The sequence below is a fragment of the Cyanistes caeruleus genome, unplaced genomic scaffold (assembly GCF_971803275.1).
Source record: "Cyanistes caeruleus unplaced genomic scaffold, bCyaCae1.hap1.1 HAP1_SCAFFOLD_213, whole genome shotgun sequence".
NCBI lineage: Eukaryota > Metazoa > Chordata > Aves > Passeriformes > Paridae > Cyanistes > Cyanistes caeruleus.
The window spans coordinates 136-57139 of record NW_028255999.1 but is presented as its reverse complement, the minus strand read 5'-3'; the positions used below and the strand labels follow the sequence as shown (position 1 = coordinate 57139).

Sequence of the window (57004 nt, the reverse complement as noted above, 5' to 3'; positions counted from 1 at the left end):
ACATGGAGTAGACACAAAGCACTTTGCAGTATTTTTTTTAGATTGTGTGGAAATTTGTAAAGATTTTGTGGGATGTTTGTGGAATTTGGTAGGGTTTTGAGAAGATTTAGGGAGTTTCTTGGGATGTTTGTGAAATTTTGTGGGATTTTCCTGGAATTTGGTGGGATTTTTGTGGAATTGTGTGGGATGTTTCTGGAATTTTGAAGGACTTTACGGAGACATTAAGAATTTTGAGGGATTTTTCCTAGATTGTGTGGAAATTTGTGGAGATTTTGTGGGATATTTCTGTAATTTGGTAGGCTTTTGGAAGATGTAGCGAGTTTGTTGGGATATTTGTGGAATTTTGTGGGTGGTTTGTGTAATTTTGTGGTATGTTTGTGGAATCTTGTGGAATGTTTCCAAAATTTTGTGGAATGTTTACGGAATTTTGAAGGACTTTGAGGACACACGAAGCACTTTGAGATATTTTTCTTAGATTGTGGGGAAATTTGTAAAGATTTTGTGGGATGTTTCTGGAATTTGGTAGGGTACTGAGAAGATTTAGTGAGTTTGTTGGGATGTTTGTGGAATTTTGTGCATAGTGTGTAGAATTTTGTGGGTGGTGTTTGTGGAAATTTGTGGGTTGCTTGTGGAATTTTGTGGAATTTCTGTGGAGTTTTGTGGGATGATTCCTGAATTTGGTAGTACTTTGAGGAGACACGAAAGACTTTGAGGTATTTTTCTTAGATTGTGTGGAAATCTGTAAAGATTTTGTGGGATGTTTGTGGAATTTGGTAGGGTTTTGAGAAGATTGAGGGAGTTTGTTGGGATGTTTGTGGAATTTTGTGGGTGGTTTATGGAATTTTGTGGGTGGCTTGTGGAATTTTGTGGGATGTTTCTGGAATTTGGTAGGGTTTTGAGGAGATTTAGAGTTTGTTGGGATGTTTGTGGATTTATTGGGAGGTTTCTGGAAATTTGTTGGATTTTTCTTTGATTTTGTGGAAATTTGTGGGGCGTTTCCTGAATTTTGAAGGACTTTGAGGAGACACGAAGCACTTTGAGGTATTTTTCTTAGATTGTGTGGAAATTTGTAAAGATTTTATGGGATGTTTTCGGAATTTGGTCGGGGTTTGAGAAGATTGAGGGAGTTTGTTGGGCTGTTTGTGGAATTTTGTAGAATGTTTGCGGAATTTTGAAGGACTTTGAAGAGACACGAAGGACTTTGAGGTATTTTTCTTAGATTGTGTGGAAATTTGGAAAGATTTTGTGGGATGTTTCTGGAATTTGGTAGGGTTTTGAGAAGATTTAGGGAGTTGGGATGTTTGTGGAATTTTGTGGGATGTAGCTGGAATTTTTGTGGGATGTCTGTTGCATATTGTGGGTGGTTTCTTAAATTTTTGTGGAATTTTTGTGGACTTTTGTGGAATGTTTCCTGAATTTTGAAGTACTTTGAGGAGACATGAAGAACTTTGAGGGAATTTTCTTAGATTGTGTGGAAATTTGTAAAGATTTTGAGGGATATTTCTGGAATTTGTAGGGTTTTGAGAAGATTTAAGGAGTTTATTTGGTTGCTTGTGGAATTTTGCGGGTGGTTTGTGGAATTCTGTGAAATTTTTCTGGAATTTCATGGTATTTTGAGGGACGTTTCCTGAATTTTGAAGGACTTTGAGGAGACATAAAGCTTTGATGTATTTTTCTTAGATTGTGTGGAAATTTGTGGAGATTTTGTGGGAAGTTTTTGGAATTTGTTGGCATTTTGAGAAAATGTTTAGAATGTTGTCGGAGGTTCCTGGAATGTTGTGCGATTTTTTTGGAATGTTGTGGAATGTTCTGGAATTTGGTGAGATTTTTGAGGGGACTTGAAGAACTTTGATGTATTTTTCTTAGATTGTGTGGAAATTTTTGGAGATTTTTGTGGGGTGTTTCTGGAATCTGGTAGGGTTTTGAGAGGACTTAGGGAGTTTGTTGGGATGTTTGTGGAATTTTGTGGGATTTTTCTTGAATTTTGTGGGATGTTTGTGGAATTTTGTGGAAATTGGAAGAGATTTTGTGGAATATTTCTGGAATTTGGTAGGGTTTTAAGAAGATTTAGGGAGTTTGTTGGGATGTTTGTGCAATTTTGTGGGATGTTTCTGGAATTTGTAAAGACTTTGAGGAGAGATGAAGTGTTTTGAAGTATTTCTCTTAGATTGTGTGGTAATTTTTTAAGATTTTGTGGGATGTTTCTGGAATTTGGTAGGGTTTTGAGAAGATTTAGTGAATTTTGTACGATTTTTCTTTAATTTTCTGAGATTTTGAGGAGACTTGAAGAATTTTGAGGGCTTTTTCTTAGATTGCGTGGAAATTTGTAAAGGTTTTTTGGGATATTTCTGGAATTTGGTAGGGTTTTTTTGAGAGTTAGGGTATTTGGTAAGGTTTCTCTGGAATTTTATGGATTTTTTGGAATGTTGTGGGATTTTCTGGAATTTGGTGAAATTTTGAAGAGACTTGAAGAATTTTGAGAAATTTTCTTAGGTTGTGTGGAAATTTACAAATGTTTTGTGGGATGTTTGTGGAATTTGGTAGGGTTTTGACAAGATTTAGGGAATTTTGTGGGATGTTTGTGAAATTTTGTGGGATTATTTTAGAATGTTGTGGAATTTTCTAGAATTTGGTGAGATTTTGAGGAGACGAAGAATTTTGAGGAGATTTTCTTTGATTGTGTGGAAGTTTGTAAAGATTTTCTTGGATGTTTCTGGAATTAGGTAGGGTTTTGAGAAGATTTAGGGAATTTTGTGGGATGTTTCGGGAATTTTGTGGGATTTCTGTGGGATTTTGCATGATTTGGAGGAGACGTGAAGTATTTTTAGGGATTGTTCTTAGATTGTGTGGAAATTTGCAATGTTTTGGGTAGATGTTTCTGGAATTTGATAGGGTTTTGAGAAGATTTAGGGAATTTGGTGGGATGTTTGTGTAATTTTGTGGGATTTTTTTCTGGAATTTTGTAGAATTTTCTACGATTTTGAAGGACTTTGAGGAGACATGAAGGACTTTGAGGGATTTTTCTTAGATTGTGTGGAAATTTGTAAAGATTTTGTGGGATGTTTCTTGTGTTTTGAGGGATTTTGATGTGCCTTGAAGAATTTTGAGGGATTTTTCTTGAATTTTGTGGGATGTTTGTGGAATTTTGTTTAAATTGGAAGAGATTTTGTTAGGATGTTTCTAGAATTTGGTAGGGTTTTGAGAAGATTTTTCTGGAATTTTGTGGGATGTTTGTGGAATTTTGTGGAAATTGGAAGAGATTTTGTGGGTTGTTTCTGTAATTTGGTAGTGTTTTCATAAGATTTTGGGAGGTTTTTTTATTTTTCTGGTACTTTGTGGGATATGGATGAAACCTGAAGAATTTCGAGGGATTTTTCTTAAATTGTGAGGAAATTTGTAAAGGGTTTGTGGGATGTTTCTTGTATTTTGAAAGATTTTGAAGTGACTTGAAGAATTTTGAGAAAATTTTTTTGATTGTGTGGAAATTGGAAGAGATTTTGTGGAATCCTTCTGTAATTTGGTAGGGTTTTGAGAAGATTTGGGGACTTTTGTGGGATGTTTGTGGAATTATGTGGGATTTTTCTTGAATTTTGTGGGATTTTGAGGAGACTTCAAGAATTCTGAGGGATTCTTTTTTAGATTGTGTGGAAATTTGTAAATGTTTTCTGGGATGTTTCTGGAATTTGGTAGGGTTTTGAGAAGATTTTGGGAATTTTGTGGGATGTTTGTGGAGTTTGGTGGGTTTTTTCTGGATCTTTGTGGGATATGGATGAAACTTGAAGAATTTTGAGGAGATTTTCTTTGATTGTGTGGAAATTTGCAATGGTTTTTGTGGTATGTTTCTGTAATTTGGTAAGGTTTTGAGAAGATTTAGGGAATCTGGTAGGGTTTCTGTTGAATTTTATGGATTTTTTTTGAATGTTGTGGAATTTTCTGGAATTTGGTGACATTTTGAAGAGACTTGAAGAATTTTGAGAAGATTTTCTTAGATTGTGTGGAAATTTGTGGAGATTTTTTGGGATGTTTCTGGAATTTGGTAGGGTTTTGAGAAAATTTTGGGAATTTTGTGGGATGTTTGTGGAATTTTGTGGGATGTTTGCAGATTTTTTGTGGGATTTTTTTCTGGAATTTTGTGGAATTTTCTAGAATTTTGTGGGATTTTGAAGAGTCTTGAAGAATTCCGAGGAGATTTTCTAAGATTTTGTGGAAAGTTTTAAAGCTTTTGTGGGATGTTTCCGGAATTTTGAGGGATTTTGAGGAGACTTGAAGAATTTTGATGGGATTTTTCTAAAATTGTGTGGAAATTTGTAAAGATTTTGTGGGATGTTTCTGGAATTTGGTAGGGTTTTGAGAAGACTTTTCTGGAATTTTGTGGGATGTCTGTGGAATTTTTTGGAAATTTGTGGAAATTTTGTGGTAAGTTTCTGGAATTTGGTAGGGTTTTGTGAAGATTCAGGGAATTTTGTGGGATGTTTGTGGAACTTAGTGGGATTTTTTTGGAGTGTTGTAGAATTTTCTAGAATTTTGTGGGATTTTGAGGAGACTTGAAAAATTTTGTGGAGATTTTCTTAGATTGTGTGGAAATTTGTGAAGATTTTTGGGATGTTTCTGGAATTTGGTAGGGTTTTGCAAAGATTTTAATGGAATTTTGTAGGTTTTTTCCAGAATTTTGTGGAAATTTGTGGAGATTTTGTGGGATGTTTCTGTAATTTGTTAGGGTTTTGAGAAGATTTTGGGAATTTTGTGAGATATTTGTCAAATTTTGTGGGATTTTTCTGGATCTGTGTGGGATATGGATGAAACTTGAAGATTTTTGAGGAGATTTTCTTAGATTTCGTGTAAAATTTTAAACATTTTGTAGGATGTATCTGGAATTTGGTAGGGTTTTGAGAAGATTTAGAGAATTTGGTAGGGTTTTTCTTGAATTTTATGGATTTTTCTGGAATTTTGTGGAATTTCCTAGAATTTTTTTGGATTTTGAAGAGACTTGAAGAATTTTGAGATTTTCTTAAATTGTGTGGTAATTTTTTAAGATTTTGTGGGATGTCTCTGGAATTTGGTAGGGTTTTGTGATGATTTAGGGAATTTTGTGGGATGTTTGTGGAATTTCATGGGATTTTTCTGGACCTTTCTGGGATATGGATGACACTTGGAAAATTTTGAGGGATTTTTCTTAGATTGTGTGGAAATTTGTAAAGAATTTGTGGGATATTTCTGGAATTTGGTAGGGTTTTGAGAAGATTTTAATGGAATTTGGTATGGTTTTTCTTGAATTTTATGGAGTTTTTTGGAATGTTGTGGAATTTTCTGGAATTTGGTGACATTTTGAAGAGACTTGAAGAATTTTGAGAAGATTTTCTGAGATTGTGTTGTAATTTGTGGAGATTTTGTGGAATATTTCTGGAATTTGGTAGGGGTTTGAGAAGATTTTGTGAATTTTGTGGGCTGTTTGTGGAATTTTGTTGGCTGTTTGTGGAATTTTTTGGGATGTTTGTGGAATTTTGTGGGATTTTTATGAGACTTGAAGAATTTTGAGAAGATAATTCTTCAATTGTGTGCAAGTTGGAGATTTTGTGGGGTGTTTCTGGAATCTGGTAGGGTTTTGAGAAGATTTTTAAGGAATTTCTTAGGATGTTTCCAAAATTTTGTGGAAATCTGTAAAGATTTTGTGGATGTTTCTGGAATTTGGTAGGGTTTTGAGTGGATTTAAGGAATTTTGTAGCATGTTTATAGAATTTTGTGGGCTGTTTGTGGAATTTTGTGTGATTTTTGTGGAATTTTGAGGGATTTTTACAAGACTTGAAGAATTTTAAAAGATTTTTTATCGATTGTGTTCAAAGTGGAGGAGATTTTGTGGGATGTTTCTGGAATTTGGTAGGGTTTGGGGAATATTTTTCTGGAATTCTGTGGGATGTGTCCAGAATTTTGTAGGGTTTTGAGAAGTGTTAATGAATGTAGTAGGGTTTTTCTTGAATTTTATGGGGTTTTCTTGTAATGTTGTGGAGTTTCTTGGAATTTTGAGGGATTTTTACGAGACTTGAAGGAGTTTGAGAAGATTTTTCTTCGATTGTGTTCAAGTTGGAGGAGATTTTGTGGGATTTTTCTTGGATTTGGTAGGGTTTTGAGAATAGTTAGTGAATTTGGTAGTGTTTTTCTGGAATTTTATCTGGATTTTTTTGGAATGTTGTGTAATTTTCTGGAATTTGGTGAGAACTTGAGGAGACGATGAATTTTGGGGAGATTTTCTTAGATTGTGAGGAAATTCGTAAAGATTTTTTGGGATGTTTCTGGAATTTGGTATTGTTTTGAAAAGATTTTTCTGGGATTTTGTGGGATGTTTGTGGAATTTTGAGGGATTTTCAGGGGACATCATAATTTTTTGGGAGTTTTCTTATATTTTGTGGAAACAGGGGGAGATTTTTTGGGATGTTTCTGGAATTTGGTAGAGTTTTGAGTAGATTTAGGGAATTTTGTGAGATTTTTTCTTGAATTTTGTGATATGTTTCTGGAAGTATCAGGATTTTGAGGAGGTTTGGGTAATTTTGTGGATTTTTTCTGGAATTTTGCACGATTTTGAGAACGTTTGGGTGAATTTTTATGAAGATTTTGATGAAAAAGACAGTTGGAAAAAAACGGGTAAAAGTGATTAAATTTTGCTAAACAAAGCTGATAAGCAAAACCATCCAAGGAACCTGAACTTTGTGCTAAATCCGCATGGTTTGGCCTAACATCAGCCAAATGGGGTTAAAATCATCCCAAGGTGTCCAAAGTGCAACCAAAAGGGCATAGAAATGCCCAAAGTGGTGTAAAACCCACTCCAAATGGCCTAAAATCACCCTTGAATCTCCCAAATGGGTGCAAGATCCACCCTGAAAGTCGCTGGTTTTGCCTCAAATCACCCAAAGGGCCCCAACATCACCCAAACTGGCCTGAAAAGCCCAAAAGGAACCTAAAATCACCCAAAAAGGGCTCGGTTTGACCAGCACCGGGACTGGGAGCGAGACTGAGATCGAGACTGAGACCGAGACTGAGACCTAGAGCGGGCCTGAGACTGGGACTGAATCCAGCACCAGCACCGAGACTGGCACGGCTCCAGGACTGAGACTGAGACCGGGACCGGGATCAGCACTGGGATCACTCCTGGAGCAGCACTGGGATCAGCACCGGGATCAGCACCGGGATCAATCCAGAACCAGCACTGGGATCAGTTCTGGGATCGCTCCAGGACCAGCACTGGGATCAGCACCAGGACAGCTCCTGGAGCAGCACTGGGATCAGCACCGGGATCGCTCCAGGACCAGCACTGACACTGGGACAGGAACTGCTCCAAGACCAAGACTGAGACCAGGACTGAAACCAGCACTGGCACCAGCACTGAGACTGGCACCGCTCCGGGACCGAGACCAGGACTGAGAGTGAGATCGAGACAAAGACTGGGACTGGGAGCGCACTGGGACCGACACTGGGACCACCACAGCTCCGGGACAGAGATCGACACCGGGACCGGAATCAGCTCTGGGATCGCTCCGGGACCACCGCGTTCACTCCGGGCAGTTTTGGCCATGCCCCCAGGTGAGACTGGGAAGGGCTGGGAGGCACTGGGAGAGAAATGGGAGAGAAATGGGAGGGAACTGGGAGAGAGCCTTCAGCGGGGTGGGACTGCCGTGGTTTGCATCGTTCCGGTGCAGCCATCCCGGTCCATGTGGTCCCGGTCCATGGGATCCCAATCTCTGGTGCTGATCCATACGGTCCCGGTCTGTGCAATCCCAGTCTGTGCAATCCCAGTCTGTGCGATCCCAGCCCATGGATCCCAGTCTGTGTGGTCCTGCATGGCACACACTCCAAGAGTCTGGAATTGCAGTTGCCAGCAAGGAAAAGATGTTCCTGCCCTTGAAGGCAAAGCTCTTGAGAAGGGGCCGAGAGCCAAGTGCAGCAAGATCTTACAGTGACATTTCCCTACCAGCCCCCAGAACTTCACCCATGCTTGTTGTAGCTCCTGGATTGGGAATTAAATCAGGGAAGGGTCTCTGGTGGGAGCTGCCCTGGGTGCAGGGAGACGCTGATGTCAGCATTCAGGAACACACATAATCACAGATTGATTATATGCAGGTGCTTTATTGAAGTGCACGGGAACTAGGGGTATCAGCAACCCAAATCTATCTCCATCATCTTTGTCCAAAGTGCACATATTTCTACAATTTCAGCTGTAGCAGTAATCACTGTAACAACCTTATCAATATTGCTTCATTAATATTGCTTGATTAGCTTTATCAATATTTTTTCATGACAGTTAGCACATCCTTGTACAAACATGTACAAATCTGATCTCTGGGTGGGTATCTTGGAATCCCCAAGTACCAGTTCCCTTTACCGTAAACATTTCAGCTTGCTAGACCATCCCCAATACCAGACGTTCTTGCAGCCTACTTCTTCTGACTTGGACTCCTGGAAAGGTTTGTGCAATCTCCTCTCAGGCCCTGAGGTTCAAGGGCTCAGCTCCAAATGCACCACGGGGCTCATTAGGATCAAGCAAATCCTAACAAACCATGGCTGTGCCTTGATTTCCCTCTGGTCTGGTGCAGTTCTTAGGAAAGTTTCCTACAATAGTTATGGAGAAATAGTTCAAAGAGCTTCTAGGAAGTATGAGTTCCTATTTTAAAGAGTGTCTTTTATTCCTGTTCTCTTTAGAGCAGATGTGATTGCAGCATTCAGTGATCGATATTGATCCAGGGTCTCTCCTAAGGAGGTCTGGGCAGGTCAGAGAAGCTGTGCCTTGAGGTCTGACCCAGTGTGAACAACCTTGTTCCACATTCCCCAGCCCCATCCTGTCTCTCCTCCCTCACCTGGGACCTGCTTTGCTCAGAGAACTGGCTGCACTGAGGCAAAGAGGGGTTTTTCTTCTTTTATTGTAGCAATCTAAAACTTCTGAGTTTCCCCATGGAAATCAGATACCCTCCTCAAGTGTGTGCCAAGCCAAGGTGCCACCAAGGAGGTTCCCCTTCCCCAAGGCAGAACCACACAAGGAATGTTTCAGACACACAGGGAGTTCTACAAGAAACACAAACCTAGAGTTGGCTGAAGGCAGAATTAGAGCAGCTGCAGAAGGACAGACAAGCTTTGAACTCCTTGCAGCTGAAAGCACCAAGTGGGTTGTTGGGAGGTGTGTGAGTGAGGCAAGAGTGAGGGAAGGGAAATGCAGAGAGCCCTGGGAGTGTTTCTGTGCAGACAGGCTGTGGGAAAGGGCACTGCAGAGCTGCCCTGGGCCAGCTGTGAGAGTGGATTATCATCCCAACCTGCACTGGGCCATTGCAAGGGGCTGTTGCCATGGACACTGCACTGACCCCACTGTTGGGTTTGGGTGCCACAGCTGGCCTCATCAGATTTGAAAACTTGAATCAAATTATTCCCAGAGGTTTGGCTTGTTTAGGTCTTCTGAATGCTCGTGAGCCCTGGGGCACTGAATTCCTGACTTGAAGAGCTGAAGGCTGAACAAGCCTCTGGAGCAGTAAAACTCAGCACCAGCAGCCTCCAAGTTTCTGAGGAAGTCAGCAGCCCCCACTGAGGCCATCCCTGCCCAGAGACTGTGGGGGAATGGGCAGACAAGGAGAGCATCCCTGGGGCTGGGGAAGCAGAACTCAGAGGCACCAGCAGCTCCAGGTGGGAAATGGAGCGTGGAATGGGGCTGTGAAAGCCCTTCCTGGGCTGTGCCAATCAGGACAGACAAACCCTGACCCCCATCCCCCAAACAACTCTCTCAAGGACACATTTAGAAGAAATTACAATTGTTTGTGTCCTCTGAGTTGGATGCACTGGAGAAATACCTACAAGAAATTTTTTAGAGCTCAAAAGAACAAAATATACTTTACTGGCAACTTTAGAAACTCAGAGAAACTTTGTCAAAAGGTTTAATATGACATTCGACCAACAAAAAATATTTCTCAAAGCAATAACTTGGCTCATTCAACTTTAAAAACTCTAAGTTTTTAAGTTTCTCAAAATTTGCAAGAGGATAGAAATAGAAGAAGAAGACACTGAAAGACAGAAAGACAAGAAAACCTTAGAGAAACACACACAGAGATACCAACTCCTGGATTCCAGCAGCGTTCAGATAGAAATTCCAAGAGGATGTAGGGTCAAGACTTGTTCTTGCCTTGTGGTCAGCCTTAAATTCCCCTTGGTCTTCCTGGGCCCTTTCCCCAGGTGGGATTTCCCATCATTTGGTCACTCAGGAGCTGGGCAGGGGGCTCCAGAGGTGGGTGTGGAGCATTGCCTTTGGTGTGCCAGGGACTGGCAGACACTGCTGGGCTGGGATAGAGGCTCTGGGGGGATTGGGGTTACAGGGCAGGGCAGTGCTGGGGTTACAGGGCAGGACAAGGCTGGACTTGCCCCTTCCTTCCCCACAGACAAGATGTTTCCAGCCAAAAGCCTCCTCCAGTCTCTCACAACAGGCAACGATGGAGGTGGAATCCCAGTTCTGGCCATGGATACCTGGCTGAGAAGGTCAGTTCTTTTTCATTGGAGGGAAGTACAGAGCCCCAGGGTTTGGAAGGCAAGTGAGACATGGACATCAGGAGGCCAAGGCCAGCCAGACTTGCCAATAATGGCAGACTTCATCTGGGAGCAGAATTTTCCTGGCAATATTCCTATGGGAAAACTGCTGAATATCAGGAAATTTGGAGATGCAATCCCCATTCTGGTTTTTGGTGCCTAGAGAAGAAGGACAGTTCTTTTTCATAGCAAGGAAAGCATGGAGCCCCAGTGTTCTAGTAGCAGATGAGAAGTGATCCTCAAGAGGCCCAGGTCAGCCACACAAGTCAGGCCAAGCCAGACCTGTTCTGTGTTCCCTTGGTTCTATTGGGCCCTGCAGTGTCACAATGGTCTCTGTGGTTCCACAGGTCCCAAAATGTCACAATGGGCCCTTGGTCCCATGGAGCCCCCCAGGGTCACTCTGGTTCCCTTGGATCCATGAGGCCCCGTGGTATCACAATGGATCCTTGGTTCCATGGAGCCTCACAGTGTCAGAATGTTCTGCTTGGATCCATTGGGCCCTGTAGTGTCACAATGGTCCCTTGGTTCCATGGGGCCCTGTGCTGGTGCATTCCCCCATGTCCTTCTCAGGCCGACCTGCCAGCTGAGAAATGCTCCTTGGGCCTGGGCCTTGGCCAACAGCCCCTGGGCTCAGCTCCTCTGCAGCTCATCAGAAACACTGTCTGCTCCCAGGCACTGCTGCTGCCCAAGCAGCTCCTGCTTGCTTCAGGAGCAGCCCTGGGAAGTGTTTCTGTTCCCTCCATGGCACAACATCCCTGTTCTCAGCCTTGCAAAGAAAGCTGTTGATGCCAGGTGTGGCCAGGATGAAACATTGCTGTGCCTGAAGCCCCTCTCTTGGGGCCTTACAAACAGCGCTCCAAAAGGAGCCCCTTGCAGCTCTCCTGGGCCAGCCACCTCCCTCGGAGTGGGGCCTCTGTGAGCCGGGAACTCTCCCGTTTGCTGCACTCGGGGCATCCCCGAACAAGGATGGAGCCTGGGCCAATCCCCCCACTCCTCCAGGCTCAGCCCTTGCCCACTGGGGAGATGCCAAAGCATCCACAGGGAGCATTTCCCTGCCCTGCAGGGGAATTTCTCACAGCTGCCTTGCACTGCCTCTTTGTGTCTGTGTGCACACACCAGTGCTGTGCCCTGGCAAATGTGGCAGAAATGCTGCTGTCGGAGAGGTTGGAGTGCCTTGGAGATGTGAGTCAGTCAGACCTGTAAGTGAGGTTCAGTCACGAGGTCTAAGCTAAGTTAAATGCTGCTAAGTTTTGTTCTTTTCCTAACTTGTAATGTTTTATATATATATTATAAGCTAAGTTAAATACTGCTAAATATTATTCATCTGCTAAACTGCTAAGTCATATAAGTTAGGTTAAATACAGTAAATACTGTTCTTTTGCTAAATTGTGATGTTTGGGATATCAATTAAAGTTAAGGTATCAGTTAAGTCCTGTTAAGTTTGAGCTCTGTTAATCTTTTAGGCTGTATTCCTTTTATCCTTGCCCTCACTGTCCTTTTGTCACACACACACACACACACACACACATATACACACACGGACACTTCTGGGTTCATTTTTGGTTTAGTTGCCTGGAATTTGTTTGGTTTTGTTGTTGCTTTGTTTCCTTGCTGTGCCTGAAGTGTCCAGTCAGGACTACAGTGACTCTTGCAAAGGAACTTTGTGCTGCTGGTGCTTAATATTAAATCTTGTTTTTGTTCCTTCCTTGCCAGGGATTTTTTAAACGCTCTCAAGCCCTCGTTTGCGACAGGGTGAAGGAGCCCTGGCCCAGGCTCTGGTTCTGGCAGCACTGGCCAAACGCTGCTGGAGCTCAGACAGCCCTGGAGCTGGGAGCCTTCCCTGGGGAGCCTGTTCAGTGCCCCAGCAGCCTCGGGGGAAAAACCTTTTCCTCACATCCAGCCTAAACCTGCCCGGCTCAGCTCCAGCTGCTCCCTCCACTCCTGTCCCTGGGCACCAGAGGGAAGAGGATCCTGCAGCCCCCAGCCAGGGACCCGCTCCCAAGGCTGCTGCCACGGCAACCAGGCCTGGCACCAGCTGGGATGCTCGGATTCCATGGGCTGGGCTTCATGAATGGGATTCCCCAATTTCCTGCTCCCGCTAAATTCGCGCTGCCGCTCACTTCCCTCCCGCCTCCCATGGAAAACACAAAAGGCAAAGATCCCAGGCTCGGATAAGAACAATTTATTGAGAATAGAAACAAGATAAGGAACTAACAGGAAGAGAAACAATTTGGATTACAGAAGGGATAAGACAAACTATTTACAGGGAAAAGTAAACACCACCTACTGGCTCTTCCTGGACATGTATTTCCTCCTGCCAGGAAATGACACCCTTCTCCTCTGGTGAGTCCTTTTCCTGCCCCTGGCAATGACCTGAGATAGGATTGAATATAATGACAGGGCCATGGCCATACCCTCACATTCTTTGATCCCAAATCATGTCATTGCCACAGGCAGGAAAAGGTACAGGGGTTTTCTCAGCATGGATCACATGGAACATGGATCACAAAGTCACCAGGTCACTTCCCAACATGGATCCTCTGGAGCTGGAGCCATGGACAGAGCTCTTGCTGCATTTGGGGCTTTAGCAGGGCTTGGTGGAGGCACTTACTGGTGCCTCCGTTGGTGTTTGATCAAGTGAGAGTGCCTGGAGAAGCTCTTCCCACACTGGGGACATTCGTAGGGCCTCTCCCCAGTGTGCATGAGTTTGTGGGTACTGAGGCTGGAGCTTGGGCTGAAGCTCTTCCCACATTCTCCACATTCATAAGGCCTCTCCCCAGTGTGGATCTGCCGGTGCCTGACGAGGGTGGAATTGTGCTTGAAGCCCTCCCCACAGTCAGGGCAGCAGAAGGGCTTCTCATCTGTGTGAATCCGCTGGTGCACGAGGAGATGAGAGCTAGTCTGAAACCTCTTCCCACACTCAGGACACTCGTAGGGCCTCTCCCCAGTGTGGATGCGTTGGTGGATGATGAGTTCGGAGTTGAAGCTGAAGCCCTTCCCACATTTCCCACACTCATAGGCCCATTCCCCAGTGTGAATCATCTGGTGGTGGATCATTTTGCTGCTCGAGCTGAAGCTCTTCCCACACTCCAAGCACTTGTAGGGCTTCTCCCCATCCTGAAGCTGCTCATGGACCACCAGCTCAGAGCCCTGGCTGGATCTCTGGCCGCCTTCCCTGCACAGGGTGGGTCTTTCCACCTCAGAGCACCCTGGGATGGGTTTGGATTCCCTCGTCCTGCGGGATCTCCAGGGATTTTCCTCCCCGTTTGATTTTTGTGCTGTGGAGCTGCTCAAAACTTCCTCTTCCATGAGGTTCTGCCCCAGGGATTTGTCCTCCCTGATCTCCATCCTCTGCTCCTTGTCTGGGGGAGGAAAGACAAGGAGAGAATAAAATTTGCCTCCGTGCCAGAGGGAAGGGGAAGGAGATCCCCCCAGTGCATCCCCAGCAGGACGGTGTCGGCAGCGGGGTTGTCCTGCAGCCGGGGCCATGCTGGGCTGGGAGATGGAGCAGGAGAGAGGGGGAAAGGGGCACTGACTTCCTCCTCACCTGCCTGGGTGTCCCAGGGCATCTTCCTCTTCCTCACAGCCTCCTTCTCCATCCGGACAAGGTCTGGGAATGAGAAATCCTGGTTTGGGAGAAAACAAGGAATGAGCACAATGAGTTTGAATGTCTCTTGGCCCAAGTCCCTCTCTAGAAGCCACTGGATATCTGAGGTGTCTTGGTTTGAAAGGAAAGGTGTTTGCTAGGGAAGGCAGAAACCTCCACGGAAATTGATAAAAATGTAAGCAACAACCCCTTCAAAATTCCATAAACATCCCACAAAATCTCCTCCAATTTGCACACAATCGAAGAAAAATCTTTCAAAATTCTTCAAGTCTCGTAAAAATCCCTCAAAATTCCACAAAAATTCCATGAAATTCCACAAACAGCCCACAAAATTCCACAAACAACCCATCAAATTCTCAAAATCTTCTCAAAACCCTACCAAATTCCAGAAACATCCCACAAAATCTCCTCTGGTTTGCACACAATTTTAAAAAAATCCCTCAAAATTCTTCAAGTCTCCTCAAAATCCCTCAAAATTCAAGAAAAATCCCACAAAACCTTTACAAATTTCCACACAATCTAAGAAAATCTCCTCAAAATTCTTCAAGTCTCCTCAAAATCCCACAAAATTCTAGAAAATTCTACATCTCAAAAATCCCCACAAAATTCCACAAACATCCCACAAAATTCCCTTAATCTTCTCAAAAACCTACCAAATTCCAGAAATATCCCACAAAATCTTTACAAATTTCCACACAATCTAAGAAAAATCCCTCAAAATTTTCCAAGTGTCATCCGTATCCCACAAAGATCCAGAAAAATCCCACCAAATTCCACAAACATCCTACAAAATCTCCACAAATTTCCACACAATCTAAGAAAATCTTCTCAAAATTCCTCATGTCTTTTCAAAATCTCACCAAATTCCCGAAAATTCCACAACATTCAAAAGAATTCCATAAAATTCCAGAAAAACCCTACCAAATTCCAGAAACTTCTCACAAAATCTCCACAAATTTCCACAAAATTCTGGAAACATCCCTCAAAATTCCAGAAAAGTCTTCTCAAAACCCTACCAAATTTCCTAAATCCTCTCAAAACCCTACCAAATTCCAGAAACATCCCACAAAGTCTCCTCCAATTTGCACACAATCGAAGAAAAATCTTTCAAAATTCTTCAAATCTCGTAAAAATCCCTCAAAATTCCACAAATATCCCAGGAAATTCCACAAACTTCCCACAAATTTGGCTCCTCTCCCTGGGGGGGCATCTCACAATGGGCTGATGTCATTTTATCAGTATTGCAGTGTGACTCAATGGCCCATTACCAGAAGCTATCCCCCTGGGGGGAGGATGGGTGGTGGGAGAGATAAAGAAAACTGCCTCACCAGGTTTTAACAGCTGGCCCATTAACAGAAGACATCCCCCCCATTATGAGGGATGGGTGATGAAAGAGATAAAGAAAACTGCCCCACCAGGTTTTAACAGATGGTGACAGAATACATACTTTTGGTTACATCTTGCATTGTAACCCAAGACATGGGGTCCATAAAAATTTTACACCACCAAAATTCAGCCCTGAAAATGCCTTCCAGGAATTCCCCACCTCTGTTTTCTCCCTTTTGCTGTTCAGGGTTTCCTCCTTGTCCCAGCTCCTTGGGGTCACGTGTGTACTGGGGGTCCTCTGTCTACTCAGTCCCTGACCTCTTCAGGCTGCTGGGAGTGCCAGGAATCTAAAAATTTCCCCTGTTTCCATCTCAACACTTAGGGATGCTGGAAGTTTTTGGGGTCCCAGGGTCCCTGCTCCCCTTATTCTCTTCTTGGGGTTGCAGGGGGTCCGTGGAGACACCCCCCCCCCCGCCCCTCTCCAGGCTGTTGAGGGTCTCGCAAATCGCGGCTGTCCCCCTCTCTGGGCTCCCCACTTTGGGGTCCTGGGGGTCACAGAGCTCTGCTCCTCGAGACTGCCTCTGCCAGCAGCAGCCACTGGGAACCCCCAATGTACCCCCAGGGGGCATTTTCCACTCAGCTCTGGAGTTCTTCATTCTCCAAACATCCCCCCCCCCAAAACGCAACCCAGGAACCCCCCAGGATATCTGGGCCGAGCTTGCCCTCCCCAGTCACCTGTGGGATGGCGGGGTGACGATCCCACGGATGGGAGGCTGTGAATTCAGGGAATGCTCAGCTGGGATATACTGGGCCTGATATCATACTGGGATAAGAAGCACTTGACTGGGATTACTAGGAGTGTCTGGGAATGGCTATGGACATGCTGAGGGCAAATGGGATATACTGGGGGTGTCTGTGACCATACTGGGGATGACTGGGAACACACTGGGAACAATGGGAACTGTGCTGGGGACAACTGGGACCCTGTGCTGCAGACAACTGGGAACAAGTAGGAGTGACTGGGTCTGCACTGGGTGCAACTGAGTGTGACTGGGACCATGCTGGGAGCGGCTGGGATCATCTGGGGAGGGACTGGGACTATACTGGGGGCAACTGGGTGCAACTGGGATCACACTGGGAGGAACAGGGAGCAACTGGAACCATACTGAGGGCAACTGGCATCCTGCCGGGAACACAGTGGGAGCAGCTGGGCCATGATGGGCAAGACTGGGACCATACTGGCAGCAACTGTAACTGCACTGAGGATGACTGGGAGTGGCTGGGAGCAACTGGGATCAGGCTGGAAGCACCTGAGGAGTGACTGAGAGTGACTGGGATAGACTGGGAGAGACTGAAACCACAGTGCAGGTAAATGGGAGCAACTGGAACCACACTGGATAATCATGGGAGCAGCTGTGCCCATGCTGGGGTCATACTGGGATCCCAGTGGAACTAACTGGGATCCTACTGGGAGCAAATGGAATGATGGTGGCTGTGACTGGAAGCATGCTGGGAGGATCTGGGGTTGACTGGAACCATACTGGGAGTGACTGAGTGCAACAGCTCATACCTGAGAGTGACTGCAATTGTACTGGGAGTGGCCGGGATCATCCTGGAAATGTTTTTCTGTAGATCTTCTGTCTTTCTGGTCTCTTTTTCTTCTCCTTCTTATCCTACATACCTGGAACATTTTTGGATATCTTAATGTTACCCAAAATCTTAAGGGTTAACACTTTTTAGGTTAAATGGGCTAAGTTAGTAAACTTAATGCTATGGTAAGAGTTGTATGTTCAGTTTAATGTTGTATTAAACCCTTTGCATAGTTCCATGATTGTCTATATTCTGCCAGTTAAATTTTGTATCATTTTGACCTTTTTGCTCAGTTGGTCAGAGAATGGTGCCAGCATCACCGAGGTTGTGGGTTCAATCCTTGTGGGGCTATTCACTTAGGAATTGGACTTGATGGTCCTTGTGGGTCCCTTCCTATCAAGAATATTCTTTGCATCTGCCCATTCTGAGAATATCTGGTTGGTGTTCCTCCTGTGCACTAAACTCAAGCACAGGAACCTTTGGTTACCACCAGCATTGAAGTGTTCTGGGGTGTTACAGCCCTGCAGGCTCACAGTGGCATCTTGTTTCCATAAGGCCCCAGAGTGTCCCACTGGTTCCTTGGTTCTATGGGCCCAAGAGTGCCAAAATGATCCCCTTGGTTCCACAACTTCCCACAGTGTCCCACTGGCCCCTTGATACCATAAGGATCTAGAATGTCACACAGGTTTATGGCATTTGTCCTTGCTGCCCCTCACATCCCACTGCCCCACAGAGAGCCCTGAGCCACCCGTGAGGGACAGGCCCTGCTGGGCCAGGCCTGGGCTCAGGGCTTGGCCTTTCTGCTTCCTCCAACCCAGCCAGGGCTTGCTCAGCATTGCAGTTCCCTGCTCAGAGCCTTTGGCTCCCGGCAATCCTGGCCTCCAGAATCTGCTCTCACCAGTGCCTGGGGAGCCTTTGGCAGTCCCTGCCCTCAGTGGGGCCGATTGAAGCTCCAAGGGACTTGGAGTTTTGCTTCTGATTCCTTGAGCAGCTTCTTCAGCCTGAAGGAGGGACAAAAGTGGATCAGGAAAAATAGAAGGAACCACGAGGTTGAGCACTCCCTGAATTCATAGCCCCCTACTTGTGGGATCATCATCCCCCACCCCTCAATCCGACAGGTGCCTGGGGAGGGGGAGCTCGGCCCAGATATCCTGAGGGGTCCCTCAGGGGTTGGGTTTTTTGGGGGGGATGTTTGGAGAATGAAGAACTCCAGAGCTGAGTGGAAAATGCCCCTTGGGGGGATACTGGGGGATACCAGCATCCCTAAGTGAGGAGATAGAAATAGGGGGAACATTTCAAATTCCTGGCACTCCCAGCAGCCTGAAGAGGTCAGGGACTGAGTAGACAGAGGACCCCCAGTACAAGCGTGATCCCCAGCAGCTGGGACAAGGAGGAAACCGTGAACACCAGAAGAGGGAGACCAGAGATGGGGAACTCGTGGAAGGCATTTTCAGGGCTGAATCTTGGTGTTTGGGAGGTTTTTATGGACCCCATGTCTTGGGTTGCAATGCAAGATGTAACCAAAAGTATGTATTCTATCACCATCTTTTAAAACCTGGTGGGGCAGTTTTCATTATCTCCTCCATGACCCAACCCTCATAACTGGGGGATGTCTTCTGTTAATGGGCCAGCTGTTAAAACCTGGTGAGGCAGTGTTCTTTATCTCTCCCACCACCCATCCTCCCCCCAGGGGGATAGCTTCTGGTAATGGGCCATTGAGTCTCACTGCAATACTGATAAAATGACAACATTCCATTGTGAGATGCTCCACCCAGGAGCATCCTGGGCCATTCCTGCCTAGATATAATCTGAGCATCAGAACACCACAGGCAGTCTTTCTCCACTTGTATCCCAGAGGAGAGAGAAGACGCATCTACAGCACCAGAATTTCAGAGGTAAGCTACACCCTTCTATGGGATCATTGCTTCAACAGAACCACATCTGTCACTCCATGTGGACTGCAGCCACCATTTAATCTTAAATTTGGATAAGACTGCTTCCAACACCCTGACCAACAGGGTGTCAGGTTGTATTCTGATTCTCTCAGTGAGTTGTTTTTTTGTTGGTTTGTTTGTTGGTTTTTTTTTTGTACTGCTGCATTTTCATTTCCTTTCTTTAATAAATAACTGTTATTTATATTCCTATATCAATATATGAGAGGACTTTGATATCAAGATTATAATAATTCGGAGGGGGTTGTTGCTTACATTTTTATCAATTTCAGTGGAGGTTTCTGCCTTCCCTAGCAAACACCTGTCCTTTCAAACCAAGACACCTCAGATATCCAGTGGCTTCTAGAGAGGGACTTGGGCCAAGGGACATTCAAACTCATTGTGCTCATTCCTTGTTTTCTCCCAAACCAGGATTTTCCAATCCCAAATCTTGTCTGGATGGAGAAGGAGGCTGTGAGGAAGAGGAAGATGCCCCAGGACACCCAGGCAGGTGAGGAGGAAGTCAGTGCCCTTTTCCCCCTCTCTCCTGCTCCATATCCCAGCCCAGCATGGCCCCCAGCTGCAGGACAACCCCGCTGCCGACACCGTCCTGCCGGGGATGCACTGGGGGGATCTCCTTCCCCTTCCCTCTGGCACGGAGGCAAATCCCATCCTCTCCTTGTCCTTCCTCCCCCAGTCAAGCAACTTAGGATGGAGACCAGGGAGGACAAATCCTCACAGCAAAACGTCATGGAAGAGGCTGACTTGAGCGGCTCCACATTCCGGGAATCCAATGGGGAGGAAAAGCCCTGGAGATCCCGCAGGAGGAGGGAATCCAAACCCATCCCAGGGTGCTCTGAGGAGGAAAGACCCACCCTGTGCCGGGAAGGCGGTTGGAGATCCAGCCAGGGCTCTGAGCTGGTGGTCCATGAGCAGCTTCAGGATGGGGCGAAGCCCTACAAGTGCTTGGAGTGTGGGAAGAGCTTCAGCTCAAGCAGCAAACTGATACGCCACCAGATGATTCACACTGGGGAATGGGCCTATGAGTGTGGGAAATGTGGGAAGGGCTTCAGCTGCAACTCCGAATTCATCCGTCACCAGCGCATCCACACTGGGGAGAGGCCCTACGAGTGTCCCGAGTGTGGGAAGAGGTTTCAGAGGAGCTCTCATCTCCTCGTGCACCAGCGGATTCACACAGATGAGAAGCCCTTCTGCTGCCCTGACTGTGGGGAGGGCTTCAAGCACAATTCCACCCTTGTCAGGCACCAGCGGATCCACACTGGGGAGAGGCCTTTCGAGTGTCCCCAGTGTGGGAAGAGCTTCAAAAACAGCTCCTACCTGACCATCCACCAGAGGACCCACACTGGGGAACGTCCCTATGAGTGTGAGGAATGTGGGATGACCTTCAGCCAGAGGTCCCAACTGACCATTCACCAGATGATCCACACTGGGGAGAGGCCCTACGAATGTCTCCAGTGTGGGAAGAGGTTTCGCATCAGCTCCACTCTCCTCGTGCACCAGCGGATTCACACAGAGGAGAGGCCCTTCCACTGCCCTGACTGCGGGAAGGGCTTCAAGCGAAACTCCCACCTCATCTCCCACCGGCGCAGCCACAGCGGGGAGAGGCTCTACAAATGTCCCCAGTGTGGGGAGAGCTTCACCCAGAGCTCTAACTTGACCAGACACCAACAGAGGCACCACTAAGGGAAGCCCTGCGAGTGCCCCAAGTGCAGGAAGAGCTTCATATGCTGCTCCAGCTCCATCCCCCATCAGAGGCCCCACGTTGGGCAGAGCCCTGATGACCCACGTTCCCAGTGATCTGTGTTGGGAAGACACTGGGCTGGTGGTCCTTTTGTTTTGTTCCGATTATCTTTTGATTCATCTTTATCCCTTTAAAACAGACAAATTTGGGGTAAAAGTCTATAAATTCATCAAAGGCATCTAGAGCCTCACATTTTACTAGTGCTTCAAGGTAATCTGGTATTCAGGGAAATACTTGGGGGTTGTGGAGCTATTTGGTGGAGTTTTCTCCATTTTTGGCACTCAAAGCAACGAGAGTTTTATCTGTCACCTCAGAACCACTCAATGCCACTGAAAACTGCACAGTGCCACTCAAAACTATTGGATTCCACAACCCCTCCGGGTGTGATGCCTTAAGTTTTAGCTTTTAAATTTTTCATATTTTGCACTGTCTAGGTTTGTAGTTTTGAACTTCATATTAAGTGTTAGTGAGCTCTCTTCACAGAGTAGGTAGACAAAACAATTCCTTTTCTAGCTTGAGACCAAGGACAATCATTACAAGTTGCAGGCTCAAAAGCATAAACAAGGGTGGACTGAAGAGAGAAAACAAGGACAGGACTTCATCATCTGAAGCTATAATTGGACCATGAACCCAAATATGCAGATGGACCTCAACTTACAAAAATGTGAGACCTCGTGATGAGTTGTTTGTTTTTGGGTTTTTTTGACCATTTTTGGTCCATTTGGGGTGTAGCCCTGGGAAGGCTCTTGTACTGCCTAAGGTGTATCCTTTAAGACCTTTTAATAAACTTTATTCTTAACTCTGTCTAGCCTCTGTTCTAGGTCAGCCTTCTGAAGGCATCAGGTGGAATGGGGTTGGCAGGGGATTGGGCAAAGTGGGATGCAGATATGGGGTGTGACATGGGCATTGGGTGGGGCAGGATAGGTGTGATGGAGTTTGGGAGGTGTGAAATGGGGGAAATCAGGCTTGGGAAGGGGGTCTTGATGTCCAGCAGGGATGGGATGGGTTGGGGTTGGGATTGGGGATGTGGGGTGGGGCCTGCAATGAGACAGCCAAAGTTTGGGAATGATGAAGGGAAGGCGTGTCCGTTACTGAGTGAGTTTTTGGATATTCCACATTCCTGAAGAGATTTTGGGGTATCCCACATTTCTGAGGCAGTTCTGGGGCACTCCCCAGCTCTTGGGGGGCTCCTGAGAGCAGCTCCATGGAGCCCCATTGTCAGGGGTAGTTGCCATGGGCATGAGCTCAGAGCTGCAGCCAGAGTGCGTTGCCTTGGTGCTGGAGAGCAGAGAAATGATGAATGGTCCCAGACATCTCCAGTGTGTGTTTGGGGGGCAGAACAAGTTCTGAATGGGTGGTGCAGTCTCTGCCCTAGCCCAGCCACTGCAGCCTCTGCTCCAGCCCCAAAGTGGCTGCCAAGCCCCTGGCACCCCAAAAACCCCACCTGGGAGAGGAACCACAGCAGGTGAGGCTGTGACACGGGTGTGACACTTGTTGGGAAGGTAGAATTAGAAAGAAATTATAAATATGACTCCTTAGCCAGAAAGGCTAAGGAAGAAATACAAATGAAAGAACAGTTTGAATAATTGAAAGAAGCCGGTCTGGTATGCCAGAACACATTCTTTCCCCCAGTAAAACTAAGCTAAGACCCCTCTTCCCAGCCTTATAAGGAAAGGTCTGAAGGACCCTGAGATAACTAAAAATATGCAAAAGCAGCGATTTCTATAGGTCACACACAAATGTTACTGTATTAGTATACTTAGAAAGATTGGTTAGTGAAGGAATAAAATATTCAACGTATAGGTTATATAAGCAACTGTAAAGGAGAGCTCGCTCTCTTGCTACGCTCTCTTGTCTCTCTTGCCTCACTTTTTCTACGCTCTTTTTCCTGCTCTTTTTACTTCTCTTCTTTATGCTCTTTTCCCAGCTCTCTCACTTCTGTTCTGTTACTCTCTTTCTTAGCTATCTTAAGTCTTGAACTCATGTATTCATATTTTACTCCCTTTTGTATTGTTCCTTCTGAGCCTGCTTTGAGCTTCATCTGCTGGCTCCTAGCAGGTTCTCTCTCTCTCCCACGCCCTGAAATAAACTACTGACATCTAACTCGATTATAGAGGTCTCTGCCGTGTCCCGGAACGTCCACACCCCAAAAGCGTCTCTTACAGACACTGACATGTGCCACAGCCCCGGAGCTCACAGCAGCTGAGATGGCGCTGGATCCAAGGCTGACTGTGGATCTCTGTCCCTCTCTCTTCTCTTGAATTCCTTTTCTCCAAATCTGTATAATTTGAAGTTGGATGGATTAGAGTTTGCTTAGTCAGTGCTCTGTGAAGTGCTTTACTGTAATTCCATGTCACTTTATGATTTCCCAAGTATTTCATTCTCTAAATTTTGCAAGTAAATGTTTGTTTCCCCCCTCCTGGGAAGCTAGTTGTTTTCTCCCATGCACTGCCCGAGGGGATCGAGGTACCTCAGGTCCCTTTCCAGCAGGGGCCGAGCGAGCCTGGGGCACAGCACAGGGAACTGCAATGCTGAGCCAGCCCTGGCTGGGTTGGAGGAAGCAGAAAGGCCAAGCCCTGAGCCCAGGCCTGGCCCAGCAGGGCCTGTCCCTCACGGGTGGCTCGGGGCTCTTTGTGGGGTAGTGGGACATGAGGGGCAGCAAGGACAAATGCCATAAAACTGCAAGCCCTGCCAGCCTCCTCAGGGAGGGCCGAGCGAGGAGCAAAGACCTTCCTGGGGCTGTGCCCTGGGCCAGGAGGGATTGTGCCAGTTGACCCTAAATTTCTTCTGCCAGGCAGCTTTAGGACACGGAACATGGAGAAGCCAAAGTCAACTCTCAGCTTTCCACAGTCTTCCAGTAGAATCCTGTGTGGGGAGCAGCTTGGGAGCAGGGTTTGTGTGTCAAGGGAGGGGAATTCAGAGCCCTTTTCTCCCCCATGGCCTGAGGGTCTGCATTTTCAATGGCCCTGCGGCTGCCAAAGGGGCCTTTTTCACCCAGCTGAGAACAGTTCTGCTGATAACCTGCCCTAAACCTGCTTTTCCTGCAAATGTGCCAATGAAGCCTCATTTTTTGCAGCCCCAGGTCTTGTGCACATGCAGACGTGAAAACTGAAGGATGGAAAGGATCTGCTGGGAGGAGTCCTCTTTTTCTTGTTTTTTTTGGTGGTTTTAATTTTTTAATTTTTTTTTTAATTGATTCCTGCTGTCAGCTCTGTGCAGAGCTCTGTAACTGTGTGTGACACTTGTCTGTGGCACTGTGTGGGTGGCCAAGGGGACCTTCCCTGAGCTGTCTGCAGAGGAATCCACAGCAGCCCAGGCTGGGGGTGCTCAGTGGCCGCTCAGTTCCACTGACTGGATGCAGCTCTGGACGCTCCCCTTGGAGCATCTCCAGGGAGGGAACACTGGGGCTGCCCTGGCTGTGGTGTCACTGCCAGGGGAACGCTGGGGCTGCCATGGCTGTGGTGTCACTGCCAGGGGAACACCGGGGCTGCTGGCCCGGCTGTGGTGTCACTGCCAGGGGAACACCGGGGCTGCCCCGCTCCTGCCCCACCCCATCAGCTCTGCCAGCGCCTCCAGGGGACACAAAGGCTGAGCCAAAGGGTGAGAGTTGCACAAGGGGCTGAGCTGGGATCTGGGACCCATTGGGATCATGGAGTGCAGCCCCCGGCCCTGCACAGACACCCCAACAATTGCAGCCTGTGCATCCCTGGCAGCGCTGGCCAAAGGCTCCTGGAGCTGCAGCAGCCTCGGGGCCGTGCCCATTCCCTGGGGAGCCTGGGCAGTGCCCCAGCCCCCTGTGGGGGAAGAAGCTTTTGCTGATCCCCAGCCCTGCTCTGGCCCAGCTCCAGCTGCTCCCTTGGGTCCTGACCCTGCTCACCTGGGCAGAGATCAGAGCTTGCCCAGAGAATCCATGGCTGCCCCTGGATCCCTGGAAGTGTCCAAGGCCAGGTTGGACGGGGCTTGGAGCAGCCTGGGATAGTGGAAGGTGTCCCTGCCCATGGCAAGTGGTGGAATGAGATGAACTTTAAGGTCTCTTCCAAGACAAGGCATTCTGTGATTCTGTGATTTTGGGAGAGATGCTGAAGCTCTGGCTCAGCTTTATCTCACCAAATGTCTGGACCCAGCAGCAGCCATGGGTGGGATCATCTCCTCCTCCCTCTCGCTGTGGATGTAACTCACCCAAGGGCAGTGTCATAAATGAAATTGAAATTTGGACGACTAGGTCTATTGGGTTAACAGCAGTTTAATAATAAGAAAAAAAAATGATACAATTTAGTGAATTGAATACAAGAAAACAATTAAATAAAAGAGTACAATTTAGTGGATTGAATAGCAATTTGATGTAAAGGAATACAATTTAGCAAAAGAGTACAATTTAGTGAATATATTCATATATATATATATATATACACACACACGTATATGCACACACACCCACACATACAGATATATATATATATATCATACAGATAGATATATAGATATATAGATATATAGATATGAATATAGCTTGCCAATAATTAAGAATGATTAAAGCACTAGCAAAACTGAACGGGTTATGGGGAGGACTTCTCACCCTACCTCACATATAAAACAAAGCAATTCAAACTAAACTTATATACTGTATGCTTGTACATATTCATTCATGTTTCCTGTAAGTCTCTTCCTATTTCCGATTCTTTAATTTTACATCACTGTTCTTCACGGCGCATGTTTCACTTTTTGTTAGGGGGTCTTCAGTCTTCTTTTGGTGGTCTTTGGACAAAGGCTTACATTCATCCTTGTTGTCCTCCAGATAACCTTGCAGGTTTTGTGTGCGTACTAAGCATTGTGTTATGTAAGTAAGCATTGTGTTCCACTAATTAGTCTTACACTTCATAATTTTCAGGCCTGTGCCTGAAGTCATTCCAATTTTGTCCATCTCATGGTCAATTTTCTCTTGAGACATTACTTATCTCAAAACTACATCCGGTATCTTAATTTTAACATGTAATATCTGTAAAGGGGTCCATCTGCCTTGCAACACCAATTCCCCTGATTGCTTCTAGTAATAACTTTCCAAATAGTTACAATTTAGTTAGCACAAATTATTTCCATTTCTTACACTCCCCAAATTCCACTCCCAACATCCCCCCTGCTTCCAGCTCAGGATGGTCCCCCAATGAGACTCCTCCCAAAATCCCACCCCCAAGAAACCTCCCCATCGCTGGAAAATTACCCAAATCTCACTCCAAAATTGGGAATCCTCCCTGAGACCCCTCCCCAAATTCAGGCCTCCCCAAAATGCAGCTCCTCACTGTGATCACGACTCCTCCCCATCAGTGGAGATTCCCCCAAAACCCAAAAAATCCTCCCCAAATCCCCTTCCCAAAATCAGAACTCCACCAGGACCCCTGAATTTCCCCCCAAAACCACCAAATTCCTCCCCAAAAATCCAAAAATTCCTTCCAAATACCCCCAAAACCCCTATAATCTTCCAAAAGTCCCACATCCTCACAAGACTCAAATTCTCCCCCCAAAATTTTCCCCCCAATCCCACCAAATTTTCCACCCCAAAACCCCATTTTTTTTACCCCAAACCCCAAATCCTCCCCCTAAAAAACCCAAAGTTCTCCCCAAAACCCCAAATTTCCCCCCTAACACCCAAATGTTACAAAAAAATCCTTAAATTCCTGCCCTAAAACCCCGAAATTCCCCCCAGGAGCTCCAAAGCTTTCCCCCAAACCACCAAATTCCTCAATTCCACTCCAAAACCTGGGAACACCCCCCAAAAAACAGCAACCCTTCCCCAAAATCCCCCCAAAATTGCAACCCTCTCCCCCAAAATCACCAAAAATCTGAGAACATAATTTTTTTCACATTTTTCACACCTTGGGTCTGGGCAAAACCACCAGAATTCTTGGGATTTTTCCTGTTTTTTGTGGGAAGAGGGTCTCCCCAACTTTTCGTGTCACCCCAGGTGACCCCTCTCCAAAATTCCTGCCCCTCAAAATTAAGTGCAAATAAATAAAAAGAGGGAAAAAAAAAAAAAGGTGGGGGGGAAAGGTAAAAATAAAAAAAAAAAAAGGAAAAAAAAGACTCTCTTACCCTAATTTGGGGGGAGGGGAATGAAGGAAATATTGGGGGAGGGGGTGAACCCCCAGAAAAAAATTGAGGCACCCACCTCCAAAAAATTGGGGGAACCCCCCCCAAAAAAGCTCACTTTGAAAAATGCCAAAACCACCAAAAAATGGCAAAAAACACTGACAAATTAGGGGGGAACCCCCCCAAAATGCATAAAAAATGGGGCAACATCCCCTTGAATCCAAGGGATTGTTGGGATTTTTTTTCACAAAAGTGCTGGGTTTTTGGGGATGGAAGAGGAGGAGAGACCCCCTCCAAATTCCTGGAGTTGTCCCCAAGACACCATCTGCAGAGGCAGCAGAGGGGGACAAAAAGAGCATTATAGGGAAATTAAGGGAATTTGGGGAGTTTTGGGTGAATTTTAGGGAATTTTGGGATTTTGGAGGTCTGGGGAGGGTCTTAATTTTGCGGGGTTTTGCGTTCCAGGGCCGCAGGTTCATGTCCAGGGAGGCTATAGTTACCAGGAACTGGCATGGGACACCAACAAGACGGGATTCTGCTCAGGAAAACATTTATTCAGCAGAGGAACAAACTCAGATCCAGAGACAGCCCCGAACAGAGGCAGGGAGATGGGTTTTGAGAACCAGGGTGGAGTTCAAGGTTAGGGACCACCGGGAACACAGCAAGGGAGAAGCACCAGGGGCCCAAAGCCAATCAGAAATCCCTGGGTTGCCATCCCATGAGGGGTCCAGGGTGGAGTTTCTTCCTGGGCTCGCAGGGCCCATACTCCAAGGCAGAGGGATGGAACTCCCTCTTGCCCACACCTCTCACTTTAATCATGTTCATTTGAAACCAAATCTTTGCCTCCCTGGGCAGGGGCACCTCACACAAAAGCTCACCCAGTAATGGGCTCCCCCTCCCTTCATCATCCCCAAACTTTGGCTGTCTCATTGCAGACCCCACCCCACCTCCCCAATCCCAAGGCCAACCCATCTCATCTCTGCTGGACATCAAGACCTCCTTCCCAACCCCTATTTTGCCCATTTCACACCTCCCAATCCCTATCCCACCCATCCTGCCCCACCCAATGCCCATCTCACCCCACCTGATTTACATCCCACTTCGCCCAGTCCCCTTCCAATCCCATTCCACCTGATGCCTTCAGAAGGCTGACCTAGAACAGAGGCTGCACAAAGGTAAGAATAAAGTTTATTATAAGGCCTTAAAGGATATACCTTGGGTATACAAGAGCCTGCCCAGGGCTACACCCAAGATCAACCAAAAATGGCCACAAAAATGGATGAACTACTCATTGTAAGGTCTCACATTTTTGTAAGCTTAGGTCCATCTGCATATTTGGGTTCATTGTCCAATTACAGCTTCAGATGATGAAGTCCCATCCTTCTTGTTTTCTTCCTTTAGTCCACCCTTGTTTATGCTTTTGGGCCTGAAACTTGTAATGACTGCCCTTAGTATCAAGCTAGGAAAGGAATTGTTTTGTCTACCTACTCTGTGAAGAGAGCTCACCAACACCTAATATGAAGTTCTACAAAAACTACAAACCTAGCCAGTGCAGAATATGAAAAACATGAAAGCTAAAGCTTAAGGCATCACACCCTTAGAGGCTGTGGAATGGTAAAATTTTGGAGTGGTTTAGAGGTGGCAGATCAAACCCTCTCATCCCTTTGAATGCCAAGAAATGGAGACAACTACACCAAATACCGCCACAACCCCCAAGTTTCTCCCTAAATCCCAGATTCCCTTGAAACACTAGTAAAAAGTAAGGTTTAAGATGCTTTTGATGAATTTGTTGATTTTTACCCCAATTTTGTCTGTTTTACAAGGATGAAGATGAACCAAAAGATAATTGAAACCAAACTAAAATGACCACCAGCCCAGTGTCTTCCCAACACAGATCACTGGGAACGTGGGTCATCAGGGCTCTGCCCAATGTGGGGCCTCTGATGGGGGATGGAGTTGGGGCAGCACACAAAGCTCTTCCTGCACTTGGGGCACTTGCAGGGCTTCCCTTATTGGTGCCTCTGTTGGTGTTTGGTCAAGTGAGAGCTCTGGGTGAATCTCTTCCCACACTGGGGACACTTGTAGAGCCTCTCCCCAGTGTGGATGCGCCAATGGGTGATGAGGGTGGAGTTGTGCTTGAAGCCCTTCCCGCAGTCAGGGCAGCGGAAGGGCCTCTCCTCTGTGTGAATCCGCTGGTGCACGAGGAGAGTGGAGCTGATGCGAAACCTCTTCCCACACTGGAGACATTCATAGGGCCTCTCCCCAGTGTGGGTCATCTGGTGAATGGTCAGTTGGGACCTCTGGCTGAAGGTCATCCCACATTCCTCACACTCATAGGGCCGTCCCCCAGTGTGGGTCCTCTGGTGGATGGTCAGGTAGGAGCTGTTTCTAAAGCTCTTCCCACATTCCCCACACTCGAAAGGCCTCTCCCCAGTGTGGATGCACCGGTGCCTATTGAGGTTGGAGTTGTCCTTGAAGCCCCCACCACAGTCGGGGCAGTGGAAAGGCCTCTCCTCTGTATGAATCCACTGGTGCTGGAGGAGATGAGAGCTAGTCTGAAACCTCTTCCCACACTCGGGACACTCGTAGGGCCTCTCCCCAGTGTGGATGCACTGGTGATGGATGCAGTCGGAGACGCAGCTGAAGCCCTTCCCACATTTCCCACACTCATAGGGCCATTCCCCAGTGTGGATCATCTGGTGGTGGATCAGGCTGTTTCTGTAGCTGAAGCTCTTCCCACACTCCAAGCACTTGTAGGGCTTCTCCCCATCCTGAAGCTGCTCATGGACCACCAGCTCAGAGCCCCGGCTGGATCTCCGGCCGCCTTCCCGGCACAGGGTGGATCTTTCCTCCTCAGAGCACCCTGGGATGGGTTTGGAGCCCCTCCTCCTGTGGGATCTCCAGGGCTTTTCCTCCCCATTGGATTTCTGCGCTGTGGAGCTGCTCAAATCAGCCTGTTCCATGAGGTTCTGCCATGGGGATTTGTTCTCCCTGGTCTCCATCCTCAGCTCCTTGTCTGGAGGAGGAAGGACAAGGAGAGGATGGGATTTGCCTCCGTGCCAGAGGGAAGGGGAAGGAGATCCCCCCAGTGTGTCCCCGGCAGGACGGCGTTGGCAGCGGAACTGTCCTGCAGCTGGGGGCCATGCTGGGCTGGGAGATGGAGCAGGAGAGAGGGGGAAAGGGGCACTGACTTCCTCTTCACCTGCCTGGGTGTCCTGGGGCATCTTCCTCTTCCTTGTAGCCTCTTCCTCCATCCAGCCAAGGTTTGGGAATGGGAAATCCTGGCTTGGGGAAAAATACGATTCATGAGCAGATGGGCTGAGGGGGTTCCTTCTGCCCATGTTCATCTCTACAAGTCACCGGGGCATCTGGAGTCCATAAAAACCCCCAAACACCAAGATTCAGCCCTGAAAATTCCTCCCAGAAGTTCCCCATCTCTGTTCTCTCCCCTTTGGTGTTCAGGGTTTCCCTCCCATCCCAGCTCCTGGAGGTCACGTTTGCACTGGGGGTCACCAGTCTACTCAGTCCCTGCCCTCCCCAGGCTGCTGGGAGTGCCAGGAATCCGAGAAGTTACCCGTTTCCATCTCAGCACTTAGGGATGCTGGAGGTTTTTGGGGCTTCAGAGTCCCTTCTCCCCTTATTCTCTGCTTTGGGGTGCAGGGGGTCCAAGGAGTCCCCCCTGCCCCTCTCCAGGCTGTTGAGGGTCCAACAAATTGCAGAGCTCCTCCTCTCTGGGCTCCCCACTTTGGGGTCCTGGGGGACACAGGGCTCTGCTCCTCCAGGCTGCCTCTGCCAGCAGCTGCCACCAGGACCCCCCCAATGTTCCCCCAAGGGGCATTTTGCATACAGCTTTGGAGTTCTTCATTCTTCAAACATCACCCACAAAAAAACCCAACCCAGGAACCCTCCAGGATACCAGGGCCAAGCTCCCCCACCCCGGTCAGCTGTGGGATGCGGGGTGATGATCCCACAGGTGGGAGCTGTGAATTCAGGGAGTGCTGGACCTTGTGATTCCTTCTCCTTTCCCTGATCCTCCTCTGTCCCTCCTCTTCCTCTTCCTCCTGCTCCGCCTCTTCCTCCCTCCTCCACCTCCTCCCTAACACCACTCCCTTCTCCTACTTCCATCTTGTCTTGCTCTCCTTCATCCTTCCTCTTCCATCCCTCCTCCTCCTCCCCCAGGAGCAGTGACACCCTCCGTGCCCCATTCCCGAGCCCCTCACAGCCCACGGCAGGAGCGGGGATGGAGCCGGGACAGGTTGGGATGGGCAGAGCGGGGCTCTCCGCTGCTCCCACACACTGGGGATGGAGGGAACCCGGCCCGGGGAAAAGGAGAGGGAAACTGGGAAAATTGGGGGCTGCAGATCCAACCTGAGGCTGGCTGGGGACCCTGGCTGGGGACTGCCAGCCCTTGGGGGCTCCTCTGGGGAGATGTGGGAGGGGGGAACACAGAGAGGGCTGGGGGATCCCAGGAGTGGCAGCACTGGCAGGGACTGGTTTGTACTGGGATCATCCTGGCAGTGGCTGAGATTGCACTGGCTGTGTACTGACATCATCCTGGGATCATACTGGGATCGTCCTGGCAGTGAGCAGGAGCCTGCAGGGGGCAACTGAGACCAGGTTGTCAGGAACTGGGAATATGCCCTGCACTCCCCAGAACCCCGAGATCGCCCCCCATAGGTCCCATGTGTCCCCCAGACCCTTCAGGATCCCCGAGTGACCCCTCAGCGCCCGTTCGGGATCCCCCAAAACGTCCCTGGATCACTGAATGCTCCCGAACCCACAGATGCCCCTTTCAGACACTGCTGGGAATTCATCTCCCATCATCCCAGAACACAGTTCCGCGCCCAAACCTCCTGCCATGCCCCGCGCCCTAAAGAGCCCAGTTAGAGCTCCCCAGGTTCTCCCCAGGTGCTCCCGAGCCGTATACATCCGCCCCGAGGACCTGCAGCCATGGCTCTGACGCAGAAGTGCTCTCCAAGTACCTCCCCACATCGCCAAACGCGCCTTCCGAGCCACTTTCGGGACTACATCTCCCATCATGCTCCGCGACGCCCATAAAACGCTATTGCAGCCGGGACTCCATCTCCCGTCATGCCCCGCGCCTCACCGGAACCTTTTGGAGCTGCGCCTATAACTCCCGTGATGCTCCGCGGCCCCATTAAACCGTTTTGTATCGGCGCCTACAGCTCCCATCATCCCCCGCGACCCATGGAGCCCCGTTACAGCCCCCCAAGTGCCCGCCCGGTCCCCAAAGGGCCCCCAGATTCACGTCCCTGACCCCCAAGCGCCCTCCTGGACCCCCAAGTGCTGCCCCAGGCCCCGAATTGTCCCACAGAATCCCTAAGTACCCCTCCAAGTGCCCATCCGACTCCCCCAAGTGTCCTCCAGACCACCAAGTTCTCTCTAAATTCCCTCCCCAGACACAAAACTACCCCAAATGTTCCCCAGAAAAGTTTCCATGGATCCCAAAGTGATCCCTTTTACCCAATCTGAGAAAATGATTAAAAAATATGATCAAAGGACTAAAAATAGGTGTAATTAGCATAAGGAGGGAGAAATAGTGATCAATTAATTAATGAAGGTGGAACTTTGAACCAAGGACCAATAATGTTTTTAGTTGCTAAAAATGTATCAATTATTTTATATAAATATAAAAATTAGGTTATAAAAATACAAAACAATATTATTATAAAAATGAAATTTTATTTCTATTAATTAATTCGATTTTATTGATAAAGAAAAGTTGACAAATGTTATCAATGTTTTGGGATGTCTGTCCCAGGTGGGCCATGTCAGACATGCTGAGGCTTGGGGTGAGGAGCAGGTTGTCCAAACAGGGGCAGGCTGCAAGGGATTCATTCTTCTCTGTGAGCAGACTGCCTACGGAGACATTCAGCATCAGGATTGTAAAGAGTAAATCATGACCTCCTGATCAATACAGAAAGATATTTTACAGTTTGAACAGTAGAAGGTTGTCACCATAAGGGGCCTTCTTTGTTAATATAGCTCATATTGTGTCATGTTTTTTAAATACCAATGTTGTTGTACCAGCCTTCTTTGTTAAAATATTGTTATAAATGAAATTAGAATTTTGACAACTAGGTCCCTTGGCTTAATGGCAGTTTAATTAAAAACGAATACAATTTACTAAACTGAATAGTAATGTGGTATAAAAGAATACAGTTTAGTAAAATAATACAGTTTAATAAAAAATTAAAATTTATATATAATCTACTAGTAATTAAGTATGATTAAAGCATAAGCAAAACCCACCAGGGTATGGAGGCTTCCCACCCTGCCACACCTTCAAAACAAAGCACTTCAAGCTAAACTCATATACTGTATGCTTATACATATTCATTAATGTTTCCTGTAAGTTTCCTCCTATTTCTGATTTTTCTGATTATACGTCACTTTTCTTCACGGCACATGCCTCACTTGTTGTTAGGAGGTCTTCAGTCTTCTTTTGATGGTCTTTTGGCGAAGGCTTCTCCTTTTCCTCATTGTCCTTTGGATAACCTTACAGGTTTGCGCGTGCGTACTAAGCCTTGTGTTATCTTAGTCTACTAATTAGCCTTATGTTTACTAATCTTTAGGCCCAATGCCTAAATTTGTTCTAATTTTGGTCCATCTCAAGGCCATTTTGGTTTTGAGACACCATTTATCTTCTAAACTCCATCCTGTACCTTAATTTTGACATGTGACATCTGCAAAGGGGTACATCTGCTTTGTAACACTGATTCTTGATTGTTTCTAATAATAACTTTAATAACAGCTACAATTTAGTGAGCATGAACCAATTCCATTTATTACAACTGCAAATACCCCTTATGCACCTTTTTATTGATTTCCATGCTAACGGCCTTGCTTTCTTCCTTGCTATGGATAAACCTGTATTTTCTCAATTTCTTCTTTTGCTACCTCAATTGTTTGGCCTGCAGACCAGTTGCTAAGCCCATCCACATTCAGCTCTTAGTCTTCAGAGGGAAACTTTGAGCACAGTGAGAATCTCCCAGTGTGCAAGAGGGTCCCTGTGTGCCAGCTGCAGCTGGGGCCTCAGCCATCTCCTCTCTCAACAGGTTCCCCTCTGCAGCTTCACAGGAAAGGCCAAACACCTCCCTCAGGGACACCTGCACCACACATTTCACATCTCCATGCCCATACGTGATGTCCCTGTCACAGCTGCATTACCAGCTTGCTGCTGTGCAGATGCTGCCACCACCCAAAGCAAGGCCCTGTGTCCCTGAGGGAACCCGCCCTGCTCTGTGGCCTGGACTGAAGGTGGGTCCCTCCTGCCAGGGCAGGGCCTGACACAGCTCTTCTGTTCCAATAAAGAGATGGAGCTCTCACCCCAGTGTCCGGCTGGTACCACCAGCAAAGCCCACACAGCACCAGCCCTGGCTGAGCTCCATGTCCAGGAGCAGGCAGGGCTGACCAGGGTGTGGGAAGGCAGGAGCCAGGCAGGGGCTGCTGTGACCAGTGGCAGGGCACTGAGGGGCTGGGGGAGTCTGTGTTGAGTGTCCCTGGGCTGAGGGCACATTTCCTTCAGTGGCATCACCTGGGCCTGGACCTCCTCCAGTGCCATGCCCAGGAAAAGAGGGAACCATCAAGAGCATCTCCTGGGACAGAACATGACCAGCAATGTCAGCAGGCAAAACCAAGGTTTTGTTTAGCAATGACCCTTTTATGAAGTCAAAGATTTACAATCAGTCCAGTACAGTTTGGAGTACAGATGGGAGTACACTTGCAGGAGGTACAGCCAAGGCCATGAGGTCACAGCAGTCTCTGGGGTGACAGCAGGCTGAGGTGACAGCAGGCTCTGAGGTCACAGAGGTCCCAGAGCCCCGTGGTTGCACAGCACCACAAGGACCGAGCAGTCAGTCCTTGACCACGACTGTTGTGGCAGCAGCGGCGGCGGCAGCAGCGGTGCTGACATTGGGACAGCGGTGTCAGGACAGTGGTGGCAGCAAGAGCTGCAGGACTGGCAGTGGGCAAGGCACCATGGCCTTTGCTCTGCGCCTCTTCCTCCTGCTCCTCCTGGCAGTGGCCCTGCCTGACAGGGCTGCCCAGGCTGCTCCGTGGCGAGCACAGGGAGCAGGTGAGCCCAGGGCCTGGCTTCCCTTTCCTGAGACAGCACTTCCTTCTCCCTGGGAAGCGTTGGGGATGGTTTTCCCCAGGGCTTGAGGGAGGGTTTCCTCTGTGGGAGGGAGAGAGTCCCCAGAGCCCCTGGGCTGGTCCTGCTGCCTCTCCAGGGATTTTGCACAGGGCCTGTAAAGAGGTGTTGAGAGTGACCAGAGCCAGCCTAGAGCTGCCCAGGCCCCTCTGCAGCTTTCGCCATGTCCATTGACATGTGGCTCCCATGGCCTTACCTGACCCCCTTGCAGTGCCCAGTTCCCTAAGGCAGAAGGGCATCCCAGCTCACCATGGAATGGTTCTGATCTGTGCTCCCTTCTAGACTGGGATGGTGACATGGAGAATCTGGAATCCCTGGGACATAATGGTTTGAGACCCATGGAGAATGCTGGAGGCAAGTTCTCAATGTCCCTTTCCGCACAGAATTATCAGTGTGAGTGTGGCAAGAGCTCACTCACGTGCCACTTCACTTAAGAGTCTGAAGGTTGATGGATTCTGGAAACTTCGCTCTGCTCCCTTCTGGAGCCCTGAGTGATCCCACAGCATTGCTGTCAGTGGGAGGAAGGAGCATTTAGCTGTCAATCTCTTCCCATGTGCAATGCCAGTGTCTCCTTCCGTGTGCTCTGTGCAGCTACAAGGAAGATCAGAGAGGAAGGGGCCAGGCCCAGGGCTGTGCCCCAGGGCTGTGCCTCGTGTGGCTTCTTTGCCAGCCCCAGGGAGCCTGAGGATCTCCTACGGTCCCAGGGGAACTCTTCTGTCCTGCCTTTCTTTGCAGCCAAGCCTCTTGGTGAAGGTGATCTGGCTTCCCAACCCACATCCAGGACTGAGGCTCTGGGAGATGGTGAGGGTAGGTCAAGGCCTTTCCCCCTGGGAGAGCTACCAGCTCAGAGCCCAAAGCTCAGCCAGGGCGGCATCGCTGCAGGTGCCAGGACAGAGCTGTGCAAGTGTTTGCCCTCGCCCTGCGTGATCCCCTCACCGCACCTGCGGCTCAGTGCTGCCTGTGCAGATCAGCAGACATGACAGAAGCTTCTGTGGCTGTTGAGTTACAGGTGTGTCTGCAGGGAGGATTTTCCAGGCTCCTGGGCTGGATGCTGCACGCAAACCCAGCTCCCGTCGCAGGGGTGAGTATTGTGTCCTTGCTGATCCCACAAGCTCAACCCTGATTTTGTGGGATCCATTCCTGGGAAATGGATATATATATATATTTTTAATTAGGTCCTCCAAGAGGAAAGAACAAAGCTACAGGACACTGGAAACCCCATGAGCCATCCAATACCATGCAGCAAATGCTGAAGGAAATGCTGCAGGGAGGACAAGGTGGGTTCATGTCCCTCAGCCTTCTCCTGACACTCAGCAGCCGGGGGCTTTCTCTGCACATCTGGTCACACCGTGCCTGGCACAGCAGGAAGGGATCCATGGCAGCCTTGCTGCCCCACTGCTGCTTTCATGCCCTGCAGGGCTGTTTCCCAGCCTGGCCTGGCTGCAGCTTCTCCCCAGCCTCTGCAGGAAGGCATTTGGCATCAGCTGACAGGGAGCCCAAACTGCAGCATGGGCCATGCACACCCTGAGATCCCCTGAAATTTCCTGGTCTTGGGGTAGATCAGGTTCTGGGGCTGTTTGGAGGAGGGAGGGCTCTGGCCAATCCCGTAAGTTTATATGATTTCCTAATCCTTATGCATGACCTCGACTAGTATCGCATCATGATGATACCACTTCCCTGAAAAGGGAATGGTTCCATCTGATCCAGCTGTGGCTCTTCCTTTCTCCAGAGATGAACCCAAAGGCTGTGCTGAAGGCGGCATTTCCCGGAGGAAGCAGTGGCTCATGGGCAGCCTCTGCTGCAGGAAGGGAGGCCATGCCAGGCACAGCCCCAGGAGGTAATTGCTGTGCCTCTGGGCCTGAGCCCTGCTGAGGCTTGAGCTGTAAATCTCTGCTGCTTGGCAGTGCCTGCCTTTCCAGGGATTTTGCACAGAGCATGGAAAAGGTATTGAGAGTGTCCAGGGCCAGCCCAGAGCTGCCCAGGCCCCTCTGCAGCTTCGGCCATGTCCATTGACATCTGGCTCCCATGGCCTTCCCCGACCCCCTTGCAGTGCCCAGTTCCCTAAGGCAGAAGGGGATCCCAGCTCACCATGGAATGGTTCTGATCTGTGCTCCCTTCTAGATTGGGATCGTGACATGGAGCATCTGAAAGCCCTGGCACATAATGGTTTGAGACCCATGGAGAATGCTGGAGGCAAGTTCTCTATGTCCATTTCTGCACAGAATTATCAGTGTGTGTGTGGGAAGAGCTCACCCTCATGCCATTTCCCTTAAGAATCTGAAGGTTGATGGATTCTGGAAACCTTGCCCCACTCCCTTCTGGAGCCCTGAGTGATCCCACAGCATTGCTGTCAGTGGGAGGAAGGAGCATTTAGCTGTCAATCTCTTCCCATGTGCAATGCCAGTGTCTCCTTCCATGTGCTCTGTGCAGCTACAAGAAAGAGCAGAGAGGAAGGGGCTGGGCCCAGGGCTGTGCCCCAGGGCTGTGCCTCGTGTGGCTCCTTTGCCAGCCCCAGGGAGACTGAGCTGCTCCCATTGCTGCTGCCAAGCCCTGGCCCTGCCTGGGGCTCAGTTCAGAGCTGCTGGCAGCTCCAGGGAGTCCTTTCTCCCCAGACTGCCATACAAGGGGCCCTTCCATCCCACTGTGGGGACACTGCAGGCACGTGGTCCCCCTGCTCCTGCTCCTGAGTGGAAGGCAGAGAGGAGGGAGTGCCTTGGAGGGCAGCAGTCACCCAGGTGCACTCATTGCCTCTCTGGACTGATGGAGAAATGGAACTACTTTCCATTAAGGTCCTCCAAGATGGAAGAACAAAGAGATAGAAGACAAGAAATCCCTGGAGGCATCCCAACTTCTGGACAAGATGCTGAGTAATCTGGAGTGACGCCGTGGTGGGTTCATGTCCCTCAGCCTCCTCCTGACACTCAGCGGCCAGGGGCACATCTGGACACGCCATGCCTGGCACAGCAGGAAGGGATCCATGGCAGCCTTGCTGCCCCACTGCTGCTTTCATGCCCTGCAGGGCTGTTTCCCAGCCTGGCCTGGCTGCAGCTTCTTCCCAGCCTCTGCAGGAAGGCATTTGGCATCAGCTGACAGGGAGCCCAAACTGCAGCGTGGGCCATGCACACCCTGAGATCCCCTGATATTTCTGTCTTGGGCTAGATCAGGTGTAGGGGATGTTTGGAGGAGGGAGGGCCCTGGCCCAGCCCAAATAATCTGGGTATTTTCCTGACCCTTATCCATGACTTTGACAACTATTGCCTCCTGAAGATACCACCTCCCCTAATGGTGAACAGTTCTGTCTTATCCAGCTGTCCTTTTTCCTTTCTCAAGTGCTGGAGCAGATGTTTGTGCAGATGATGGCATATGCTAGAGGAAGGAATGGCCCTGTGCCAGCTCCTGGTGCAGGAAAGGAGGAGATGCCAGGCCCAGGCACAGGAGGTAATTGCTGTGCTGGGCTCTCCCTCGGCAGGGCTGTGTGCCAGCAGCTCTTCCCTCAGGGCCTGCATGGCCCGGCAGCAGCCAAAGCTGGAGGTGCCATGGCTTCCAGGCCTCTGGAGCTCATTCCCAGCCCCTGGGAATCGGGACTTGTGCACCAACATCTCTCCCCCTGCAGCTGTTCCTGGAGCTGGCCCTGAGTGCCCAGAGGCCCAAGACACAGGAGCAGCCCAGAGTGGGAGCCCTGCCGTGAGCCCAGGGCCACAGACAGCCCTGGCTCCCAACTGGGCAGGGGATGCACTGGCCCCTTACAGGGCCTGGCTCTGTCCCCTTGGGCTGGGGGAGCTGTCACAGAGCAGGGAGGGTCAGGGGTGGCAGTGGCTGCTCAGGGATGGGTTTGGCCCGTGTCCCTGGAAGGAGCCACTGCCCAAGCAGCTGTGCTGTCCCTCTCTGGGGACTCTGCTCTCGGCCTTCTGGGCTTTGTTGGGTGGCACAGCCTGTGCCAAGGGGTGGCAAGGTGCCTGCAGGCCCCAGCTCTGGGGAAACAGAGAATGTCCTGGCCATATCCACCGTGCTGCCAGCTCAGCAATGGAGCACAGCACAGGCTCACGCTGCCCATTGCTCCCACAGATGCGCTTGGCAAGTCCAGTATAAATGCTGAGAATCCACCGAGCACCCCAAGAGTGTTCTGCCCGCAGGATGTGCGCAAGTCCTGCATGATAGGCACAGCAGTGACACTGTTCACAGTGCCACTTTCCATGGTCCTGTGCTATGTTGGATTCCGGTGGTAGAAGGACAAGAAATGGTAAGTTGTTGTTCATCTCCACCCTCCAGCTTCTTGAAAGGCTGCTCATAGTCAGGAAACATTCCCAGTGAGGCTGCTGTGCACTTGTGGGTAGTCAGTGGTTGCCCAAATAACTCTGCTGAGAGTTCTGCTGCTGCCCAGGCCTTTCATTGGCCTCTTAATTGCTGGGCCTTGTCCTGGGGAGCCCGCTGGGGCTGCAGCCAGTGCTGGCTGCCACTGAGGCTGCCTGGCCAAGAGCAGCCCCAGGAGCAGCGGGCAGAGGCAAAGCAAGGTGGGCAGGAGAAAGAGCGGGGACGAGATTGCCCTTGAAAGGCAGAGGTGCTCTGGGGCCCGCTCCTGGCCAGGGACCCTGTCCAGAGCCATCCCCTGCTCGCTGGGGCCTTGAGGGGCAGCTGTCCAGCTGGGCCAAGCTGTGCCAGCAGCTCCAGCCGTGCTGGGGAGCCTTGGCCGCTCTGGGCCCTGCTGTGCAGGAGGGTCCCTGAGTGCCCATGGCAGCTGGGGGCCTCAGCCACTCCTCTCTCCACAGTCACCCTGCTGCAGCTCCAGCATACCAGCCAAGGAGGTGTGACTCTCCCTTGCCCCCAGGGAGCCCAGAGACTGCCTCATTTGACAGCTCTCAGATGTGGCCTCAGAAGCAGGAGTCGACCTGGAAAGCAGAGCACCAGCACTCCGTGCCTCCCCCACGGCCCCCCAGCCCGGCTGTGAAGAGGAAGCCCCCTGAGATCCCCCCACCTCCTCCCCTCCCGAGCCAGCCACCCTGGTCCAGCTAGGACTGAAAGTGGGACAGCCATGGCAGGGCTTGGGCCACCAGCAGCTTGGGGCATCTGCTCTTGGCTTCAAATAATACATTACCTGTGGGTAACAGCCAGAGGCACTTTTCCTACTCTTCTACCTTCAACGGGAAGGGCTGAAGATTCTTCCCATGCCCTGTCTTATCCCTTGCTCTTTTGATTTTCATACAGCTGGGTGCTGGCTGAACCTTTTCAAAGAACTTTATTTACATTTCATGTTTTACCCCACCTACCAAGGAAAAAGAAAATAAATAAAAGATTTCTTCAGTTTAGACTTCATTTTTAATGTGGTTGGGCCACTCAAATTTTGAGCAATTAATTTTCCATGGTGCCTCTTCCCTTTTCCTTCCTATCTACCAAAAGTTCATCTGGACATGAAAATCAACAGAATTACTGAGATTCACCTCAAAGCCCAGAGGAGAATCTCACACAAAATATTCTCCCTGTATACTGCACAACAAGAAATATTCAGAGGAAAATACCGTGGCAGCTGAGGCTCCTGGAACTCCCAGAATCCTGAGCCTGCAGAAGAGGCAAACAACCCTGGCAGTGGCTGAGGGGAATTCTCCTCAGACTCCTCAGAAAGTGTGTTGCTTCAGGAGGGGAAAGCTTTTAAACCTTTGCCTTACCTTCCTCCTGTGCTAAAATGTAAGGCTCCTCCTGAGAAAATACTGAGCTACAAACAATTCTCCATTCCTCAATAAAGCTGCAAAACCAAATGTGGTCAGAAATTTCCCATCAAAGCCCATTTGCAGAGAAACCCCACCATACGTGAGCAAATATTTATTAGCATTTCAGTTCACTCAAAAGATTGCCCCTTTTTTTTCCCAGAGAGAATATTAGAACCATTTGCTCTTGACAGGACTCCTTGGATGGCCCCCAGACCTGGCTCCTCACCACGCCCTGCCCGAGGTGTTCATGCAGCCAGGCAGCACCACCTGACTTTGCCACCCTTTTCAGGCCTTGGGCACAGCTGGTGCCACGGTCCCCTCTGGTGCCACAGTCCCCTCTGGTGCCACAGTCCCCTCTGGTGCCACAATCCCCTCTGGTGCCACAGTCCCCTCTGGTGCCATAGTCCCCTCTGGTGCCACAGTCCCCTCTGGTGCCACGGTCCCCTCCTGGCTCGTGGTGTGTCCCTGCTGCTGGAGGAGCCCTGCTCGTGCTGCTGCCTGCATTCAACAAGGCCGGTGCTACTCCCCAGCTGAAAAGAGACTAAAGGCACTGCTTTGGGCAGCTGGTTGGAACGAGTTTAACACTTCCTCATCTCTATCACAGACCTCCTAAAACCTGTAACTTCTCTTATTCTTTTTCTTCTCTTCTTCTATACTTCTGTGTTTTTCTTTCCTCACAGATTTCTCAGTCCCCTTTGGGCTGAGCTCCTTTGGGATCCTCCCTCGTGGGCAGTCCCGCTTATCTCAGTTCTCTGGGTTTGAAGAAAATCTCCCAAGTTCATTAGAATCTTGTTTCTCATGTTTATTAGAAGGTTATTACAAAACTTGGCAGGTCTCTCCAGACTATCTGCACAAGCCCAATTCACCACAACCTGGCTCATTTTGCTCTGATGGTACAAAATGGCCCCGAACCACGCGGCTGCCTCATCTTTATATCTATTTCTAACCTTGTTAACTACGGACACGTGTATTGTTTTTCTATTTTAACAACTAAGTTTTCTGTATCTATTTACATAACTAAAACTGCAACTAACTTTCAACCAAACATTCTTTGTGCTCCCAAAAACTGCAGAATCATGGAGAAGAAGGAAGAAGAAGAGCTAAAAAAGACCACACCTTTCTTCCTCCATCTTTACTCCGTGTATTAAACCCCTATAAAATCTGTATTTTTCACCTCAGTGGCATACTAAACATTCTACTACTTTCTACTTAATTTTTTATAAATCCTGGTTTACCCAGGGAGAGATGGAAGCCTTTCTGTCAATGGCAAATAGGATTGATACTGTTTTGGAGAATAGGACAAACAGATAAATGTCTCTCCATTTCTGGATTCCTGTATCTCCCTCTTCTCTTTGCCAAAAAAAACCAACTTTTTTCTTTGATTACTTGTTTTAGAATGGCTTCCCTGACCCTGAATGAGTCAAGCAGATGATGTCTAGATTTGACACATTGGTCAAAGCTCTCCAGACATTTTCTCTCGACTGATTCATGGCAAAACTGTGTTGCATAAGGCAACCAACAAAAGATAAGGCACAAATACAATGGCTAATTGATCTTATTCAACAACCTTATCTCTCGCAAAAGTTCTTAAATTTCTGTATTAAACACCCCTCCCTCACAAAGTCCTCAGTCCATAAATTTTGCAGGCTGTTTGTTCAATGTCTAAGATGTTGAATGCTGTTTTCATGCTAAATCACGTTTGCGTACTGGCTTCTTGATTTCTGGAGTCTTCGTCTGCTTGTTTCTCAGCTTGATACGGTTTCACGCACTTTGCAGGAACCCACTTTGGTCCTGCACCTGTGGAGACACAAGCATATCCTTTTCCTTTTTTGCCTGAAAGGGTACTCAAAGGAGTTTTTAAGCTCCATTCCTGGGGACAGAAGAGATGTGAGGTGACTGTGACATCGGCACCTGTGTCCATCATCCCTTGAATTGACACTGTCTTGCCATTTTATGTCAAGTTGCAGGTGATTACAGGTCTATCACGACTTATCTGCTTTACCCAGGTGGCATGAACTTCAGTAGACTCATTAATAGATAATACTTGCCTGCTGATCAATGGTCTGATTGGATAATTTGCATGCAGAGGCAAAGCAATGGCTTTAGCTACTAAAGGTTTTGCCGAAAAGATCCATGGAGGATGTAAAGCTTGAGCTAAAACTGTCAATTCTTCATTCTAGTCTGCAGAAACAACACATGGATAAATAACAAGCCCCAAAATACTGCATCTGTCCTTGCCTATAATCAGGAAGTCTTGCCTCTTTTTTCGATGTTCCGGAGACTCCTGTATGGAGTACCGCATGATCTTCATTCAAAAAACAAACCAAGTTGGATGTTGCCAATTCACATTGTGCACCTGGTGGCAATAAGCCTGGATCACTGGGAAATTGACAAATGGTCTTGCTGAGGGAATCTGATTGGCATTCCCTGATGATCACTCTCTGACCAGAGGCCTTTAATGGAACTGACTTTGAGGCTGTCGCTCCATCTCCATTTGTGTCATCATGTGGTGACTCTTTGCACTGTTTTTGGAGTTTCCCAGCAGAGCTAGAGGTTTTCCCTCTACATGTGTTTTTGAATAGCATTGGCTGGGATGATGTTTTCCTCTTCGGCACCTGGGACAAAGGCTTTGTACTTTTTTCTGCAATGGGCAGCTCTTTTTCATGCTTACCAGTTTCCCACATGGAAAGCGTGCTCCCTCATGAAGCGATGTTTCCATCACACCTGCACAGCTGAGTCACTGAAAACCTGACTCCATACTCTTTACTATTTTCATAAATCCTTCGAGTTGTTCTTCGAGCATTCTCTCGAATTCTTCTGTCGAAACACTCGCAACATGCGGAGTGCCTATCTTGCTACATGCCTCTATCATTTCTTCCATGGTTGGATATCCAGGCAACGCACTCTCAGTACGTCTGCACTCTGCATTAGCATTTGCGAAGGCACGGCCTTGAAGCATGTGTGGCTTCACCTTTTCATCCATCACCTGCTGGTCAATCACCTGTGTGAGGTGATCAATGAAGGTAGTGAAAGGCTCTGAAGGGTCTTGCTTCACTTCTGTGTAGATGCCTTCTGAGGTTCCAGTAGGTTGAATTTGCGGCAGTGTCTTTTCAGATGCTTCTACAACATCTCGAAGCACTTCTGGAGGCAGATCTGCTATTTGAATTTCTGGCTTGTGATACGGCACATTTACTCCTGCCATTTGAGTTGCTGTGATGTCTGCATACGGTCCTCTTGCATATTTGTTCCTCAGTTCAAGGAGAGCTTTTCTCCATCTTGAATTCCACAGTATATATTGTTAATCTGTGAAAATTGTTGAGGCTATATACTTGGAGTCATATGGTGTCATTTCAAGGCTGAGGAAAAGACCTCTTAATAATTGCTGAAAATATGGAGAACCAAGTCCTTTTCCTTCCACAGCATCTAATAAATCCTTTAAAAGACAGCGATCCACAGGCTCCCATCTAGGAACATCATCTCTTCTTCCAAGCCTCACTGGTAATACTGTAATGTCCTCAGTTTCTCTGAAAGCATCAGCACCTTCCTTGAGAAGTACCTGCATATCAGGTCTTCCCCCTCCTCTTTGAGGGAGATTTGATATAGATTGTAGCTTTGGTTGTTGAGGAGCTGTAGGTATAGTAGAAAAATACAGTGGTTGTGGATTGTGAATGCACACAGCTTCCTTTAAATCTTGAAAAACAGGAGAAAATTGTAATCTTGTCGAAGAAGAGATGTCCTGTCCTGAGAACCAGTCCTTTGGAGCAGTCTTTTGAAAAGCTGAAATATCGGCTTGAAGCAGAGAATGTGGCATTTGAATCGATGACAGAGGAATTCCTTCGCCTGCTGTTGTTGATATTGCGTCGTTTTTGTCTAAAATATTCTCGATTGTATTTGTAGAAAAAATTAGAAGCTGCTGTGATGCCTTTTGGCCACAAGGTAGCGCTGCTGCTCCATGAATTCGCTCTGGCTTCAGTTTTATAAACGGCTGAGCCTCCAACGGGTTTTGTACCATTCGAAAAAAATTCTAAAATTCTAAAAAATTCTAAAATCCCGTATTTAGGGAGGAATTCCTTTTTAGGAGATAAATCCCTTTTAGGAATTTATGGATTTTAGTACTTTTTCGTACTTTTCCAAACTGCTCACTTTGCTTTCCATAGTAATCGCAACACCCTCTGCTTTTTCAGCTTTCCCCCACACCTCTCCCTCTTTTCCCAAATCCTCTGAGGCGTTGGGATCAGGGGCTCCCACGCTGTTGAGGGATTTGGGGGTTTCCCTTGCTTTTGGAAAGGGCAGTTCGGATCTGGGTGGCTGGGTTTCCTCTCCCCCTGTTCCACCCCCTTGGCAAGGCAGTTTTGGAAAATGACTGTGATACATTACATTAAAGACAGTATGACTTGTTTCTGTCATATTTCCATGGACACACATTCCCGGGGTTTCTAACTCTTTTAACCTCATATTTGCATTTGCCCATATATAGGGTTCAAACAATTGCTCCTTGCTAATGGTGGGGTAATTCTCTCTCACCCAGACCAGTAAAAATTCCAACTCTTTCGTTGGAATTTCATATAAGGACTGCTCTATTATTTTTTCTAATTTTTGTAAAATTGCCTGTTCCTCCTTAGAAATATTCCATCTCATCTCCTAGGTTGGACAGAGCTTACCAGACATGCTGGCTATCTCTTCAGATTACTGACCAGCAGAATCCGATGTTTCTGAGTCCTGGGCCCTTGAAACTCTGGAATTTGATAGCAGATATTTTCATCCAGATGGATTTCTTTCAGGAACTGGCTGCTCTGATCCAGGCAGGCTTTGATCGAATCCTTTGAGCTCTTACTGACCGACAGATATGGGACACCACTTGTTGCTGTGGAATCTTGGTCTCCTCAGGGCTAAGCCCTTCTGGGATACCTCTTCAAAGGGGAGTTTCCCTTATCTCAGTTCTGTTTCAGGAAAGATTCTCCAAAGGCTTGTTTGCTTCTTGTTTCTTGCGTTTATTAATATTTATTATCAAAAGACTTGGCAGGTCTTCCCCAGACTTTCTGCACAAGTTCAGTCCACCACAGCTTTGTGGTGACTTGAATAGCACAAAATGGCCTTGAACTGCATAGCCTTTTTATCTTTATTCTTAATCTTTCCCAATTAAGTATAGACATGTAAATTATTTTTCTTAGTGACCCTATGACCCAAGACGTTGTGTGCTGCACTGCGGCATTCTCTATCCAATCACCTGCTACTACCCAAAAACCTCTAAAAGAAGAAGATGAAGAAGAAAGAAGAAGGAAAAGAGATAACACCCTAAAGTAGCCATTTTGTCTTCTTGTTTTCTGTTTTCTAAACTAGCTTATACACTAAACTTTAACTTTTTTCACCCAGTGACTTAAGAAAACTCTCTAATCTACACACTTACACTTTTAGTTTTTCTACTTAATTTTAAAAGTTGTTTTCATGCTGTTCAATGAAATTCAATGTTTTCTTGGATGTCAGAGCTAGGAACCAGAGACAAGGGCACACTCTGTGCCTCAGACTCCAACACAGACCCTTTAGGTGCTCACTTTTCATCACTCTCTAATTTATACAAAAGCTACCACTGGCTACACTTTTGAATCACATGACCTTGGCTTCAAAAAATGACCCTCTAGGATTCTTTCTAATGTGCTGAAATGCATTCTAGTGGACTCATTTCAATAACAACTTTACTTCTTGTGTTATTCATTCTTAATGCTATCTACATTTCCAAACTTAGCAGTATCTATTAGTAGTTCTTCTCTTTTCCTTATCTTCATTCCCTGTATACTACACCTTACACACACTGGGTATCTCTGAGTCACCCAACACCAATATTCTTTTTTATATTACTAACAAGCAATGTATACAAAAGGATGACATGTTCTGCACAATCTCCAAGGAATTGCAGTATGACACGACATAAAACGAGTTTCTGAAAACACTGCCTAAAGTAATCATCAGAAGTATATGCTGATGTAAGCCTGGAGTTCACAAGCCTTGACTGTTTACATGGTTTCTAAAACCTCATGTGACTGCTCAGTGTTGTTCAAACACTTGTCAAACTCAGAGGTGCTTGATGCTGTCACCATTTCCTGGGAGAAGCTGTCCCAGTGGCTGACCATGCTCTGGGTGAAAAACCTTTTCCTAATATTCAAATATAACCTGCCCTGAGCCAGCTGCCTGCCCTTTTCTTGACTCCTGACTGGTCACAAGCGTGAAGAGATCTGCACCTGCCCCTGTGATTCCTCCCAGGAGGATGCTGAAGACCCCAAAGACTCTCTTTAGTCTCCTCTTCTCTGGGCTCAACTAAGTGACCTCAGCTGCACCTAGGCCTTCCCCTCCATACCCTGTCCCATCCTTGCAGCCCTCCTTTGCATTCTGTCTAATGGCTTGATAGCTTTTGATATTGTGCTGCCCAAAACTGCACCTCTCTGCTTTCAGTGCTTCTCCTGGCTGCTCCTTCAGGCTGCTGGCACCATCAGCAGAGACACAGAACAGCTTCTCCTGCCAGAGTTAGCCCTGTCATCTGCACTTCCCCACATGTCTGCCTTGATGTTCACTGGGGACCTCCCTGGCAGGTTCAAAAGCTAAACTTGAACATTTTTCACATGCTTGCTTAACATATTTATTCACTTACATGAGGCGTATTTCTGCTGAAACTACAAACTTCTATTCTTACTTCAAGTCTGTGCAACTTTATAGTTCTAAAGCTTCAAGCCTTCTCCAAGGTCTCAGGTCAAACTTTGCATCCATCTCTATCTCGGAGCCTGTATGCTCAAGGCCTTGAAAGCTTTCTATGCCTGCATTCCCCACATCTGCCTGTGTCACAGCCTGTGCGGGTTTAGGATGGTCACCAGACAGGACGTGTCCAAAGGAGGCTGTGCCAGCTTCTGTGCAAGGCCCCGTGCCCTTCCTGCTGCGGCTGTGTCGGCAGCCCTGGGGCTCCTTCTGCTGCCCTGAGCCTGCAGAGCAGGGCAGTGTTTGCTGATGGTTTGAGCTGTTCTTAAAGATCCTGTCAGGTGGCCTTAGACATTTGGAGTGAGGGATTCCTTCCAACTGGGCCAATTTGGGGGGGCTGGGGGTGGCCTGAGGGCAGGTGGCCGTGTGTGCAAGGGCCCTTTGTGACATGGTGCAGCATGGTCACCATGGCATGGCACAGGACAGGGTGTCAAAGGGCCCATGTGACATGTGGTGACATAGGAGCTGGTGGTGACACAGCCACACCACAGTGCTTGGTGCATGCGACAGGACAGGACACACCAGAGCGGTGCTGTGAGGAGCCCCTGCACAGCACACTCGCTTCTGTCAGACCCGGAGCTTTTCTGAAGTGTTATTCCTACACGTGACCTCGAGGCCAGACCTCAGTCCTTGACGAGGAGCCTCCCGTCCTTGTGGCAGGAGGCCTCGAGACCCAAGAGCAGGACTTGTCCTGTGGTCTTGCCAGGACTTCAGTCTTGCAGGTGCCTTCCAGCCACAACTACAGCACTTGCCGACGTGAAGCTGTTGCAAGGCATCGCTCCTGCAAGTAGCCATAAATCCAATCACTGGCATGGAGCAGAGAGCCCTGAGAGCACCCAAACTGGCCTGGGTGGAGGAGGAGGAAGAAAGAGGCCCTGGAGCTTCCCCAGCACAGACTAAAGAGGTGCAGCAGTTCCAGCTGCTACAGGAGGGTGAGTGGCAGAGCTGAGCCACAAGGCTGGGGCCTGCATCCACCTGGGTCCTGTCCCATCCCATCCCATCCCATCACATCCCATCCCATCCCATCCCATCCCATCCTCTGGGGACACACCCATGGACAGGACCAGAGAAGGGCCAAGGCTGTGCCTTGGCAGAGGCTGTGCTGCATTAACCGGGGGCATCCCAGAGCTGTCCCTGCCTGGGGAGTGCACGGCTGGGCTGTGTTCTCTGGCCTCTCCTGCAGACCCTCAGCTCTGGCTGCTCTTTGCCAGATGCAGCCATGGACCAGACTCAAGAGCAGGATCCCACCTGTGGCCTCATCTCCAGAACAGCGCAGGTACCTGCAGCCATCCCCACCTGGGCTGGGCCTGCTGGCACTGCCCAGCCCAGCACCGAGCTTGGAGCACTCCATGCAATATCCCTCTCTTCCCGACCTTCTTTCTCCTGCCTGACTTGCAAATTCATGAAATGCATTTGGCAGGAAGAGACCAGCATCATGGGCATTGCGTCCATGGAAAACTGTGATGTCTACACCACTGACACCAGTGCTGCCATGCTGAAATGGATTTTGGAGAAGGCTCTTTCCAGTCCAAAGCAAGTAAACCCTGTGGCCAGGGTTTGATCCTCCAGGAATTGCTTGGCCTCCCAAGCCACGCCTGCTGCTCACTCTAAGCCTTGGAGGCCATTGCAGTGTGATGAGAAGGAAAGCACTTCTCTGGGGAAGCTGGGGACATTCCTGACTCCTTCTGACAGCTTTCCAACTCTCCCCATGCCTTCTCCAGGTGCCTGCCATCGTGAGGTGCATCCACCAGGTGCTCATGACCAATGAATCTGCTGAGCACAGGCTGGAGAGGACCCTGCTGGATCTCACCGAGGCACAGCCCGACGATGTGGTCATTACTCTCCTGCGTGTGGCCCCAACGTGTGACAGGTATGGGGCCCACCTGTTCAGAGGGCTCACGGCTCCCCAGCCCATTGCCCTGTACAGACTGGCCCAGGTGTGTCACCAACAGAGACTTCCAGGGGCCTCTGGCTGCTCCCTTTTCCAGCCCTGTTACATCAGCCCCTGAGCCTGCTGCCATGCTGCCACCCTGCCCCTCAGCAGCCTGTCCCCACAAGCCTGGGCTGCCTGGCTGCTGCTGCTGCTGCTGCTGCTGCTGAGGGGCAGTGGGCAGAGGCAGAGCTGGCAGCCAGCTCAGCTCCCTGCTGCTACCCAGGCCATGGGGATGTGTCTGAGACCCTGTGCCTGACATGGAGCTCTGACCCTGCAGAGCTGCAATGACCATATGGAAGAGGATCTTGTGCTCGCCCAGGACTGCACAGAGGGCACTCCTGATACTCCTGGGTGTGCTGGGGGACTGGCCACAGCACAGCAGCTGCACATCGGATTGGGAGACCACGGGTGTCTTTGCCCTGGCTGTGAGTTTCTGGAACTGGCCTGCACTCACCCCAAGGCTGCCTCTCCAGCAGCTCTGCACCCTCCTTCCCCCACTGCATCTCCCTGCCTCGGGCACTGGGCTGAAACCTGGCCTAGGGGCAGCTTCAGGGCCACCAGGCCAGGTTCTCTCCCTGCGTCTTCCCCGTCCTCTCCCTGCCACACTCAGGCCCTGCTACATGGACACCTGGACACTGAGCGCTGTCTCAGGCTGCTTTGTCCCCTGCAGGCAACTGTGGTGATGTGGAAGATCCTCCAGGTGCCCTGCTGGCCAGAAGCTTTAACAGTGTATTTCCCCCAGCTCTTTGTGCATCTGCTCCTCCAAGTGTTCTTCAGCACAGAACAGATGCCAGAGGAGGGCTGGAACTTCTGGAAGAGATGCCAGGAAGAACACGGCTTTGCCACCAGCCCCAACAGGTGCTCCATCCCAGTCCTCCTGCCCCTGCCACGTCCCAAGGGCAGAAGCCAGTGCTCCCAGCATGACCTGGACTTTGCTGTGCACACAGGTTTGCAGTGCAGACCCTCAAGTTTCTCCTCTGCCAAATGCACCATGAGGAAGCCGTGCTGTCAATGGAACACAAGTGTGGCTGGGACACGCTGCTGTGTGCTGACACCCACCACTGTGCCGTGGGTCTGCTGGCCAGGTGAGACCCCCTTCTCCCCACTGCCTCTGGCATTTCTGCCCTGGGCCCAGGGCCTGGCCCAACACAGTACCCATGCTTGTGGGCCAGAGGGCCTTGTTAGCAAGGGATGGCCAAGCAGACTGGGAAAAGGCTGGGAGAGGAAAGAGCCCACAAGGAGCTGCCTCCCAAGGAGCCCATATCCATTCACAGCTTTGGGGGGAAAGACCAGGCCCATGGGAGTGAGTCCCCTGGCAGAGATTTGCTCAGGGTCCTGGTCCCATTTTTACCCTGTCAGGGAGATGCACCATGCTTCTCTAGGGTTGTATTCCAGAACTGCATTGCACTTCCTCTGGCTGCTCAGCACACAAGAGCCACACTGGGATCTGCCTGCCCTGGCATTCCTTGTGGAGGTGAGCCTGATGGCCAGCACTACCTCCCTGTGATGCCTGCCAGCTCTCTGCCCTCTCATAGCCCCAGCTGCCTGGGACGCTGCCTGTGCCCTGTGCTGCTGCCCGGGCCCGGCCCTGTGCGGTTCCAGGCTTCTGCCGGCTGGCTTCCCTGTCACTGCCCTGTGCCTTTCAGATCCCGGAGTACCTGGACTCCAGTGAATGCAGTGACAGTGTTGTGCAGGTCTCCTCAAGGTGCCTGCAGAGCGAGTGCAGGGAGAGGCGTCACCTGGCACTCAGGGCCCTTCTCAAGTTCATTGACCATCCCTCCATGGTGAGAAGGGGACAGTGGCTGAAGCTGGGGAATGCAGTCACTTGGGCTTGGCTGGGCTTGGAGCTCTGAGGCAGCTGCTCCCAGCTCTCCTGACTCCTGCTTCAGCTGCCCCAGTGCTTCGGGATTGGCCTTTGCACTCTGGGTTCTGCCACAGCAGCAAGCTGCGATTTCACACACTTGTGTTCCACACAGGCGAAAAAAATGTGGAGCCTGACTGAAACACTCATGGACCTACTTCAGGACAAGGAAGCAGACATAATTGGGATGTCACTCATCATACTCAGCTTCATATTCACCTACAAATACATTGTGGTACCCAGCCCCATTGCCCTGCAGCTGGCTGAGGCGCTCCTGCCGCTCTTCGACCACGTAAGGCTCTGTGCCCTCAGCCACGGGCACTGAGTGCTGCCCAGACACTTTGTACTCTGTGGATTTTCAGGCCTGTGCCAATGTGAGCCTGGAGCACACAATGCTAACATCAACTAACATCATTTACCCTTCCTTTCTTACAGGAGAATAACCAGGTCCAGCTGCTCTCTATAGGGCTCTTCCGAGGTACGATGGACTTTTTGGGAAGGGGAAAAAATCCTCTGGAGATGCCTGTGCGCCAGAGCCTCCTGCCCCTGTTCTTCCATTGCCATGATGAGAACCAGCGTGTGGCAGAGGTGAGGATTCGTGGGCTGCTGGTGTTGCTCTGGGAGGGAGCTGGGCTGCCTCCTGCCCTGGTGCCTTGCCGGCCGCAGCCTCCTCCAGGCCTTGGCACAGGGACGTGGCTCCTGTGCCCTGGGCTGTGGGGCCAACTTTGGGTCTCTGCTGCTCTCCAGGCCTCCCTGGAAACGCTGCATTGTGCAGCCAAGTTCCTGAAGAGGAGGGATCTCCAGAAGCTGGAACAGGAGAACATGTGGATGTTGGGCGACATCCTGGTAAGGGTGGCCTGCAAGCCCCAGCCTCAGGCTGGAGAAGCCCCCTGCCCCTGGTGCCCAGTGTGTGGGGCTGGCCGGGCCTCAGGGCTGGGCGGGCACGGGAGGCCGGGGCTGGGGCACAGCCGGAGCCAACCCTTCTCTCCTGCCGCTCTCTGCAGCTGGCACAGGACACGAGCCGAGCGGCCGAGCACCTGCGCCGGGCCCTGCCGTACCTGCAGAGCCCACAGGAGTCCCTGCGAGCGGCGGCCATCAGGTTCATGGGTGAGCCCCGAGCCCGGGCTCCCTCCCCGCCCCGCCGCAGCTCGGGCCCAGCCGCGGCTGCTGCCCCGGCAGCGGCACCCGGGCCCGGCGCCCTGGAGCCCCGGCTGCCCTCGGGGCCGCTGCCGGCCTCTGGCAGCCGTGCCCTTGGGCTGAGTCAGGATGCGGCAAGGGCCCGGGCTGAGCCCTGCAGGGCCAGGAGGGCGTGTGGCCCCAGGGCTGGCAGCGCCGCTGGCAGGGAGCTGTGCCGCTGGGGCCCTGACAGGCTCTGTGTTCCCAGGGATGGCCGGGCGGCACCTGAGGGGGCAGCAGGCAGAGCTGCAGCTCATCTCCGAAGGTGAGTGAGGGCAGCGGGCTGACAGCGGCGGCTGTCGGGGGGAGCTGCAAGCCCTGGCCCGGCTGCGGGGGGCTCTGCTCCCTGTGCGGATGAGGGGCGGCGTGGGCAGAGCACACCGAGATTTCAGGGGTACGTGGGGCATTCGTGGCCAGCAGCTTCGGGCTGATCCCCTTGGTCCCTGCTCCCTCCTGGCCGTGGCAAGAGTGGGCTGGCATGGCCCTGGCAGGGGGCTCTCGTTGGGTCACCGCAGGTCTGGGATCTGACCGTGGCTCTGTTGCTCTCTCTTCCAGCCCTTGAAGCCATGGCAGGTGGCATCAGCCTTGAGGAGGGAAGCCTGGCCAGTGAAACCCTGGACCTTCTCAGGGCAGGAGACCGTGCTCCAATCTCTGTGTTCCTGAGGCTGAGAGATCAGCTCCACAGGGCATGGAGGTCACGGCCTCGTCCATGGGGCTGTGCCTGGCTGTGCTGCTGGAGCTCCACTGAGACGTGATCTGGGAGGCTCTGTCTGCTGTGGCCGCCTGATCCAGCAGGCATTTTCCATTTATTTCAAGTCTGTCCATTTCGTGTTTTCAGTTTTCTGTAGTGTTTAAATATAGGATGTGTTCTAAGAAACAGACTGCAAGACTGTTCTTTTGCTGCCCAGGGTCTGCAGGGCATAGGGGAAGAGGGGGAAAAGGGTGCTTGTGCTCAGCAAGCTGCCCAGGTGTGCAGTGGTGCAGGGAAAATGGCCAGAAGACCCTTGGCCTTTGGTGGTTGTGCTGAAGGCACAAGCCCTGTCCCAGCCTGACAGCACCGTCTGTGTCCTCCTGCCTATGTGGTGCTGGCTGGATTGCTGAGGGCTCCCAGGTGTGTCTTGATCCAGCTCCATGAGCAGCCTCCAGGTTTGATCTGCCTTGTTCCTGGTAGCTGGCTGCTCTGGTGCTTCCCTGGAGCTCCAAATTGGAGCAGGTTTATCTGAGGGGGGTGAGAATGGCAGGATGTGCCAGGACCAGAGCCCTTGGTATTTCAAGGAAGAATCCATCAATCCACTTTTCCAGGAGACCCCAACCCTCTGAATCACACCTGGGATAGAAATCAGCAGAATGGCTGGAGTTCTTAAGACCGGAATGCTGGGAATAAAATCTGGTCTTTAATTAACCCCATTTCCTGATGGGAAATAATCCAGTAATTTGGTTCCTGGAATTGGAAAAAGAAGGAAATGGTTTTTTGGGAGGTGCCATAGGTGCTCCTGGACGGGGGATTTCCCTAATCCATCCTTCCCTGATTGAGGAATGGAAGTTTGTGGGATGAGCCAGGATTAACAGACCCCTCCCTCAGGTGTGTGATCCAGGACTTTTCTGCTTTTTCCCAGCCCAGGTTAGCCATGTGCAGCATTCCAGAGGGATGGGGCTATCATGTTTGTAATCCATGATTTTCCCATTTTTTTCCCCAGTTGTTCCCAGTCCAGGTGAGCCGTGTGCAGCCTTCCAAATGGATTGGTTCAATCCAGGAAGGATTTTATTCCCTATGGGAATAAACCTTGTCTCTAAAACACTCCCAGAATGGCAAAATCCTGATTTTAGCAGCTTTTTCCAGCTCCACATTGCAGGAATTCATGGATCTGCTGAATAGTGGATGCTCATCCCGAATATTCTGCCCATTTGTCTAGGAACACTCCGGTGATGGTGCTGATACAAGTTGTGCTGATTCAGTCTTCTGAGATTTTTGGGAATGGTTTTTTTATGTGATTTCAGGCATCTGGCGGGGTGGGGGGGGAAGGACACAAATCATTTGGAAAAATACCGGATAATGCTGGGAATGAGGAAATGTCAGTGGAAGCAAGCAGAAAGTTAGTGGGAAAAAACAGAATTTTTAAGCAGGGAAAAAAAGGATGACATTCCTACCAAATGCACTGGATGCGTATGGATGCTGAAAGCAGGCAGGGAGCACAGAGTCTAAAAAAACTGAAACTAAGTCACACAGGCTTCTCGCTCTGGAAAGCATAAGAAGGAATCCCAACAGTCCTTGTTGAAGGACACCAATTGGCAGGTGTTGTTTAGTCAAGGGCTGGTGTTCCACTTAAGCAATGAAGGTGATGTGTACCTTTAATGAGCAATAAGAGTTTTACCTCTCAGACCTTCTCGACCATGTGTATAAAAGAAGATTAAGAATAATAAACTTTGCTCTCTTGGACAACGCAGCCAAGGGAGTCAGTGTCATACTCCTCGCCGTTCCTAAAATAGTGCGAGAGAAAAGAATAACTTGGAGGTGGAATAGGAGAAATTCCAACACAACAGGTTAGCAAGGCCTGGGAGGGCCCAAATTTTTCATTTTAGTTGGGAAATTTTTTGGTGCTTATCAATGTTATTGCATTTTTTTCTCCAAGAAAATCCCACTTTTCCTTTCTGATGGTACTGGCAGTCACCTCCTGTTTTTGTAGTTCTGATTTTGCCCATCCATATTCCCAAAAGTTTTTCGAAACTTCTGTAAAATGATGAAAATGATGATGGACTGTGGCCTTTTTACTTTCTCCTTACTTGTGATGCAATTGCAGTGAAAAGAAGAAGAAAAAACATTGATAAGAAATGGTCAAAAAAAAAAGATAAAAAGATCAGCATTTTACCATGTATCAGTGCCTGACTATTTGCTTTAAAGCTTTGTTTGGCTAGTGGTCTTTTTGCTATAAAATAGAATTATATGAAGCCCTGAGGATGTTTAAAAAGAAGAGAAAAAATAATTAAAATGTAAAAAATTGTTTTTCACGGGAGCAATCCTTTTAGAGCATGAAAAAAAAAATCCCACAAAAAGAATAATAGTGTAAATAATCATATTCATAACTGTATTAGTAAAACATTGTCATTGTTCTGAATATTTCTTCTTTGTAGCTTTTTGGGGACTAAAAGTTTGCAACTTTATTTTGCTATTTAAAAGACCTTATTTTCCCATGTATTATTCTGGAGAAGAAAACTGCTTTGCTTTTTTTTGATTTTTAATTTTTATTCCTTTGAGTTGTCAGGAATTTTCCTGGTTGAAAAATAAAAAAATAAGGAGAGATAAAGAGATAAGGGGAAAAAAGGAAGAAAAAAGGTTAAAATAAAGGAAAAATCTCTTGAAAATATAAAAAAATAAACAAAAAAACCCCAGTTACACTGTTTTCAATGTGTGACTGAGTGCCTTGATTTTTCCATGTTTTTTGGTGCTTTCAGGATTTATAGAGCTGTCTGGACACAATGTTGAGCTTGGCAGAGATTCCATAGCCGCTGGAGCCATTCCCAGTTTTTCTTTCCACCTGTAGTATCTGATGCCGTCATGTACATGACCATTCTGTAGCAGTAACTGTGCCATTTTTCAAATTCCTGATGCCTGGAATGATGTTATTCTATGGGAATTAAGAAGGGAAGCTGGAGGATCTGAAATTCTCTATGCCCGGAATGTGTTATTCCACAGAAATTTTGGAGGAGAGCAGGAGGATTCCAAATTCTCAATGCCTCGAATGCCATTATTCCATGAGAATTTGGTGGGAATTTGGGAGGGGAGCTGGAAGACTTAAAATTCCTGAAGCTTGGAATGCTGTTAATCCCTGGGAATTTGGGAGTGGAAATGAAGGATTCCAAATTCCCAGTGTTTGTAATACTGTTATTCCATAGGAATTTCAGGAGGAAAGCAGGAGAATTCTAAATTCCAGACACCTGGAATGCCACTATTCCATGGGAATTTGAGAGGGGAGGTGGAGGAGTCAAAACTCCTGATGCCTGGAATGCTGTTATTCCATGGGAATTTGGTGGGAATTTCAGAGGGCATATAGAGGAGTTGGAACTCCCGATGCCCAGAATTCTGTAATTCTATGTTTTTGGTGGGAATTGGGAAGGAGAGCTGGAAGATTTTTAAATTCTTGATACCTGGAATGCCATTATTCCACAGGAATCTGTGAGGGGAGCTGGAGGATTCCAAATTCCCAATGCCTGGAATGACATTATTCCATGGATATTTGGGAGAGGAGCTGGAGGATTCCAAATCCTCGGCACCTGAAATGCCGTTATTCCATGGTTTCCATGTGCTGCCCAGAAAATCCAACCCCCGAGTTTCAAATCCAACTTTTGACTTTCAAATCAAACCTTTGACCACGTAAACAATCTTGGAACTCAAGTGCAACCTAGACAATCAAATTTAACCTTAAAACACCTGGGATGGGATGGGAGGGGATGGGATGGAATTGATAGGACCAAGCTTCTTTTTTTTTTCCCCAGAATGCAAGAAAGACAGTCAGAAAAGCAGAAGGAAACATAACAGTATCTCTGTACAACTGAATTGTCCTGGGAAACT

At 48.8% G+C, this 57004-nt stretch overlaps 3 protein-coding genes across 5 annotated transcripts; 2 read left to right on the top strand and 1 right to left on the bottom strand.

The window, feature by feature from the left end:
- Nucleotides 1-28016: 28016 nt before the first annotated feature.
- On the bottom strand, nt 28017-30886 carry LOC147645603 (uncharacterized). Its single transcript, XM_086874427.1, has 2 exons — nt 30051-30886; nt 28017-29864 (listed from the first exon to the last, which is right to left on the bottom strand). The coding sequence occupies exons 1-2, from the start codon at nt 30193-30195 to the stop codon at nt 28858-28860; spliced, it is 1152 nt and encodes a 383-aa protein (XP_086730553.1). The 5' UTR covers nt 30196-30886; the 3' UTR covers nt 28017-28857.
- A 3843-nt stretch (nt 30887-34729) lies between these two features.
- Nucleotides 34730-40331, top strand: LOC147645602 (uncharacterized). Its single transcript, XM_086874425.1, has 11 exons — nt 34730-34946; nt 35304-35375; nt 35757-35828; nt 36031-36102; nt 36197-36298; nt 36751-36965; nt 37143-37214; nt 37811-37909; nt 38352-38459; nt 39087-39261; nt 39788-40331. Exons 1-6 carry the CDS (start codon nt 34850-34852, stop codon nt 36891-36893), a joined length of 558 nt encoding a protein of 185 aa, XP_086730551.1. The 5' UTR covers nt 34730-34849; the 3' UTR covers nt 36894-36965; nt 37143-37214; nt 37811-37909; nt 38352-38459; nt 39087-39261; nt 39788-40331.
- A 5276-nt stretch (nt 40332-45607) lies between these two features.
- Nucleotides 45608-53316, top strand: LOC147645601 (maestro heat-like repeat-containing protein family member 7). Of its 3 annotated transcripts, XM_086874422.1 has the most exons (14): nt 45608-48399; nt 48679-48743; nt 48888-49004; nt 49189-49337; nt 50071-50258; nt 50348-50485; nt 50760-50874; nt 51047-51184; nt 51377-51553; nt 51697-51849; nt 52009-52107; nt 52266-52368; nt 52646-52702; nt 52993-53316. In XM_086874422.1, the coding sequence occupies exons 5-14, from the start codon at nt 50083-50085 to the stop codon at nt 53190-53192; spliced, it is 1356 nt and encodes a 451-aa protein (XP_086730548.1). In that variant the 5' UTR covers nt 45608-48399; nt 48679-48743; nt 48888-49004; nt 49189-49337; nt 50071-50082; the 3' UTR covers nt 53193-53316. The 3 variants fall into 3 exon arrangements, with proteins under 3 accessions (XP_086730548.1, XP_086730547.1, XP_086730546.1); XM_086874421.1 differs by having other exon boundaries at nt 47950-48399; nt 52266-52702; XM_086874420.1 differs by lacking the exons at nt 45608-48399; nt 48679-48743; nt 48888-49004; nt 49189-49337 and having other exon boundaries at nt 50053-50258.
- The last annotated feature ends 3688 nt before the right edge of the window (nt 53317-57004 follow it).

Coding starts and splice junctions, on each gene's coding strand:
- LOC147645601 (XM_086874421.1), top strand. CDS start 50,083: ATGTGGAAGATCCTCCAGGTGCCCTGCTGGCCAGAAGCTTTAACAGTG. Junction 50,486..50,759: donor GCCGTGGGTCTGCTGGCCAG/GTGAGACCCCCT, acceptor TTACCCTGTCAG/GGAGATGCACCATGCTTCTC. Junction 51,850..52,008: donor AGAACCAGCGTGTGGCAGAG/GTGAGGATTCGT, acceptor GCTGCTCTCCAG/GCCTCCCTGGAAACGCTGCA.
- LOC147645602 (XM_086874425.1), top strand. CDS start 34,850: ATGGCCTTTGCTCTGCGCCTCTTCCTCCTGCTCCTCCTGGCAGTGGCC. Junction 34,947..35,303: donor GTGGCGAGCACAGGGAGCAG/GTGAGCCCAGGG, acceptor GCTCCCTTCTAG/ACTGGGATGGTGACATGGAG. Junction 35,376..35,756: donor ACCCATGGAGAATGCTGGAG/GCAAGTTCTCAA, acceptor CTTTCTTTGCAG/CCAAGCCTCTTGGTGAAGGT.
- LOC147645603 (XM_086874427.1), bottom strand. CDS start 30,195: ATGAACATGGGCAGAAGGAACCCCCTCAGCCCATCTGCTCATGAATCG. Junction 29,865..30,050: donor GCCCCAGGACACCCAGGCAG/GTGAAGAGGAAG, acceptor TTCCTCCTCCAG/ACAAGGAGCTGAGGATGGAG.